A 72,089-nucleotide genomic window follows, 5' to 3' on the forward strand; every position below is an offset into this window, starting at 1 on the left:
ACTCCATCTCTAGTCATGCAGGACTTTTAGTGGAGGGCAGGTGACACCAACCCAATCACAAAACTTTTGACAAAAATTTGTCCTGCCTATAAGATTTATAGGGATAAACAGGTAACAGAGATTTTAGTGTTGGTCAACCAATGACTGCCAAAATTTGATACCCACCCCATGGGAGAGCACTAACCCATGACACTATTTATGAAACTGCTATGCTGGCACCTAAGAACACAGCTTAATTGTCATCTATAGAGACTTCGTACAGCATTTGATCAAAACAATTGCAGATACCCACAGGCAAACATTAGACAGAGCATGGAGTATTTCACTGAAGGGTGGGATAAAGGATCGAGGGGAACAGAGGAGGCCTAGAAAACCACAAAAACATATAAAAAGTTAAGTAACCTTGCTTCATTGGCACTCACAGAGACTGAATCATCAACCAAAGATCATGCATTGGCTGGACCTAGGCCCCCTCAATTATATAGCATATATGCATGTTAGTTTCCAATTGTGCTTTCTAAATATTGGAGCAGAGGCTCTTCCTGACTTTGTTGCCTCTCTTTGCATATCTCTTTCATATGTCAGATACCTTGACAGGCCTAAATGTCAGAAGATGTGGCAAGGCATTCAACCACTTAATATTTCAGGGTGGGTTGATACTGATGGTAGGCCTTTCCTTCTCAAAGGAGAAGAGGAAAGGGAAATGTGGGGAAGGCTCTGGAAATGTGACTAGAAAGAGAGGAGGGAGGTGCCTGGGATCAGGATGTAAAGTGAATAAATTAATACATTAATGGAAAATATATTGTATTAAATTAAATGTATTGTATTAAATTAATTATTAAATTAAGCATTAATAAAAAGGAAAAACAAAAGAAAGAGAAAGTAGACAGACATATCCTGCCCCTAATTTTACTAGAAAGTCTTTAAGTTTCTCTTCATTTAAGTTCATCTTGGCTATTGGCTTGCCATATATTGGATTTATTGTGTTTCGGGATGTGAATTGTATCCCTGATCATAACAAGACATTTATCGTGAAGGAGTCATGGATTTTTCAAAGAATTTTCAGCATCTCATGAGATGGTCATGTGTTTTTTTTCCTTCAATTGTTGATAGGATAGATTATATTGACAGATTTTTGTATGTAGAACCATCCCTACATCACAGAGATTAAGTCTACTTGACCATATTGACAGAACTTTTTTATATGTTCTTAAATTATGCTTCTCTATATTGTACTAAGTATTTTTCATCAATGCTCATGAGTGAAATTTAGCTAACGTTCTTATTCTTGTTGAGTCTTTGTGTGATTTAGGTATCTAGGTGCCTGTGACTTTATAAAACAATTTTGTTAATGTTTATTCTCTTCAGATTTTGTTTAATAATTTGATGAGTATTGATATTAGCTCATCATATAAAGTGTGGTAGAATTTTGTGTTAAAACCACCAGGACCTGGGGATTTTTTTGTTTTTGTGATCTTTAATGATATCTTTTTTTCTTTTCTTTTCCTTAGGAGATATATGTATATTTAGGTTGTATATTTGATCTTGATTTAATTTTGGTAAGTAGTATACATCATGAAAAGATGACATTGCTTTTAGATTTCCTATTTGGGGGAGGATGGTACAGAGTTTTTAAGTAAGGCCTAGTGATTCTTTGGATTACTTGTGTGTCTGTTGTTATGTCCCCCTTTTATGCCTGATTTTTGGTAATTAGGATTGTCTCTTTATACCTTTATTTAGTTTGGCTAAGTGTTTGTCTATGTTTTTGATTTTTTTCAAAGAACCACCTATTTGTTTCATTGACTACCAACTTATCAGCATGCATCAGCTGATATGAGGCCCCCAACGTAAAAAGAGCAGTGTAATGCTGTGTCTGAGTTCAGTCACAGAAGATGGACCCAACCCTTAAAAGACTGGAGGCTCCAGGTAATGGAGAGGTCTAGTGAGGTGGTGGGTGGGAACTCCAGAGAATGATTAGCTTGCACATGGTTTTGGGCATTGGATCTTGTTCATCTGTGTTTTGATTCCCACACATTTTCTGCTCTTTGCAGGTGCCTCAGGGAGGTGTGAGTCCAGAGAGAAGATTTTGACTGAGCCCCTTTCATGCAGAGCTGGCCTGTGGGGTGCCCCCGTGTAGAAAGAGAACTCAGTTTGAAGTTCCCTGGGGGGAGAGCTCTTGGATGTGGACCCCCAGACAAGAAGGCATGTGGGGCTCGACGGGTCTTAGACCCCTGGGCTCCCAGGCACCGCTGAAAGCCATGGAAGAGTTGAGACTGGGGGCATGCAGGCTGGACTGGTCAGCAGCCAACAGGGGTCAGTGGGAGAGGTCCAGATGCACCCCATGAGGTGAGACTCTTGGTTCATCATTCATTTAGCTGGATCAAGGCTCAGCTCGGATAGCTTGGTTGAGTCAGTGTCCCTGTGGCTAGACTGCAGAGAAGTCCTACAGGTGAGAGATTAAGCATCCGCAACTGTGTTGGTGGTGGCAGTGGCTTTGCATTAAAGGCCTTCTTTGCATTTCCCCATGGCAGGCTCCAAAGACAAGAGGAAGTCCATGGTTTTTAAAGCTTTAACGTCATGGCGGATGGTAGATGAATCTGGATGTACCCTTGTGAAACTCAGGGCATACCTGAGTTAAATAGGGAGGGAGAAGGGTCTGGGGAAGAATGCTTAAATGGACTTCTGATATCTCATTAGTATGCAAATCTCTTGAGGCTGAGGCCTTGTGTAGACAGGGGTAGAGAGGAGGTATGGCATGAGAAATAGTCAGAGGGTGAACCTGAAGGGAGATAAAATCTGAAGTGCAAAAAAAAGTTTAAAAAAATAAAAAATAATTATATTGCACGTAGGGTCATTAGCAAATGCTCTATGGTGGTAGGCTATCACCTGTTGAAAGCTCAAGAAAGGAAAAATATGACAATCTTCTAAAGGAGAGTGCAAGAACTAAATGATGATTACAAGGTAACTTCCTAGGGAACAAGTAATGAAGAAAATATTTTTTATGAGTTTTCACAGAGAATCCACAGCAAATGTAATAGATGACATAAGTCTATGGTTTGAATTGCCAACAGATTTGGTAAGAATTGCCTCTAAAGCGGAAGTCAAAAGTAATAAATGAGGTCAGATTATATTGAGAGGAATATGGATGGGAAATCAAGTCATTTGAGTGCCAATCTTTCAGGTAGTATACGTGAAATATATATGCCTAAAATTGGTCTTGATAGGAAATGCCATGTAGGGAAAGCAGTATATAAGAATGAGTATTGACCATGAGAGATATAATATTTTATGTAATGATGAGGAGGATTGGGGATGTGAAATATAGCCTCATTGATCTACAGATGGATCTTTTATTCTAGTTTTATATTTGCCCTGATACATGCTGTATTGTCTGCACTTAAATCATCATTGCCTCCATCATCTGTCACTATTTCAAACTATGTAGAAATTTTGAGATTAGACTGTTGGTTGGATTGAAATTATTAGTCACAAACATTTGACAATTTATATACTGTTTATATCCTACAATAACTGCTCACTTATTTCTTTCTCATATGAGGAGTAGAATTGCTTTCATTACATCAATCCTGGTGTTATTATTTTTTTGTCATGATAAACTTGTAACTATCTAAACCATTGAGAAATAAAACTCTTCTCCTTTAAGTGTTTTATCTAAGATTCTGGTTCATTATCAATTTTGTAGTAAGTAATACAAATATAGAAAAATTAATTCATTCCTGGGGAGCTCACATAATTGCGCACTGATACATTCATCAAATTTTGTTGCTATAGAGATATATTTATAAGAATATATACATATGTGTGTGTGTGTGTGTGTGTGTGTGTGTAACTTTTCCTACTAAGAATTCAAACAACATTTTAGTGTCAAAGAACTAGTAACTGTATCTCTAAGATGTGTTGTTTAAACTTCAATATATCAATAGGAGGAACACAAAAAGAGAAAGGATGGTAGATCATATAATTTATATAAAAAGATCAGTAAAATAGATGATAAAAAGATTAAATAATTATATAGATGACAGATGATGGAATACACACACACATACACACACACACACACACACACACACACACACATGGTTATATGCATATAACCTAAATGACGAAAAGATAAGCTTATATAACCTAAGTGTTGCTTGTGTATGTATTAGGGCTTCCAGGTTCCATTTTTTGATAAAATTCCTTTATGCTGTAATGTTTGAGTTTCTGATTATCATTCCTACTTTTAAGCCCCATTCCTTATGGGGTTTTTTTGTAGTTTATTTTACTTTTGAAGTATTATTTTAACAGTACATTTTTGTTTGTTTGTTTTTGGCTTTTGGGTTTTAATTTATTTTTGGTTTTGCTTTGTTTGGTTTTTGATTTGGCTCTCCAATTTCATTGAGCTTTACCTTTTCATTTGAGGGAGTTAACAAACATAAATGTAGATTGTGGTAGAATTTGTTCTTTCTGCCTCACTACTTTGAATCTGGGATATCAATTATTTTCTAAAATATATTTTATTTGTATTTTTGCCTGCGTAAGTGTCTGTGTGCCACATGAATGTACTGCCTATGGAGGGCAGAAGATACACTGGAATGTAGTTACAGAGTTGTGATTTCCAGTAAGGGTTTTTATTACTAAATTGTGGTCTGATTTGAGAGCAAGAATTATGGAATGGCTGAGCCATCATTCTGGCCCCTCTGTTTGCTTGTATGTTGCTTTTTCAATTATTTTATTTATTTGTGTACAATTATTGTATACCTTTCCAGTCCCCCCCCACAATTCCTCATCGCATTAATCCTTCCCCTTGCCTCTGATAAAGTGATCAATAACCTCTCCCTCTGCCACTACCCCAGGCATCTCCCTTTACTGAAGCCTCAATTATCTCAAGGACTAGGCACTTCTTGTCTTACTGAAACCAGAACAGGCAGTCCTCTGCTATATATGTGCCTGTGGCCCTTGCCCATATATGCTCTCTGCATGTTATCACAGTCTCTGAGAGTTCTCAGAGGACTAAAAGAGTTGATATTGATAGTCTTTCTATGGGTATGCCCTCCTCTTCAGCTTCTAAAATCCTTCCCCTGAGTCAACCATAGGGGTTACTTACTTCAATCTAATGATTGGTTGTAAGTATCTGCATGTGTTTCACTCAGCTGCTGGTATGATAGGCTGCTGTTTGTAACCATATAATAGCTTCAATAAGAGTGTCAGGTCATGGTTCCTCCAACCAAACCCCATGAGATGGGTCACAAGTTGGGCCTTTCTTTCAGTTTCTTCTCCATTTTTGTCCCTGCAATTTTTTTAGATAAGAACATTTCTGAGTCAGAAATTTTGACTCTGGGTTGATAACTCTGTCCTTCCACTTGAGGCCCCATCTATCCGCAGGAGTTAGACTTTTTGAATTCTCTCTCTCTCTCTCTCTCTCTCTCTCTCTCTCTCTCTCTCTCTCTTCCTCTCCCCCTCCGCCCTCTCTCTCCTTCTCTCCCTCTCTCTTTCTCTCTCCCTCTATCTCTCTCTTGGCTATTGGCTAAGGTTACCTCCATTGAGTCCTGCCTGGGAGTCTATCAGCTCTCAGGTCTCTAGTACTTTCTAGAGGGTCCACCATCTCCATTCTCCAGAGGCTGCACATTTCAATTCATCATCCTGACTCTCTGGACTTCTCTCCAGCACCCCTTTCCCAAAACACCTGAGTTATTTCTGTTTCCCATCTGCCTCCTCCTCTCTATGTGTGTCCTGTGAATCTTTTGTTTCCCCTTCTAAGTGGAATTGAACATTCTCACTTAGGCCTTCTTGCAGGTTAAACTTCTTAAGGTCTGTGGAGTGTATCTTGGGTATTCTGCACTTTATGGCAAATGTCTACTTATCAGTGCATACAAACCATGAATATCTTTTTGGAGACTGGATTACCTCATTCATGTTGATATTCTCATGTTCCATCCAATTGCCTGCAAATCCATGATGTCCCTGATTTGCAATAGATGAATAGTAGTTCAATGTGTAAATGAACCACATTTTCTCAATCCATTCATTGATTGAGGGAAAACTAGGGTCTTGTTTCCAGCTTCTGCTTATTACAAATAAGGCTGCTATGAACATAGTGAAGCACATGTCCTGATTGTATGGGGGTCATCTTTTGGGCATAAGTCCAGGAATAGTATAGCTGGGCCTTCTGATAGAAGCATTTTCAATATTGTAAGGAAATTCCAGACTGATTCCCGGAGTTCTTGCACCAGTTTGCAAACCTGCTAGCAATGGATGAGTGTTCCTCTTTCTCTAAGATCTCAACAGTATGTGCTATTACTTGAATTGTTTTGTTTTAACCATTCAACATCCTTAGTCATTAAGGAAATGAAAATGAAAAAGACCCTGATATTCTGCCTTACATCCACCCTACATCAGTTTAGTGTATTTTAAACTTAATTTATATCTAATAAAATCCTGATTTATTTCTAAAGAAAAATATAATTAGCATGATTCCAGATGAAAAATTAAGTTGAGAGGACAGGGGAGTTTTATATTGAGAACAATCAATATACAGGTTAAAGTATGTGAGAAAATGTATGTTCAATTAATAGGACAAAAGAAAACTATTATCCCAATGCTGTTTCTTTGTAAATTCAATTTTAAAATTATGTATCTTTTGTTATGTGTATGTGTATTTTTTGAGTGTGTTGTTATGTGAACATGTGAGTGTAGGTGGACTTTCAATCAAGAATTTGAATATAAGGCACCTGATTCCTTAGGACTATTCTTACAAGTATGTGAATTCAGAAATCAGATGCTGCCTACTACAATCAAGTACTCTGCAAAAGCAATACACAATATAATTACTGAGATTTCTGTCATTGCTCTACAATATCTTGTGATAATTAAAATATTTATTTCTCTCTCTTAAGTTCTACTCCTCTTACACCTAGTATGAGTAATGATTCACTTATCTTCCCTCCTGCAAGGATGAAGTCATTGGCATGTCATCTGCAACAACTATTCGCTTTCCCACACACTTTCTGTATTTTCTCTTAGCAATCAACTGATATCAAAGTCACACATTGACACAGATACTAACCTAAGGTATCTGAGCTCATGTTAACTGTTATTCCGGATCAATTAGGGAAACAACACTTCTAATGTGCAGTAATATCAAACAGCAGGGTCTTGAAAAATTAGTGAATCAGTAGATGATTATATGAGATAATATATAGGAAAGGTTGTTTCTTTTTGTTTTGCTTTGCTTTGTTTATCCCCACTACAAACAATCTTTAAAGGAAACACTGAGAAAGACTATTTAATGTACATATTTTGGACTGAATACTAATAGGTGCTTCAGAACCAACATTGTATTTCTCAGTTACAATCCATAATATATGTGTTCAGAGTTAATTTTTTCCTTATCAAATTTATTTCTGACCTTAACAAAATTGCAAAGCACATGGGGATAAAGATATATCCTCTCAGGTAGGTGTGAAATGCCAATATGTTCAAGACCTCAACAGCCTCCACAGCCTTTACCTGGGTGCACATTAAGGAATACACCCCAGCCAGGTCAGAACATCAGCATGCTGAAAGTCAAGAAAGTGGCTTAGTTGAATACATTACAGGAATTCCTAGCCAATAATGCCACAATATAGGTCACTAAGGCAACATAAACCTGGTATCCCAAGACAGAGTGAAGTGCAGTAAACTTGGTTCACACTATTATATGGACCTTTTCAAAGTGTACATCAATACCAACATAGAAAATGGAACCCCTCAGCCTCATTCTTAGAGAATAATTATGAGGGCACAAGTGGAAATGATGGAGTTGAATAAAAGTAAAACCAGTGTGCACTTCATTTTTCTTCCAGTGGCTATTACTTTGAAAGTCACATACTAATATTTTTTTGGCCAGTACAATCTAAACAGCATTTGAAACTATAACTCTTTATAATATTTAGTTCAGATTCCAGCAGCCTGAATTTGAATGGTCATTTACGTGCAAAAAGAACAAATAATAAAATTTTATTTAAATGAGGACAAAGTAGTTTAATAGTTAACAAGAATTTACATGTATCTTGCTGTGGTGATCAAAAAGATCCCAAGACCAAATTGTGAATGTCAATAAACACAGGACAATTAAAACCAAGCCATCTTCAAAGTATCTTCATGAGGAGAAAGACAACAATTTTATGAATTCATGTATCTGCTCTATGTTGGAATACTTGTCCACTGGTCACTTCACAAACTAATCCATATGTGATGGAGAAAGTGAAGTAGACATACAAGCACTTGTGTACCTACTCCACACACATGCACATAAGTAAATTAATAAAAGCAATATTTGTTAAAATTTTGTTGTAGTTTTGTTCTAAATATGGTTGATTTTTATTTATTTTAATAAGAAATAACTTTATAACATGTTGTATAATAATATTATGTATGTATTATGTGAAAATGTATGGATTTCAGAAGACACTTTCTAGGGTTAGGCTACTTGATGTTATTAAACAGTCTTCGGGATGTACTCAGTTTATCATATTTAGTGTTAAGGGATTTAACTGCTTAGCCTTCATACTGGCCACAAATATCCTTTAAAGACATTGATTTTCTTGTAAATGATTACAGGCTAAATCTACCATTCTCTCATTCATATGTAGCCAACACTAAACAAACAATCTTTTGAGTAATATTGTCTCAGTAGTTGACAACACAATTTGAAAAATTGTGGCTAAATGTGCAATAATAGTTTAACCCATTACATTGCAGCACAATAAACTGAGTGTGTATAAAAATATCAAATGTAAGATTCCTCATGTTCTATACATCATGTATCAAAAATTATCCACTAATTCTTAGATATCAAGTCATATGAATTTTTGAAATAGGGGTGTCTAGATCATGAACAAAGTCTTCAATCTCTTACATAGCAGTTTGCTTTTTATGTTACAAGGAATCATTTGTCCTCTTCATTAACCTAACAGAGGTCTTGAACCTTAATTTCTAGCATCCAACTAGAACAGTCCAGTTGAACTTTTGCCATTTTCTGTTCTTCACTGGCTTCTGCACTTACATGGTATCTAGAAAATATTTAAGGACACATGCTTAAATGTAAAAAAGAATAAGTAAATATTATTAAAATTCAAGATTGGAATAGAATATAATGTAATTTTAGAGACCAATTATTATAATAAATTTGTGTAGAATTTCCTTAAATCTCAGTTTGAATATCATATCTTTCTTTGCAAAAATGACATTTTCCATGAGTTTTCAATGAGTAAAATATGGATGTGAATGTAGAATATGTTCCTTAAAGGGACATTGTTAATTATCATATTTCTATGAAAACTAACTTATGGAAGTAGTAGTTTTTGTTAATGCTGATGCATTTTAGACCATTAAGTATCACACTGTTGGAAGAAAATTGACAAATATGTAGGATTTAGTGGAGATGCAAAACCTCAATTGTCTTTTTGGAAATTTCATTTTTTAGGAAGTAGCATCAGAACTTCCCAGTCACTGGGACTTCAAGTCTCTCGGCAGTTAGATGTATCTTCTCTCACTGAGTCAAGACCAGGCAGTCCTATGCTCTATATGTGTCGGGGGCCTCATATCAGCTGGTGTATGCTGCCTAGCTAATGACTCAGTATGTGAGAGATCTTGGTTGTCCAGTTTAGTTGAGTCTGCTGGTCTTTCTATGAGTTGACTTCCTCCTCAGCTTATTGAAACTATTCTCTAATTCAACACATGGTTCCCCTGCTTCTGTCCATTGTTTGATATAATATATTTGTATTTGAAAGCAGAAAATGAACATTTCCACCTTATATTATTGGCCAATAGCTGGCCAACAGCTGTAAAAACAGGCAATATTCTGTAATGTATGTTCTTCTGGAAATCAGAAAATTTGTTCTTATTTCATCTTTGTTGATTCTTTAGTTTGTTTGTCTGATTGATTGTTTGATTTGGCAGATGTTTTCTATGTATAGCCTTGTCTGTCCTAGAACTCACTTTCAATGAAAGGTCAGAGAACCATCTACCATATAAACTTTTATTGGAAGTTACCAGGTGGGGAAATCTCCATGAAGGCAAAATGATGAATAAACTTGTAATAATATTTGAGAATTTTTGTTCTCCCAGAGGAAGCAAAGAAAGTGAAAGAGTGCAAGATTTTATGAACAATGTATGCACAATCTCTAGATATGGTACTTCTAGACATCACTAGAGGAACTAAGAGAGTTCTAAAACTAGATGCATGAACTGTGACCCAATATTGGTGGGTACGTAGAAGTTTTGCATTTGACATAATTCCTGAAATATTTGTTCAGAAATATGATTTCTCCTTAATATTTATGATGCAATTTCTGTCTGGTCTCATTAAAATAATATAGATCTTGGGTGTAAAGATACATCCAAGTATCCCTGCACTGGATGCCAAGATGGAGATCTCCACTGCAAACATGATCTTGCCCTTCATGCTATGATAGTTGAGGAAGAAGATGACCCAGACACTGCAGAACCCAGCATGCTGAAGGTTAAGAACTTGTTTTTATTGAATGTGTCAAGTAGATTCTTAGACAAGAAAGCCACAGGGAAGCTTCCAAGGGCGAGGCAGGCCAAGTATTCTAGGACACAGTAGAATGCAGTAATTGAACCCTTATTGCACATTGTGATGATGTGGCAAAGCTCAGAGTGTTCATTAATATTAACAAAGGAGCAGAAACTGCTAGCCAGATTGCACACAGAATACACTGGAAAAGTAACATATGAGAATAATGTAGTTGGGTGTCCCTGATACCAGAGATTTTCTCAACCTTCTTCCTGAATCTGTGACTTTGAAATCCAGAACCACAGTGATTGTTTTAGCCAGAACTGTGGAAATGGCCACAGTGAATACAATTCCAAATGTGACTTGTTGTAAGATACAGGTTCCTCTGTTAGGGTAGCCGAGGAAGAAAAAGGGGCACAGAAAACAGAATATGAGTGATATGATTAGTACGTTGCTGAGGATTCTGTTATTGTTCTTCACAATAGGAAGGTCATGGTGCTTTACAAAGACCTAAAGTACTACAGCTATGAATGCAGAAAAACAGAAGGCTATTAAGGCAAGAGCAATTCTCAAGGGGTCTTCACAGCTTAGAAAGATCACACCTAATCAGACTATATAATATATCAATTAGTAATAGCTTCTTCTATATTTTGTGAGATTACCTCTCTTTTGTCAATTAATTGTTGAGGAAAATTAGGGTTTACCTATCTCTTGAGAGTATTGAACAGAGACTTAAATTCTTTTATGGGGAGCTTAAAATAGGATCTTAGCCAATTAGCAACTCCTAGAAACTTTTGAAATTAATTTAAAATAAGTAAACTCTCTCCGTCTCTATTTTTTTAGACCCTTTAACTGTGTGGTTTTTTTTATTGGATATTATACGAATTTACCTTTCAATGTTATCTCCTCTCCCATTCTCCCCCAAAACCCCTTATCAGATATCCCCTCCTCCTAATTTTTGTGAGGGTGTGCTCCAAATCTCCTCCCCATCCCATCTCCCTGCTCTCGAATTCCCACACAGTAGGGGATCCAAACTTTCGGGGACCATGGCCCTCCACTTTCACTGAAGTCTAACAAGGTCACCCTCAATTCCCTATACAGGTGCATGAGTCTCTCCCTTTGTGCTCTCTGGCTGGAGGTTTAGACTTTGGGAGCTCTGGTTGAAACTTTTGATACTCTTTCTAGAAAGGACCAAAGATTAGTTGTCAGTGGTGCTATAAAAGTCCTTTGACAAAAGATTATTAATATAGATTTATATATCCTTAAATAGGGTCTTCATGACTCTCTGAGTGTGGAAGGAATGACTGTTGGTGCTTCTGCCCTGATTTTACAAGAACTCTGAAAAATTGGCTTTAAAAACAAAAGAGGGGGAACGGTACCCCCTCAGAAGGAGTCCCCCTGAAATACTCTCCATCATGCCTTGTTCACCTTTATCTCTCTAAAGCTGAAAGCTCATGGCAAATCTGCTGCTGACTGCCTCTGGCACCACCAAGACCAACAAAACTTTGCCACAGATATGGGGAAGGACCCTCTTACCCTTAAAGGGAATGGCCCAGACACAGTTCCCTTATGGGGCTGAGGACTGATATGCATGTCCGATACCACAGAAGGCACAACTAATCGGCTACCGAAAGATTAATGAAAAAAATAGATACCCCCACAAAGCCAGGCCCAACCATATAACAATTTACATCCAGGGAAGAGAAATCTCCCTGAGAATCCCCTTCTTTTTCCTTTCCAGGTAAAAATGAATCACCCGTGATGTTGGTGGTTAGAAGTTGTAATCCAGATGCTGGCCTCAGAACTTATACTATTCAGACCTTTGAAGGGCCACTGACAAGAACATCAAACAGCTAGAGATTGACATCACTAATCTGAAGAAATCCCTCATTTCGCCGTCTGAAAAGACCTCCTAAAATTGCAAAGATACTTACTGGACTTGATTTACTCTAGTACAATAGAAAAGACTATATACAGCTCTTGACTGTGTACAACCCTCAAAGAAGAAGGTTGCCTTTACATAGACAAGACAAGGAATGTTAAAGAGAACATGAAATAGGTAGGGAAGCCTAAGAAAAATCACAGAGAGAAAGAGACAGATGAATGCTGGTTCAAGAATTGATTTGCAGCCTCTCAAAGGTTGCCAACCCTATTTCCTTCCATCTTGGGACAATTTTTTGGGTTCTTTATGCTTTTTTCTGCTGATCCCTGGCTCTCAAATAGGTGGACTAACTCTGTGATACAACAGATAAATAATTTGGTAGCAAAACCTACTCAGATACATTATCATAAGTTAGCTATGGAGGACCACGAGACTCAAGATGAGGTTGTTACTTTATACAGGGTGTTTCCAAAACCCATCTCCACTCAACCTAAAAGGGGGGACTTCTGCCTCTAGACCAAGCAGAGAGGGGACACCCAGAACCCCCTCTGACAGGCGATCTGAATTCTTGCTTAGGCTGCGAGGCTAAGCACTGCAAGGGAATATCAATAAAAGATAAAAATATCTATCTGGGTTCCCTGAGGGACAACCCTGAATGCATAGGGGTTGATGTCAAAAGTATCCCCTCTCCAGGAAAAAGACATCGGGATGGGTATGGCTCTCATGCCTCACTGGACAATGTCAGGGGGACTGGAGCCATTACAAGGTCCCCTTCAAATACTGGAGGTCAGGCCTCTATCCCCGCCTTTGCAAGTTTAGAATTGCCACAGCCCTTCTATACTTAGAAAAGGGAGATGTCATGGGCAGCCCTGCTTACACACTGTAGGCCTAAAATCAGCCATAGGCTTAAAATCAGCAATAGGCCTGTCATACATGTATACTAACACCAAGTCTTGGGTCTCAGTGTAAAAACATTGAAACAGATTGCTATAAGCTAATGTCAACAGGCAGCTTTTGTGGAAATTTATAAGCCTGAGTAGTCATAGACCTTGTAAATAGGTAGCCTTGGCAGACAATACCAACTTAGATAAAGACAAGGGAGTCATAGGCAGAGTCATAGTGACTTGTCCCCTGAACCTTCACCCAGCCGATACCTGGTTCTGAAGATATCTGTATTCCCCCTGAACACCCACACTCCAGTGTCATTCCCTTCCCCACATCCTGCCTTTCTGTGTTTATACCCCTGTGTGAATTAATTATGATTTGAGAAAAAAATTAAAAAAAAATAAAAAAAAATAAAAAGAAAGATCACACCTTTATCAATGCATTGGTTCTGTTCTGTGTTGGTATACTGGTATTCTGGAAAGTTCATACACTGTTCCATATTTGATATGAAAAGGGAAGTTTGGTTAGTGCTGCTTTAGAAATTTTATTGACAAGGTATTTCAAGTAAGGGTGTTAAAAAAAAAGCCTTGAAATGCTGTCTTTGATGCTCAGAATGTAATGTGAAGAACATTGATGCACAGCATTTCTTTCCATTCACAATTATCATAAAGACTTAAGGGAAAATAAAACCAAGCAGTTATTTCGTTGACTACTTAATTTTGTTGACTATATCATTTATCATTTTATCAGAAGAAAAGATTTCCTAAAACTTTTTTTAGTTCCATGTGGATATCAATATATTATTCAATTCGGAGAAGACACATTCATAAGCTATAATGTGGTTGGGTATGTTTTATCCCCACTCATTGTTTCCTGAGATCCTTGACTGTCTTATCAATTTAATCCCTATGAAACATTGAGACTCTGACTTCTACTGGGACAAGTTCTTTAATAGGTATTTAATAATTCACTAGCTAAAACTCATTGACACAGAGACAACACTAAATTGAACAGGTAGGCTGTGTGTATGTGTATATATTTATATGTATGTGGTCATGTATAAGTAACAAGTGCATTATTGAATTTAAGTGATTCCTGTCATAAGTCATAAAAAGAACTTAGTAAATGAGAGGTAATATAATATTAATGTTTGAAAAGTATAAACATTAAAAAATGAGCCTTCAGACATAGTTTCATCTGGTAATATGTAAACAAAAGTTCTGATTGTTGTTCATGAGATGCACTAATATTAGCACTGAAAGAAAAAAAACTATGTAGATTCTTTTTACTAAGAAGCCCTTCACCTTGATTCCTTATTTACTTGGAATACTGAACACTCTCACCCTTGCCTCATCTCCATTCCTATGGTACTCAGTGTCTGTGAATGTATTCAAGGATGAAATCAATATTGACAAACCGAACCAGCAATATAACAGAGGAACCCTTGAGCAAGAATGGTAACCCAGACATTCCTAAGTTGTAATTCCTACTATGGCTACAATATGAACTATGATTGTAATTGCAAGTAATTTTTAAGTCATTTCAGAGAATGTTGGTGTGTTCCCTCGGTTCTCAGAATTCTTATCTAGGAATATGCATTTGTGGAGAGCTATTATTTGATCAATTGCTTAAAAGACTACAATGTTGGGTTATATATAAATAGAATATTTTGCTTTACCAGAGAACCTGAATTCAGATACCAGCACCTATCTCAGGTGCCTCACAAGTGCATGTAAATGCAACTACAAGGGTATTACTGTCAATAGGTTTGTGAAAGAAAACGTTGTCATATCAATATGTGTTCCTTCTGTTCTATCATTCATTTTGTTTTGTTTCTTTAACTCTGAATGAATTTTGAGTTTGGCTAAGAGCCATTTTGAAACGTTTTTGGAAAATAATGTATCTCTGTATTGTGTGGTTTATTACACTTAATGGAACTGCATATGGTGAAACATGTTTGCATCCATGGAATAAATTGTTCCTGTTCTCAGAGAATGATCTTTCTGTTGTGTGTTGTGTTCTTTTGGTAGGTGTTTTTGTCAAGAATTATTTCATACATATCCATCAATGTTTTTGTTCTCTAATTTTTTCTTTCTTATTATACATAACAATGTTTTCCTCCATCTTTTAATAAAGAAAAGTTCTCCTCTTGAATGTGAATGAGTCTCTCTATCCTCTGCAGCCAATGTCTTAAAACTAAACCAGCCTCGTTGTCTTTGATTTCATTTAGAGGATGTTACCAAAGATATTCAATTATAACTGAAAATATTTTTTACCTTTGTTCTGTTACTGTTATTGCTATATTTTATGTGTTTTAATAGCTATTTATTTGACTCTTGTTCTAGTGTTGTCTATACATTCCTTTGAGCTCTTTGGTTCATCTTACTTAAAAGTGTGAAGGGGCTCTTCAAGTTTATTAAAAAGTGATATTTCTATAAATATGAATTTCTGGAATTGTGCTCATTAGTGAACTTGGCAAGTGTCCTTATATGGGAAAATATTTTTGAGTCTAAACACAAGGTTTAGCGATTGTGACCCTAGTGTTTCTTAACTGAAACATTATTCTCACTCGTATCAACATCTCTTCTAGAGGCTTAAGGTAAGGGAGGAGTTTACTGTGTAATAACAGCAAAGATAAGAAGAGAATTCGGTTTAATTTAAAGGAAAGAATATCAAACATTGATGAAGAACATTTTTATATTCACTAAATTTTAGAAAATGGTTCTGACATGAGAAAGGTATAATTTATGCATGTATGAAATCTTCAAAGAATTAGTAAAAATATATGAAAAATGAAAAAAGAAACAATACAGGAGCCTAGAAATTGGTTCCTGATATGACAAAATATTTCATTTCAATATATTCCAGTGTATCCACTTGACAGTGTTTACTGCTGTGTATTATAAATCAATAAGTTAGTACACAACCACCTTGCTACTTCCTGTGGCCAACTCAATCATGTCTACATATAAATGAAAATGTCAACCATGTGGAAAATATGGACTGAATTTTCCTATTTTCAGCTTAATCCCAAGGTATTGTGTGAGAAATTCCCAACGTGAAAAATGTCACAATCTTCCTTCAGTATTTCTCTCTGTTTCATAATCACTTTATCCCCAAGATGATTAGTGAAATAAGTCTTTGACAGAAAGGAGTTTAGCTAAAAGACAAACTTTGCACTATAATGTATACACTATTCCTTAAAATCATAAAATGTATTCTGATTTCATAGTAAAGACAATGTCATTTAAGGAATGAAAGAGGGAAATCACAGTAAGACAATTGGGTAAATGAAATTATCATAGTATTCCAAGAATTTCAGTTCTTTCAGTGAAGACTACTGAACAAAAACAGACAAAAATTCAGAATATGCAATACACACACACACACACACATTAACACAGAAAGTAGCTCACATCTTTTCTGAGTCACACTTATAATACAGGTGTACACTTATTTACACAAAGATATACAGACATGCTGACACGCATATGTAAATATTCAGACATAAAAAGACATACATATGCAATCAACTAAAAACACATACGAAATTACACAAAATACATACAGTGGTACACATACAAACACAAAAACACACACAAGTGCACACACACACACACTGATACCAACACATGGGGAGAGGTATAAATATATAAGCACCATTTCAGAATAATATTGACACAAATAGAAATTTATACTCACACCTAATGACAAAAAGGCAGGCAAAGGCCAAGCCAAGCATAAAGAAATATGCAGACACAAACTCAGTAAAGCAAATACAAAAAAGCATAAGTATATAAAAGTATTCACAAACTACATACAATGATACACAAAGAAACATACTCTGACAAATATACAAAGAAATTTGCACACATATATAAGCACACTTATAGAAAGAAATTCTCACATAGAAAAAAGTGTTGCTTGCTTCCAGAGTCATAGAAATAAGTACTTACAAATCAACATAAATATAGACACCAATGCACAGAAAGTATAAAACACTTGCATATACACAGTGAGAAAGATACATTCACACATATAAACACATTTCAATAGACAAAACTGAATATCAGTACTATTTCTTATTTAATTACTCTCAGAGAGCCAAGTAAGCTACTAGGGGCAGAACCACTTGAGAATTCTATTGAAAACCATTCCTTAAAATGATTTCCATATAATTGACAAATATAAGTAAAAACTCATCTTCTAACCATGGAGAAAATTCATGAGGAAGGACTGTTTATATTCAATTAGGGATGGGTGTATAATGTATTCATGAAATAAATAGGGTGTAGATGTTAAAGTTTTTCCATTGTAGTGGCCCAAAGTGTATTTTATAATCAAAGACATATTTAGTAAAAGATCAGAATTCCTGTTGATTTTATCCATTGAACAGGCCAATGCTAAAGCATATTTGTGGTTTTTAGGTTTTTTTTGTAAAAGAGTCCAGTATTCATTATGGACAGATGTCTATACATGAGCACTTGTACTCAATAGAAGCACTATTCTGTAATGGAAGTTTCAGCATCTGACATCTAAAGATGGAAACAAATGGCTATTGTTGTGAGATTTGATTGACAGGAGAACTTGGAAAATAGCTAACACTTTAAAAGTTCATGATATTGTGTTTCCCATAAATAAGATATGTCATTGACTTCATCCACAGGGAGCATTTCATCCTCTGTTTGTGAGTACTTGATGAAAAGGTAAAGAGATTACCACAGAGATTGACAAAAGAGTAATTCTGATGATGTTTTCATTTTGAAATTATTGAGCAATGTAAAAATACATGTGTTATGAGACTCATTGAGTTCAAGATATTTTCTTGTAAAATTAACCAAATTGGTTAAGGAAGTAAAAGCACGATTTATCAGTGCATGATAGTCTTTCTGCAGAAACATTGGGTTCCTGTACTTTAAATCACTTAAAGCTAGTGGCCAATATTCTTAACATGTTCCCTCATATCTATCCTCATCTTGTTATTTTTTTCAATCTTTTACTGAAAGAAAATCTTCTTTAAATATTTATTTTTAAATAAAGTCAGATATCAAATATGATTTTGGTAAATGATAAATGTCTATGCATATGTTTGTATGTATTTGAGGAAGAATTATTTGTGTCATAAGAGAACAATTCATCCAAGTGTTTTATAAGATACTTTGCTGTAGACTATCCTGGCTTCAAATGTACAGATACACAATTCAAACGCCAACCATTTAGTACAGACATTAAGGGCTTACAGCACCACCCATGTATCATTCACCTACATACTATTTACAAAGGAATGTGATATATTCATTCTGGGTACTTCTCATCATTATAAATTAATTTCTAGAAACATCTTTGATAATCTTTCTAGTTTCAGTAAAACTACTAACATTCTACTGAGAATCTGCAAAATAATGCAATTACAGTGATATTTGTATGTGCCAGTATTATATGTTTATAAAACAGAAGAGATTTTGGTGGAAATTGTATGGATATGTTCATTATTATAATAAAAGTAGAACACAAGACAGTGGGAATGTAATAATACCATATTGTGTTTATGTTTATGTAAAGAATAATGCTTCCTGTCTCATCCTTGTCCTTTCATATCATATGATCAATAGTCATTTAAGGTAAATACAATCACGATTTCCCCAAAAATTATACCCTGTGATGTTTTCATCTGATACTCTATAAAATAGGCCATTTACAAAACAACTCAATTATTTTACTAATATACAAAAGATATTTGAGAATAGACCTTCTGTAATGCTCTAAGTACTACTTCCAACTAAACTTTAAGAAGTATGAGTTTCTTTTTTTTAGGATTTTATTTTATTTTACATCAATCATTTTCTCTAAATTGGATATTTTATTTACATTTCAGATGTGATCCCCTTTACCCAATTGCCTCCCACCCAGGAAACCCCTATCAAATCCCCCCTCCGCTTGCTTTTATGAGGATGTGCCCTCTCACACCCACCAATTCCAAAAACCACCCGAGAATTCCCTCAAACTGGGACATCCAACCTTCATGGGACCAAGGATCTCCTCTCCCATCTATGCCCTACAAGGCCAGCCACCCCTACATATACAGCTGAAACCATGGGTCACTCCCTATGTGCTCCTAGGCTGGTGGGTTAGACCCTGGGAGCTCTGGTTGGTTGGTATTGTTTGTTGCTCTCCCTTTGGGGCCACAAACCCCTTCAACTCCTTCAGTCTTCTCTTTAACACCTCCATTGGTAACCCCATGAGGTCTAGTTGTGAGCATCCACGTCTGTATATTGAAGGCTCTGGCAGACCTCTAAGGAGACAGCTATATCAGGCTTCTGTTTGCATGCATTAACTGGGATCCATATCAACATCTACCTTTGACGACCGCACATGGGATGGATATCCAGATGAAGCAGTCTCTGGATGGATTCTCCTTCAGTTTCTGTCCTACACTTTGTCCCCATAGTTTTTCTCTTGAGTATTATGTTACACCCTGTAAGAAGGCCCAAAGCAAAGACACTTTGGTCTTCCTTACTCAGGAGCTTCAGGTGGTCTGTGAGCTGTATCTTGGGTATTGTTAGCTTTTGGGCTAATATCCACTTATCAGTGAGTGCGTACCATGTGTGTTCTTTTGAACTGGGTTACCTCACTGAGGATGATATTTTTTAGTTCCATCCATTTGCCTAAGAATTTCACAAATTCATTGTTTTTAATAGCTGAGTAATACTCCATTGTGTAAATGTACAACATTTTCTGTATCCATTCCTCTGTTGAAGGACATCTGGGTTTATGTTAGCTTCTGGCTATTATAAATAAGGGTGCTATGAACATACTGGAGCATATGACCTTGCTCTATGTTGGACCATCTTCTGAGTATATGCCCAGGAGTGGTATATCTGGGTTCTCGGTTAATGGTATTTCCAATTTTCTGAACAACCACCGGACTGATTTCCAGAGTGGTTGTACCAGCTTGGAATCTCACCAACAATGGAGGAGTATTTCCACACCCTAACCACCATCTGCTATCACCTGAGTTTTTAATCTTAGCCATTCTGACTGGTGTGAGGTGGAATCTCAGGGTTGTTTTGATTTGCATTTCCCTGATGACTAAGGACATTGAACTTTTCTATAGGTGATTAGCCATATGGTATTTCTCAGCAGAGAATTCTTTGTTTAGCTCTGTACCCCATTTTTACTAGGGTTACTTGGTTCACTGGAGTCTTAATATATTGAGTTGCTTGTATTTGTTGGATATTAGCCTGTTATCAAATGTAGGATTGATAAAGATCTTTTCCCAATCTGTTGGTTGCCATTTGATCCTATTGACAGTGTCCTTTGCCTTAAAGAACATCGCAATTTTATAAGGTCTCATTTGTCTATTGTTGATCTTAAAGAATAAGACATTTGTGTTCTATTCAGGAAAATTTCCTCTGTGCCTATGTGTTCAAGGTTCTTCCCTACTTTCTTTTCTCTTAGTTTCAGTGTATCTGGTTTTATGAGGAGATCATTGATCCACCTGTGCTTGATCTTTGTACAGGGAGAAAAGAATGGATTGATTTTCATTCTTCTACATTCTAACTACTAGTTGAACGAGCAGCATTTGTTTAAAATGCTATCTTTTTTCCACTGGATCATTTTAGTTCATTTGTCAAACATCAAGAAATTATAGATGTGTGCATTCATTTCTGGGTCTCCAATTCTATTCCGTTGATCTACCTGCCTGTCTTGGTACCAATACCATGCAGTTTTTATCACTATTGTTCTGTAATAGAGCTTGAGGTCAGGGATAGTGATTTCTCCAGAAGTTCTTTTATTGTTGAGAATAGTTTTCGCTATCCTGGGTTTTTGGTTACTCCAAGTGAATTTGCAAATTGCTCTAGAAAGAACTGAGTTGGAATTTTGATAGAGATTGCACTGAACCTGGAGATTACTTTGAATAAGATGGCTATTTTTGATATATGCCAATCCATGAGCATAGGAGATCTTTCCATCTTCTGGGGTCTTCTTCAATTTCTTTCTTCAGTGACTTGAAGTTCTTTGAAAGTCATACAGATCTTTCACATGCTTGGTTAAAAATCACACAAAGGTATTTTATATTATTTGTGACTATTGTGAAGGATGTCATTTCCCTAATTTCTTTCTCAGCCTGTTTAACCTTTGAATAGAGGAAGGCTAGTGATTTGTTTGAATTGATTTTATATCCAGCCATTTTGTTGAAGTTGTTTATCAGGTTTAGGAGTTCACTGGTGGAAATTTTGTGGTCACTTAAGTATACTATCATTTGTAAATAGTGATATTTTGACCTCTTCCTTTCCTATTTGTAATGCTTTGGCTTCCTTGTGTTGTCTAATTGCTCTGGCTAGGACTTCTAGTACTATATTGAATATGTAGGGAGAGAATGGGCAGCCTTGTCTAGTCCCTGATTTTAGTGGGATTGCTTCAAGTTTCTCTCCATTTAGTTTGATGTTGGCTTCTGGCCTGATGTATATTACTTCTACTATGTTTAGGTATGGGCCTTGAATTCCTGATCTTCCCAAGGGTTTTAGGATGAAGGGATGTTAAATTTTGTCAAATGCTTTCTCAGCATCTAGTGAGATGACCATGTGATTTTTTTTCTTTGATTTTGTTTATATAGTGGATCATGCTGACGGATTTCTGAATATTGAACCATCCTTGCATTCCTGGGATAAAGCCTACTTGATCAAGATGGATGATTTTTTTCATATGTTTTTGGATTAAGTTTGCAAGAATTTTATTGAATATTTTTGCATTAGTATTCATAAGGGGGATTGGTCTTAAGTTTCCTTTCCTTGTTCTGTCTTTGTGTGATTTAGGTATGAATGTAATTGTGGCTTCATAAAACAAATTGGGTCATGTTCCTCTGTTTCTGTTTTATGGAATAGTTTGAAGAGAATTGGTGTTAAGTTCTTTTTGAAGGTCTCATAGAATTCTGCACTAAAACCATTTGGTCCTTTGTTTGTTTGTTTGTTTGTTTGTTTGTTTTTTGGTGAGAAGACTGTTAATGGCTGCTGCTATTTCTTTAGGGGTTATGAGACTGTTTAGATAGTTTATCTGCTCCTGATTTAACTTGATACCTGGCATCTGTCTAGAAAATTGTCCATTTCTTCCAGATTTTCCAGTTTTGTTGAGTATAGGCTTTTATAGTAGGATCTGATAATTTTTTTGAATTTTCTCCATTCTGTTTTATGTTTCCCTTTTTCAGTTCTGATTTTATTAGTTTGGATACAGATTCTGTGTCCTCTGGTTCATCTGACTAAGGGTTTATCTATCTTGTTGATTTTCTCAAAGAATCAGCTCCTGTTTTTTTTTTTTTTGATACTTTGTATAGATCTTTTTGTTTGTTCTTTCTTGATTTATGTCTTGACTTTGATTATGTCCGGCCACCTTCTCCTCTTGGGTGTGTTTGCTTCTTTTTGTTCTAGAGCCTTCATGTGTGCTGTCAAGTTGCTAGTTTATGTTCTCTCCAATTTCTTTTTTAGGCACTTAGAGCTATGAGTTTTCCTCATAGCACTGCTTTCATTGTGTCCCATAAGTTTTAGTATGATGAGCCTTCATTTTCACTAATTTCTAAAAAAATCTTTCATTTCTTTTTAATTTTTTTCTTGACCAACTCATCATTGAGTAGATCATAGTTCAGTTTCCAAAGTATGTGCGCTTTCCATTGTTTTTGTTATTATTGAAGACCAGCCTTAGTCCATGGTGATCTGACAGGATGCAAGGCATTATTTCAGTCTTTTTGCATTGGTTGAGGCCTGTTTTGTGACAAATTATATGATCTATTTTGAAGAAGATACCATGAAGTGCAGAGTAAAAAGTTTATTCTTTTTTTCATGAAGAAATATTCTACAGATATTTGTTAAATCCACTTGGTTGATAACTTCAGTTAATTTCACTGTGTCTCTGTTTAGTTTCTGTTTCCATGATCTGTCAATTGCTGAGAGTGGGATGTTGAAGTCCCCTACTATTATTGTGTTTTGTGCAATGTGTGCTTTGAACTTTACTAAAGTCTCTTTTATGAATGTGGGTGCCATTGAAATATTAGTTTATTAATCTGTCTGTGTGGCCTAGTAGTCTAAAGGGCTGTGCTTTAAAAATATTAACAATCCATAAAAATGGATATTGATATCACATTGGTAACATGTGTACCTACATTTACTAAAATTTCTGAAAAAGGCCCACAAGGTATAAATATCACAAAAGGATCAGAGATTAACCAACTTAGACATGAAAAAAGAAGATAGGTTTCTTAAATAATGACAAAAAAAAACCCTAATAGCCTCTCCTGTATCACAGTTCTCAAATGTTATAACTATTCCACAAAACTCTCACCCACTTCAGTAACAAGGGACATAAGCAGTAATCACTGTTAATGATAGCCTCACTATTCAAAGAGTGTAAACATATTTTTTTTATTCCATCTGTTCCAAATTTGTTTTACTCTAAAGACTGAGTGCTGAACTGATCTTTCTAAAACATAAAAGCCAGTGATTGTATATGAACAGTATGAACCATGAAGCCACAGATCATTTGGCTCTTATCTTTAAAACACTTCCATGTCTCACCCTCTAATGATCTAAATATTACTTGATCATATATATATACAAATATATTCATCCAGGAATTCATATGAAGTATGATCTTTTCTTTTCATATTTGAAGTTTTAGAAGGCAAGAAGTGACTGTATGAAATGAATTTGAGAGAGTAAGTTTGTATGTATGTAAAGTTCTTGATAACCATATGTGCTGTGAATATCACTGGAATCATCATGTGCTCTAGGAGCAACACACTGATAAAGGAGTGTAAATAGATTTTATGACCAATTTTTACATGTAACTGGGATAAAATACAAGGAAATATTACAGGGTCAATTTCAGTAAGTCAACACTGTCTATAGTGCAATGTAATCTGTTATTAGGAGGACTTTATGTGAAGGATCAATGTAGACAGTCCTTTATTCCTCAGCTTCAAGGCTTTATGTCAGAGGCCACATGGAATATAAACAAAGCTTTCACTGGATTAATTAAAAGTAAAAAATAGGATTGAATCTGTAAAAGAATTAAGGTTGTTTCTTGGTTCAGACTTAACCATAGGGGAGAGGACTCAAGGATTTGGCTAATCTTCATCCTCAGAGCACTCAAGAAGTATTCAAGTTGTCATTTACATGGAAAATACAAACACACTTTCTGGTTCAAATAATATTTCTCCATAGGCATCTAAACTTCCCCAAGGATAAAGGAACAAGTTATTCCCAAATCTTTAACCTTGACTTCACTCAAATTTATTCTCCAAAAGCACCTGGGATCAATGAAATTTGCAATGAGAAGTGGAATATTGAGTAGCAAGGGAACTACCATCAAAATGAACATTTTTTTTCTGCCTTAAACCTGGACAGTGTAGATTGTGAAGTGCCATGCGTAGGAGTACATCAAATTTCTACAAGATTTTATTTCTCTGGGAAAAATAGAGGTTTGTTGTATATTCATGATTCAATTTTTTCTCAGATTGCTCTTTAGCCCTGGAGAAAACTAAAGCACTTTCTTCCCTGTGGCTCTGCAATTGGTATCCACAGCCCATGTAATAAACACTGGTAGGTAAATACTTAGGAGGATTATTCATTGTTAGACTCCATGATATTACTCATGTTTGTGAATGCCTGGAAGGAAGCCCTTTTATTCAAATTTGGTCTGAGGAAAGTTTCAACAAGGTGATTATGTGAACTTTAATCTGTAGAAAGCTGTATGTAAGATCAGATATAGACTAAGACAGAGGTAATATGTAATGTAGTATTAAGTGAGGTACTGGGGATGTCCAAATGACATGTAGTTAATCCACAGTATATCTTATATGCTAGTTCAGTCTTTGCCTTGATACATGCTATATTCTTTATAGTCCAGTCATTATAGTCTCCAACAAGTTGCTACTTTGAATATTGTAGAAAATTTTAGATACTAGGATGTTTTGTGAACAGAGATTACCAGTAAAAAAAAATCTTTAACAGTTTAACCTACACTTGCATATAGCCTATATAACCTGTCTTGTCATTCTATAAAATGTGAAGAGTTGAAAATATTCTCTTCAGACTCTTCTTTCTTTTATTACCTTTCTGCCATGATAGATTTAAATCTATCTAAAACCACTGAAGAAACTAATACTACCTGCCGTTAAGTGTTTCATCTCAGGTAATTTCTTAGAACCAGGAGAGTATCAAGTAATGCAACTATAGGATATCTATTTCACTCCAGAGCAACTCAAATAACTGTGCACTGACATAGTCACCAGATTTTGTTACACTAATAAAATATTGACTTGAGTACAAATGTATGTATTTTTATACTTTCCACTTAAGTTTGAGGCTAAGAATTAAAAATAATATTTATTTCTAACAAACAATTTCTTGTGCCCACAAAACTTGTGTCAAATACACTAATATTTGGATAGGAGAATAGATACACATACAGATGATGAATGAAAGATACATACATTAGAGAAAATAAAGTGATATAAGGTACTGATACAATATATTTTTTTAAAATTTTTTTCTGTTTTTTATTGAAATTATAGGAATGAAAATTTATATTGTATTGAACAGGAATTTCTTATTATATTTACTAAATTCTACTATGGATACTAGTTACATTAAGTTTAAACAGGAAAATGATATATCTTTTTTAGCATTAGATGTTTCTATATTTTGTTTTATAGCAGTTACTGAATCTTCTACTGTAATCATAAAGATATTATGTATTATTTTGTGTATGTATGCATGTATTCCTTGAGGCTGGGTCTAATTTTGAAGACTAGACTTGACTTGAACTCTGAGTTCTGGAATGACAGTCATGTGCCTACATACTTGGCTTCAATTGCAATATATTTTATAAAATATCAAATATGTTTTGACCATGATTCTGGAATTTCATGTGGAAACCTATAGATACATAATAGGTAGGTTATAAAATAGGTTTGAGAACACCATGGATATATTGCTTTTAATAAAGTTCTAAAGAGAGAACTTAAAGTAAAATGATGTAATGAATATAAACATTAGGAAACTATAATGCTCTAAATCAAAATCTATGCTATAATACTTCTTACTCTTTAGGTTCTGATAAATTATTTCTACTGGATAACTTTCAGCTTTTCCACCAAGGTGACCCTGAGATACTACTTGGAATATAGGTATTTGCTTTATACTTAATCTCAAGAAAAACAAATGAGTAGAGTAAATGAGAGAAATGGAAAAAAATCAATATTTAAACGTGCATGTTTTTTATGGGCATGAGCACGGTTTTGTCTTACTGGATTCTTGTGCATAATAGACCTCTGAAATGACCCATGGAGCAGCAGTAAAACTGTGAGGTTTTATTGATGTTTCCTATAGCCACTTATTGTTGAGGACTGTTGCATAATAATTAGATTACTACTACTGCTTTTAAAAGCCTATAATGACATGTGTTTGCAGAAGGAAGTTATCAGTTACCAGATCAGCAGAACAGTAGAGGATGAACATATAATTTATTGTTAAATAAAAGTCAAAATATTCTGACTTATAATAGTTAAGATATAAGTGTAATAACTACTTTTGCTATTGATATCTCAGAACCTAAATGGAAATATGCAATTCTTATATTAAAAAGCCATATATAATATTGAATTTTATAGAGACTTTTAAAGAATTATTTTCTATTTCAATTTAGAGATCTTTGATTGCTTTTTGAAAATAAAGATGACAGTTATTTATCCAAATGTAAAAATGAAAATGAATTTTTACTTTATCCTTTTGCAATGGTAGATTTGAGACCTTAAAAAATAAAACTCACAGACTCACCAAGTAGAAAGAAGCTCACATCAAAGTGTGAATTCTACAGTCCTACTCAGAAGGAGGAAGTAAATAATCTCCAGGAAGTAGAGGAAAATTAGGTTCTGGGAGAGAGAGAGGAGGAGGAGGAGGAGGGAAAAAGGAGTGGCCAGTTAAGATACAAGAGGAGATAGGAGAGAAGTACAGAGCATCAGAAATTTGAAAGGAGGTATGTAACAGTTGGGATGGAGAACTCGGGGCAGCTCAGATGCCAGAAACCCAAAAGAGTCTCCAGGGGATATAAAGTAGCTACCCATAGCGATATATAAATCTTAACCAACATGACTTCTTAAAAAGACCTGAATAATACATCAATATATCTATATCTATGTCTACAACTATACTGATACTGATACAATTCTATCTATCTATCTATCTATCTATCTATCTATCTATCCATCCATCCATCACCTATTTATCTATTTAATCAAAAATTTTGATACGTGCATCTATTTTTCTATGTATCTATAGGCAGATGTTAGATATATAGTGAGATAGAAATAGAGTGACAGGTATAAATGTAGATATAAATATATAGATATAACATAGTCCTTTTTTATTTATACAAAACTAACTAGGCAAGATTAGGTGCATTTTTTTCTAAACATGAGAGGATATCATTTCTGTCCTTGGAAACTTGCACTAAATACCTCTTGATTGTAAGTACATAAGTATAGTCATCATTTATTAATCATGACAGAAAATATTTACCTTTTAAAATCCTTTCTAGATTAATAAGTTTAGTCATTATTGATAAGCCATGATTGAACATGTTATCTTTATAATCATTTTTTCTTACTACCCCTATACCTCAATATTTAAGAATCTAGAGGCATTTTTTTGCTAACTCATGACAATGACTCTCAGAAAGGCAGCTCTTATGTAAGTGAGAGTAGTCAGCCAGATTTGCAATAGATGGACATGTGACATAATTTGTCACAATCTGAATATATGCTGAGTATAGTTCACTATAAGTGAATTGTTCTAGATTGACTCATATTTCATTTTGAGTAATAAAATACATTTCTATATATTTCTACTTACTAAGTTATTTTCTAACATACTATATAATAATCTAGAATGTTATTGTTTTCAAAAGAGATTACATTTAAATGATAAAACCTGTTGCTTTTTAGTATGACCACATAGCCCTAACAAAACATTACAAACTACCTGAATGTCTTGATATCTTTAGAAATACCATTCTATTCATTTTGAAATCTAGTGTATTGAAAATTGAATATATAAAAATTAGAAAACAATTATATAACAATAAAATTTCCAGTATAACTTATTAGTAGTCATTAAAAATTTTATTTGGATGGATATTTCAAGGGAAATATGTTACTAACTCAGCCACAGAGAAGAATATGCAAATTATTGTTAATAAGTAAATTAAAAGAAGAAAATGACAAATGAGAGTATAATTAAAAAAAAGAGTTATAAATTTCAACATTATCCAGTCAATAATTTGTAGACTCACAACTTTTGTAGAGCCAGAGAGCAAATGTGGTATTAAAACATGAGAAAAAAAGGTCAGTCATAATAAAGCACTGTATTAAAATTGGAAAGAGAATGAAATTTGATAAGGTTCATCCATAGTATAATTATATAACATATGTTTAGAATGGTATAGGAAATGAAGTCAAACCTTTTATCAATATTCTTAATATAGAAGCTAAATTTATTATTAATTACATTATATAAGTCTTATTCCTTCTAGAATGTGTTTTGTCCCTGATATGATGAAATGCATTTCTGTCTGGCCTGATCAAGATAATGTAACACTTAGGACCAAATATAAAGCCAAGGAGGGCTGCACTGGAAGCTAAGATAGAGAAGACTTCCATAGCTACCATGACCTTCCCGTTGGTACTGTGGTAGACAGGAAGAAAGGTGACCCAGACACAGAAGAACACCAGCATGCTGAATGACAGAAATTTTGATTCATTGAATGTGTCAGGCAGATTTCTAGACAAGAAAGCCATGGTATATCCTCCAAGTGCCAAGGAGCAGAGGTATCCCAGGACACAATGGAAGGCCACAGATGACCCCTTGTTGCAAAAAATTATGATGTATTTATGTTCAATATGAATGTCTTTGTCAATGAATGGAGGAGAAAATACCATCCATATTAAACAAAAAACAACTTGTATCAGGGTACAGATAGGAATGATGTAGTTTGGGGCCCTTGACATCATGAGCCACCTTAACATTCTTCCTGGAAAAGTGGCCTTGAATGCAATAACCACAGTAATAGCTTTGGCCAAGACAGTGGCAAGAGCCATAGTGAATGCAATTCCAAATGTGGTCTGTTGTAGGATGCAGGTGGCCATGTTGGGCTGACCAATGAAGTTCAAAGAGCAGAGGAAACAGAAGGTAAGTGTGATGAGTAAAATGTAACTGAGAGCTCGATTATTGGCCTTGACAATAGGAGTGTCTCTGTATTTCACAAAAACACCAATAACAAAGGCTGTGAGTGCAGATAAACTCAGAGCTATGCTGGCTAGAGACATCCCCAAAGAGTCTTCATAGGCCAGAAAGATTACAGCTTTCTGGAAGCACTGGTTTTTCTCTGTATTTGCATAATGACTCTCTGGACACTTCACACACTGATCAGTATCTAGTCAGAAATGTAGATTATCATGAGATCATGAGTCCAGGCTGAATTAATCCCCCCTTTCTTCTGAGATATTTCTCTCCAAATGAGCTGCCACAAATTTCACCTTAGATTGTTTTCTCAGAGACAAACAACAAGCGCACTGTTGTCAGTAATTACATACTAGCAATACACTCTATCTTTATTATGTGTATCTTTTAGCATTTATGTTCATATATAATAGGTTTTTATCCAATCATTCATTCTTTCATTCCATCACACTCCTTCCATTACATAAGTTGTCTACATTTCCATAGAAAATGATGTCTTTTCAGATAGACATCAACTTCCAGTAGCTTCTCTTAAAATCCTTTTTCTTTATAGCAACTTAAATTGAACTATCCTAATGCTTTTCCTCTGTTTACTTACAAAAATTTTCTGCCTTTTATGCCAATGATGTATCTCTTTTAGTAGTAAATACTATAGGTAACTCAGACCCAAAAGGACATACATGGTATGTACTCACTAATAAGTGTATATTAGCCAAAAATATACTTAATAAGGAGGATACAATCTACAGAACTAAAGAAGATAAAAAACCCTAAGGGCTTAAGTGAGGATGCCTCAATCCCTCTTGAGAGGGAAAAGAAATCAATTACAGAAGGGAGGAGAGAGGGAAGGATCTTTGTGGGAAAGGCAACAGGGAAGGGAAGAGTGGGAAATGATCAGTTATTTAATGAGGAGAAGAGGACTGAAGCCCTTTGGGCAAGAATTAAGAATGTAAACAGGCAATCTAGGGTGGTAGGAAGTGGTTACCCTCTAAAATGCACCAGATACCTGGGTTTTGAGAGACTTTCAGGACTCAAAGGGAGGGACCTTAGATGAAATGCCCTACAATGGGAAACTTGTAGAGCTCACCTCCAGCAGAAATACAGAGCATCAAGTGAGGAATGGGCAAAGGAGGTCCAGTGCCAGGAGAGGCCCCAAGCCATGTAGGAATGTGAAAGGCACCCTGGTTCCTGGTCAAGCACAGATTTGGAAGCACCAGTTGCTTTGAGGGATGGAAATCATTTTGCCATGCTTGCTGACACCAGGCTCCTGGCAAGAAGGCGTCTGCCCTCCATAAATTTGTGTACATCAGTAAGGAAAGGGCAATGCGCCAAGCCTTTCCATAGTTAGAGGATGTGACCACAGGTCACAAAGCCTCAAGACATCCCCATTTTAATGAGGTACGTTAAGACCTGAAGGGCTTAGCCAATTAAGCTTTCCTTCCTAGACACTCCTTCATGAAAAAAGTATTTACCCTCAGACCTGCCCTGACAAGTGGAGTAGGGTATTAATCATCCACTTTCCCCCATGTAAATAAAGCCCTTAAAACCATGGACTGCCTCTTTTCATCAGGATCTGCTGTAAGGAGCAATGGAGCAGGCCTTCGCCTAAAGAGCCTCCTCTAGTCTCCCAAAGAAGTCCTGCCAGCACTCCTAGCCACAATGTCCACCAATCCAAGTTTCCCACTGAGAAGCCAAGTACTATCCTGGTGGAACCCAGTTGGAGCTTCTCTCACTTTTTCCCCTAAGCCACAGGCAAGATTCAGCCTGTGGGACCAACTCTCAGCTCTTCTGCAAACTCCAGAGGCACCTGGGTGTCCCAGAGCTTGAGAACCAGATGACCCTGGACTCCCTACAGGCCTGGGGACCCCCAAGCCAGCTGTGATATCCCCCATACCTGTGCTCCCTCCACCTCAGGAGCTGTGTCTCACAGCTTCCCATATTCTGACACCCACTCTGCACAGTCATACATCCCATATCCTGCCTTCTCAAGTGGTCTTCTCAAGTGTACTCCATTTAACCCTACAAAGCCCGACACAATTACACATGTTCTGGTGTGCTCACAAGAGGCATATCATGACTGCCCTCTGAAAGATCCAACAAGCAGCTGAAAGAGTTAGATGAATATATGTACACCAAACCAATAAACAAAAGCTGTTGACTCCTATTATTGAATTAGCGAAAGGCTAGAAGAAGCTGAGGAGAAAGGAGACCCTATAGCAAGACGAGCAGTCTCAACTAACCTTGTGATATCTAAGACTGTGGACCACCAACCAGGCAGCATTCCCAAGCTGATATAAAGCCCCCAACACATATACTGCAGAGGACTGCTGGGTCTGGATACAGACACAGAAGATGCACCTAACCCTCAAGAGACTTGAATCCCAAGGTAGTAACAAGGTCCAGTGGGGTTGAGGGGTTGGGAGATGGGATGAGGGGACATACTAGAGGAGTCGAGGTGGGGATGTAATATGGATCAGAAAGAGGATAGACTGGGAAGGAGATAAAATCTGAACTGTAAAACAAGATTAAATAAAATATTTTTTTAAAAAAGTTAAATGGAATAAACCTACCTGAGGCATGATATAATCTCACAAATTACATATACTTTATGAATTATACATGCAAAATTAACATCAGAGGAAGTATTTTTTTTGCAATGCTTTTCAGATCATGGTTTTTTTTTCAGAAACGAGTCCTAAATTTACTCCTGAGTAAAATTCTTTGTTTTTAAGATCTCTTCATTTTCTGCTGGTGTTTAGTGAATAGAAACTATTACATTAGTAAATTTTCATAAAGCTGTTTTCCTAAATTTCATAGCTGTTATTAATTGTTTTCATAACTTTTGTATGAATCATTAATTTTCAAATACAAAATTATTAGAAGAGCTAACAGACTTTTGAGAACACTTCTATAATACTGTGCTCTTGAAACTTGTAAACTTTATGGTTAACCTTAAATATATGAATCCAGATTTCAACATGACATCAATATTTCTATATTTCTTAAATTGTGATTGGATCACCAGAACTTAGATTTTACTTAATTAATAATAATAAAAATTTATATCTCAATTTTAAAAGATATTATTACATTATTGTGCAACTTTTAACACGAATATTTTCAAATTTTCAGTGTTTTGCATGTATTTGAGCTTTATACTTTTGTACCGTATAGTTAATAAATATTATCCCTTTCTGATTTGGTCTTGGTAATTGACCCAGTGTGATTTGGAATATACAGAAACATTCCCAAGTCACTTGTACCATGCCTGTGTACATACAGTCATACACACAGACACACACATACTATACATAAACATGTACTTATACATATGTAACAAATAAAGGCACACATGTACATTTGTAGGTAAGGATTTTAGGTGGCTAAAAATTTGAGGATAAAAATCTACTGTTATAGAAATTTTGCAGTTATTAAAGTATGAGTGGAAACTTCATAAAGATCAGAAACCTCAAAGGACTGCAAAGAAACAATGATATAAATACACGTGATGGCAATTCTGTATATAAATTCATGATTGTGACATTATGTACATGATCAGTACAAGCTCAGGCCTAATGGATAATCATAATAAAGGGAAGGTTGACACCTTTACTTTAGGAGGTATGGCAAATGAAAGATCAAAAGCCTTTAAAATTGTGAACACTGAAGTTGAACTTTCTACAGTGCAGATCTCACATTCAAGCATATTTAGGTAGCACAAATTGGAGTAGAGAGTATTATTTTTTAAAAGAGAAAACAACATATTTGATAAGTAGAGATCCATGGGTGGTTCTGGTATGTTTTGCAGGCAAAAATATGATCACATATATGAAATAGAATTTTGAAAGAAGTAAATAGATACTATTTAAAAGTTTTTAATTAATTTTACTTTAGGCTCAATTTTAGTTGGTACAGAACTACTGAGCAATATCTTTGAATTGTTGAAGATACCATATTTGTTCATAGTACCTACTCTTCTAAGCAAACAATCTATATTCCATAATTTCTCTGCATTACAGATGGTTTTAGGCTATAAATAAAAATATATCATAAAAATATGATAGTTATTATTTTGAAGCAAGAAGGAATCTAGTCAATGCCTTTGAAGTGCATTGATGGGTATTATACTGTCCCAGACCCTTTATTGTGTATAACTTTATTTATGTAAGCTGACATCTTTGGTCCTGCATATGCTCATACCAGTGTTATCCTAGAAAAGAATGTTAAATACCAAAAAATGTAAGCATTATTGGGAATGAACGGTGTGAATATATTTCAAAGGTTGATTGTGTGATTTGCAGGAAAGCACTATTAATAGTCACCTATTTTGTAACTGACATTAAATTAAACAGGAAAATTTCATTTATTGAACATATTACTCTCTAGAATGAGCCCAAATTACAACAACTAGAAAGATGACAGCACATTGTTCAACAGTTATCTCCTTGAGGGAATCAATTTTTATTAAGTTGAATCGAATTCTATTAAAAGACTGTGAATGGTGAAATTAGAAATTTCTACATAGGAGAATTAGAGGTCTGTATTATTTTAAATTAACTTAATTGTATTGACATGAAATCATTAAATTCATAATGAATTTTACTGTAATTACATTATACAAGGAAGGAACAATGTTTTTAATGAACAGATACAAAGTTATTTAAGTTAAATTTTATGAAATCTTAGTCAATTTTAATGTGGTAAAGTGTAATGAATCATACAAATACACAGAATCTCAACTAATGAACTGTACAACATTGTGGGACTGTATAAGGGTATCCTGGGTCATGGTTGAGCAGGTACTTAGAACCCCGAGATTCTCCGTGGAATTCTGCGTGAGAACCGGCAGGAGCTCGGTACCTCTCATAATCTAGGATCCTGAAAACAGCCACATTTCCATAGAGTCACATAGGCCAGGCTTTAGGTCTCAGGCCCTGAGATTTGCATACTAATGAAGGCCAGAGGGCAGAGCAAATTAAACATTCCTCCCCCAGATCCTCCCCTAATCCTCCCCCTTTCTCCCTCCCTATATAACTCGGGACGGCCCTGAGTTTTTTGGGGGGTACGCCTAGATCCATCTATTATCCGTCATGTCAATAAACTTTTTTGGAACCAAGGACTTCCTCGTGTTACTGGGGCCCGCCGCGGCCAAGGCCCTCAGGCCGCTGGAACTATAAGCTCTCCCTCCCTGATGTGGGGACTCACCACGGCAGCGGGCATGCGCCGCTGTGGCGGCCTTTTTTTAAATTTTCCCCACACAACATGATTTAGGTGATTAGGGTGGCAGATGTCAGCCCTAGACTCCTCTAATTCTCCTTTGTAGAAATTTCTAATTTCACCATTCACAGTCTTTTAATAGAACTCAATTCAACTTAATAAAAGTTGATCCCTCAAGGGGATAACTGTTGAACAATGTGCCACAATCAATATTGGAAGTGCTTACCTGTCTCATTAGAAATCTCATTGTCTGCACAAGGAATGCAACTGTAGCAGCAGATGGCCTTGCCCTCCAGGGTTACTTTTCTGAATCCAGGCCTACAATTCTCACTGCACACAGACTGAGGGATCTGAGAAAAATGAAAGAAATGTTATCTAATGCTTATGGTTTTATAAAATAAAAAAAAACATGATACTTAGAATTTTTTAATGATATATAATTAATTCTTATGGATTCTTACAAGTACAGAGGATTATTTAGAAAGGTCATGCTCTAAAGAAGCAAATGTTTTTAAAGATTTGACTAATAATTATCAGAGTGGTAGGTACTTTGGAAACACAATGAAGTAGGGACAAGTGTGTGAACAGCAGGTCATAGGAAACATGATATTTTCTCCACACTGATATTATCACTATACTTTATGACTACTGACTTGAGTATTTTTATTTTGACTGTGATTGTGAATCTTGACTGTCAATTTACAGAATTTAGAATAGACATAGAAACAAATATATGTGTATTTTTAGCAAGAAATACAGAGATAAAATTTGTCACTTCTTATTGGATAATGTCTAAGAACAAAATGTATAAAAAACAGAAGATAGCTGCACTATCCATGCCTTTCTGCATTCAAATTTTGTAACATCTACAACCTCATACATTTGGAAATCACGAATTTTCTAATACAATGGACTGAACCCTCAAATTGTTTCTTAAATTATTTTATCTATGTATTTAGGTAAAAGACACAGTCAAACCAGTACCTTACACATACACACTATGTAGTTCTCTTTTTCCAGAGGGGGGAAAAAAACTAAAGTAACTGATTATGGGTTGCACTGTCTAAGCAAGATTGTCAATGGACCAATTAAGAATCTATGAAGAGTTAAGGTATATTAACAAAGTTATTATATGTTATTTTGAAGGAAAATATTTTCCCATAGTTAAAGTATTTGGGTGCATATTTCCATATTTTTGGTACTTTTTGAGAAGTTACTGAAAGCTTACAATACTTAGACTTTCTGGGGAAATTATCCCAATATGGTTGGAAATGAAATGGTTAAATCCTTTTCTAAGATCTAGCTTTCTCATTTCATTTACTGTAATATGAACCCCTTGTTCCCATACTTCTATCTATCCATGAGTAATATTTGATCATTTTGTGTGATCATACAATATAAATACTTTCATATTGTTTCATATTAGTGATCTCAAGTGGAGAATTATATAAAGTACATTACCACATTAGTTATTTCAGAAATGGAAGTATACTGCTCCAAAGTGTTCATAATTTGTGACAAATAATATTAATGTGAGTGAACTTTGTGGGCCTTATTTAACACTAAATACTTCCATTATTCTGAATCAAGGAATAAGAAGACCAATACACTAGTATTATGTTTGTGGTAGTTTATATTGGTAATCAAAGATTAATTAATCTTGAGTCAGAAAACAAGTGTTATTGTATCAGAAAATAAAAATTTATAATTTACATAAGCAAAACCATTGAAAGAACACATAACTCACCTCTGAAAATCCTTCTGGCCATTGTATCATCTGTTCAGATAAATATAACTGTTGATCCTGGGGAGCATTTGCAGAAAAGGATCCTATTTTCACCTTTAGTCCAAGACCCTTGGGTAAATTCCAAAGGTTAAGAATGTCATATCCTGCATTTAATTTCTGTCTCCAATCTAAACTCATGTTGTCTCTTTCATCAACTTTCCTCAAGAAAGTATTAAGCTGAAAGAAATTCATAAATTTACATTATACTGTGTCCAAGAGGCAGATCTTCCAATGATTTTGAATGTGTCTTACAGTTCTTAATTTCCAATGTGAAAGTCAAATTAATGAAGTTTCCAGTAATGTTGAGTAAATGAATCCCTGAATGAGTAAGGGATATCATTCTGCTTCTGAATGCCCATCAGCTTCAAAAGAAAACTATGAACCAAATTAAGGTAATGAGTCAATAACTTCTGACTCATGCTAATGATAATTTTTTTGTAACCAAGTCAGATGTTTTTGCTTTCAGATTATTTTCAGAGATGAAGTGTCTGAAATGAAGTTGCTAATGTCTCAAAGATAATTTAGAAAATTGTTTAAGATAAAGCCACTATCATTGTTTCACTTAAATATACAATCATTTATTCCTATTGTAATAAATACATAGTGAAGCTACTGATTTTATTGCAACTGTTATCATGAGACTATCGTATATCTAGTTATTAATACCATAAAATTGGTATTGACGATGAAAATATCAGCCTGGTATTTTGTATCCCACTTCTCAGCAATACAAACCGGAAACTGCCTTGAATTCAAGATAAATTTCAAAATACAAAAATTCCTTTGATTGTGGAAAAGATAGAAAGAATTTTACAATGCATAATACATTTTCATTTTATATCTCATATATCAAAGTGCTGATAATAAAATTTAGTAGAATTGTTATTACCTGCCATGGCAAAAACACCATATCCTTCCCATTTTCATGGGGCTGTATTTGTACTTGTTGAATACTCATCTGATGGAGACTGTGAGCCAGAGCATACACAGCATTATAGATAGCCTTGCTCTCTTCACTAATCGCCATGTCAATTATATAACAAGGTAATATATCCAAAGAAGCATTGGCTTGACATTTAGCCAATAATTGACAGTCAATATCAGAAAATGAACACTTGAAGAATAAGTGCCACAGCTTAGGAAGATAAATATCTTCTGGGTATTTGTAAGGATTAACTGTTTGAATGAAATTGGTAAACTCGGAATTCTTTCTGTGATGTTGAGTAAAAATTAAGCTCCCATGGAAAGAATCTAACAGGAAATAATCAGCATATTCAGTAATATGAGGATCAATGTTCATGACCCAGATTTTCCATGTCAATAACCTTTGCCCAATATTTCTCATTAGACCTCCTAAAGAATCAATGTCACCATAAATAATAATGACATTTGCCCCATCCATACTTTCCCAGAATTTTTTAAAATATGAAGTCCATGTGACAGGGATCATTTTCAAAAAAGCTATGCAGACTCTTTTTCTCTGCATCTCTTCTCTGATATCAGGCAGAATTGTATTCCCTTTGTGGTCATCTGGGAGGATGAGACCAACCCAAGACCACCTAAAATGAACCACCAAAGAGACAATACCAAGTGAAAGAGATGTATACTTTGGGCCCATCTGGTAGAGAGAAGAATATTGACTTCGGTCACTCAAAATGGAATCATAAGGTCCAAAGGAAAGCTGAACCAAGTAAAAAAAAAAACAATATTAAGATCAAACACAATTTTTCCTCAAGCAACAAATGATATCAGGAAAAGACTGTTAGTTTTAGTTAAATTTTATAAGAAAATTTGACTTAAAGATTTTACATAAATTCCTACCTAGCCTGTTAGCTTCAAAGAACTACCTAGTTCCATTTACTTGACTGTTATTTCTCTTGCATGCAAGAGAAATTCGTTTCATATTCATGTGTTTGGGCACTTGCTTTGATGTTTTAATAATTCAAATACCCCTCTTTTAGTTTGAAAAACACCTATAATATCACTGAAGATATGTAATTTCCAGTTCTCACACTACAAATTTTCTCACCTGTGGAAATTTAAAGAGTTGAAGTAATGTGCCAATTTGAGCAGATGTTGTCCATGATGTTCCTGTGAGTGCAGCAGAAAATTTGCTCTTTTCACAGTTGTAATTTGGCAAAATATTTTTCTTCCTTCTTGCTGTGAGCCAATAAAAGACATTCATGAGAGTGTCCCTCTCAGTGAATCGGACATTGTAGAAATCAAATCCAAGTGATATATTAGGTAAAATATTCGGGTTCCCATTGATCTCCTCTATGGCAAATACCAGAGCAAGAATATACTGGTAGTTCTTAAAATTATAACTGTGTAAATACCAAAAATACACAAAAGGAATAACACATAGACCACATTTTCAGTACAGTAAACTTTATAGTTCATGTCTATTTTCATGAAATATATAAAATTTTCACCATGAATAGATGGAAATAAATTGTTTATATAGGTCTAGGTTTGGCAAGTACACTTAGCATTACCACTCAATAATTATAGTTCCTCAAAGCATACTTTATTTTTTATTAGATGATACCAAATAATTTCAGTGTAAAAATCAGGAAGCACTTTCTTCCAAAATAACAGATATTCTGTTATTGTGGTCTTGGTTTTCTGAATTCTTCAGTTATGAAGACTCACTAATTTTTTAATAAAATCAATCAGATTTGAGAAACAATATCTTTATTAACTAATAATACAAGGTTAACTAAAACATTCCATATGGATTCACTGTTGTCATTTTTTTGATATTGGTTTCAGTATGGTAGTCTGGAATTTCATTTATGCAATCGGAGAACTGGCAGAGAAAGGCCAATATCTGTCATTAATTTGATGAGATAAAAAAATAATGCATCACAAGCTTAAATTTGAGATATTAGTTTGTATCTCTCAGTGCAGGTGTGTCCCTTTATATGTACAGTTTTATGGAGATCACTAAGTATGAATCCAAGAGAAGACAATATCCAGGGTTAAAAATAGCTTTTCATCTTATTTAGAAATAGTCTATTTTATTTATTTAAAGCTTTAATTCATTTTGTTATCAGTTGTTTGCTTTGTAATTCAAGAAAAATCTATGACTTTATTGGAAATTTCTGGGGATATCAGGGTGGTCTTGAACTCATTAATATCAACCTGGCTCTCTAGGGTTAGTTCTGGGAATGAAGTCTTGCAATACCCCATATGACTTCTGGTTTTATGTATTTTCTATACATATATTCCAATTTTTTTACAAAGGATACTTCTAGAGATACTCTGGTTTCTGTCTCCCACTCTGTCTGTGATCACTGTATCACAGGCATGCACTCATTGTTTTGTGAAATATTAACTCAGGTCATCAGTCTTTTACTTGGAATATTCTACTCTCTGAGCCTTCACATCATTTATATAGTTATAACTTATGTGGACAGAAATATCTTTTTTTCTAAAAGGCTGTGATTCCCCATGGACAGAAAAGTATATTTTATTTCAGTGTCAAAGTTTGCTTATTACAGAAAATGCTTCATTATGGTTCCATCGTGAAACTTTTCCTTCCCCAAAAATGATTATGGAACTTAGCTCAGGAGCACTGGAAAGATTTTCAAAAATTCTTATTCTTAGAAACTGTGGTTGGGAATATTCTCATGGATAGGATAATTTATCAATACTGCAGGGGAATTATATTTACAATTTCACAGTATATAACAATACACAATGACCTTAAAATGTTCACATGAATCAAAACTCCAGCATGTAGAATGAAGGTATATGTTCACACTGAACATAACCTGAGAAACTATTTTTCATAGCATTTTGTTTCTGTGAGGAGACACAATGACCACAGCAACTTGCATAAACTCTGGGACTAGCATACCGTTTCAAAGTTTTAGTCTATGGTTACAACAGGAAGCATAGCAATGTAAAAGTAGAAATGGTCTTCTATAGACTTACTTCTTAATTCACATGCAGGACAATTGGAAAGTGAGACACACAATCCATCCTTGATCTCCTTAAACCCATAAGCCTGTCCCCAGAGTAACACATGTCCTCTAGCAACTCTACAACTTACTCTAAAGGCCACACATCCTAATAGTACCACTCATTATAGGCAAAACATTTAAACACAATAGAATATGGGGCAATTCCTGTTCAAACCACCCCTTTCCATTCCTTGGATTTTGTAGGCATTGAGCCATAACATAATGCAAAATGCATTTAGTCTACTTTCACATTTTTTCGTAATTTAAAATGTCCTGAAATTTTTTTAAGGTCCAAATTTCAGATTCTCTTCTGAGAATTCTTGATTCCCTCATCTTTACTTCCTAGTAAAAGCAAAATGGAACAGCAGATCACATACCTTCAAGTTGTAATCACACAATATACACTACAATTTCAAATTTGAGGTAATGGAGCATAGTGAGAAAGTACTGGATCAATGCAAAAAAAAATCAAATCAAAACAAAACTAACAAACAAACAAACAGAAAACTATCTCAAAAAACTCTAAAGACTTCATCTCCTTATTTGAAGTGAAAATAGTCTTGAGAATTCTAATTACTTTCTTGACTGTAAAACACTTCCTTCTCTTGGGCTAGTTCCATTCCCTATTAGCAGCATTCCTTAGTTGGTAACCCTGTGTCCAGGAATCTTCAACATCTTGGGGTCTACATGGTATCAAACTAGGTTGGGGCTTTGGATAATTGCCTGTATGTGTACATATATTGATTAAAATTTTCAAGGAACAATTGTGTGGTGGGGGAGGAGAACTGGTTCAGCAATTCCACACAGCCCAAGTTTTGTTCTCAGAAATTATATTAGCTCAAAATTAAAACTCCAAATCTACATGATCAAATACTACTTCAAGTGCATGTATAAACACACAGACACAGGTGCATGTGCACAGACACAGACACACACACATAAGTAAAAAGAAATACATTCATTCTGGTTGTATTAATATGATAGGAAGCAATAGAGATATTAAAAATAATAAAACGGAAGATTAACAACCTGGAATCTATGGTATATGAACATTGCTTATGCTATCTAATTGTTTTTATGATTGAGATTTATTATAATACTCTTTTAAATGTATATATGTGTTTTGAAATTAATTTTATTTATCATGTGATAGTTTAATAAAGTAATTTGATATCAAAAAGATATTATCAAATAATTAGTAAACATTATTCTTTTAAGAAAAGCAGTACTCAGTGATAAATGGATATCAGCCAAAAAGTAAAGAATACCCATGATAAAACTCATTGACCACATGAAGTCTAACAATAGGAGGGTTCAACTGAGGATGCTTCAACCCCATTAAGAAGAGGGAAGAAAATTATCACAGGAGGCAGAGGGAGCAAGGGACATATGTGGGAGTGGAGAGTGGATGGAAAAATGGGGGCACAATCAAGTATGGAGAGAGATAGCAAAGAAATCCAGAAAGCAAGGAGAATGAATGGAAATATGAAGGTTCTAGAAGTCAGGGACAGGGGAAACTCAGGAATGTCCCAGAGACCTGGGACTTGATGGTGATAAACTTAGCTGACTTGACCAACAGTGGGGAGATGGAACCAGAAAAGGCTACCCCCTGTAGAGAGACAGGGCCCCCAGTGGAGTGATGGGGCCACCTACCCATCTTCAAAATTTTTGACCCAGAATTATTCCTATGTAAAGGAAATACAGGGGCATAAATGGAGTAAAGCCTGAAGAAAAGGCCATCCAGTGACCAGCCCAACTGAGATACCTTGTACAGGCACCAAACCTTCTTATTACTAATGTCATGTTGTGCTTTCAGACAGGAGACAATTATGACTATTCTCTGAAAGGGTCTGCCAGCACCTGACTGAGACAGATGCAGACACTGGCAGCCAACCATTGGCCCAAAGTCCTGAACCCCCAGGGAAAAGTTAGGGAAAGGATTGAAGGGGATAAAGGGAATGGCAATCCCATAGGAAGAATAACATTATCAACTAACTCAGACCCCTAAGATGTAACAGAGACTAAACCACCAACCAAAGTGCATATGTGGGCTGATTCATGGCCCCAGTCACATAGGCAGCAGAGAACTGCCTCGTCTAGCCTCAGTGGGAGAGGATTTGCCTAATTCTACAGACATGTGATGCCCCAGGGAAGGGAGAACGCTAGGAGGGATGATGTGGGGGTGGCAGAGTGTGTGAGCAGGAGGTGGCAGAGCAGACTCTCAGAGTCAGTGCAGAAGGATATGGAGGTGAAGAAGTCTGAGAGTGGGGACCGTGAAGTGGGGGCAACAGTTGGAATGAAATAAGTGAATAATTTAGTAAATAAATAATATTATCCACTGGAAAATAATCGAGAAGTAGAATGTGTAATTTTGAGAAATAGGATAAAGAACATTTTTCACTTATACTGTATATTAAAATAAATACATATATAGATTTAAAGATATGCATGATTTTTCACAATTTGCCATATGTACGTAATTAAGTAACAATTATTTTTCTATACTGCATATTAAGAAAGCAAAGCAGCTCATTATCTAAAACCATAGAGGAATGATAAGGAGAAACTTTAATAAAACAGATTTGATCATTCTTCATTGGATACCCAATTTTGAAATTACATGGTAAATAGTAAATTATAATTTGAAAATGATAACTATTTTCTTCTTCTCATGACATTATGATATAATTGCATAATTTCTCCCTTCTCTTTGCTTTATGCAAAGCCTTATGAATCTCCTTCTTAACTCATGGACCCTTGTTTTATTAATAGCCAAAGAGAACTTAAACTTATACACACACATAAACACACACACACACACACCCACACACACACACACATGCATACACACATATACACACATGAGGTAACTTAGAAATGTTTTGAAATAGTTGGTCAAGGTATAATATTCTTATAATAGTAAAGAAAATACCAATTAGTGATACTTCACCAAATGGCCAACCTGAAAGTTTATATACAAGTAAAATTATACATACTAAATATGTTTTTAAATATGAAACACTTTTTCATTAGAGCTTGTCAGAAGCATCCAAAGAGATATTGTGATATTAGCTTGAGTAAATGCCTAGAGAAAAACAAAGGTGAATATGGTAAGCTCCATGGGGTGTATTCAATAGTATAGGAGTATAAGCACATAGGAGTATAAACAATAGGGATATGCTAGGAAAGTTAGATTTAAGTAAAATACAGCAACACTCAGCATCACAAAAAGACTCTTAAGTTCTGGATAGTATCTAAAGATTGAACCAGAGAAAAGGAAAGGGAAGTTTGTACTAAGAAAGGTGAGTACATTCAATGAAATACAAAGTAATTATCTGAACAAAAATAAAATACTCTGATTATTACTTTTAACATTCCTTTTAGAGAAGTTAAGTTCTATATCTCAAAGATTGGATCAAAATTCATTTTGATTAATATGTCTAAAGTACCTACATTGTTTGAGTAAGTATAATTACAGGAGTATTGGACATAGTAAAATGTGAAGGAAGTAAAAATTAATTACAAATGAAAATATAAGATTGATGTATTCAGAAAAAAAAAACATAATTTTGATGTATAGAATTGACCATATTATAAGAAGGACTAATTACAATGGACTAACAGACAAATCACTTGGAAACATGAGACATCTGAAAAAAAATTTGTATGCATTTTCTCTGCATATTATTTTTTGAAAATCTTGCAATATATCATGCTTTGTTCACTTACTTGATTGCAGTAAAACAAGGTGAAAAATTATTAAATTTAATTTTATATGCATTTGAGCATAGAATTCTATCAATGATCAAGGACAGTATGTATGTTCACCAACATATAAAGAATAAGAATTGAAGAGAGAGAAAAGAAACTATCCATTTGATATGCATACAAATTTTACAAATATATAAGAAAAGGCTTAAGTGATAAACATGACAGAAGGTCCTCAGCTTTGTGGTACATATGTCTTTATGTGTTCAATGCTATTTGAAAAAATTACACTTAGTGAATGAATTATATGAAATAGTATCGTTAATTCTTTATAATAAAAGTCAATGCACTTCTGTCATGAATTATTTTTCCTGACTTAATGACAAATAAATTTTTTTTGACAGGGAAAAATCCTTTTATTTATAATGATCAAACTAAACACAAAGTGTTCACATAACTGAAACTATAGTCCTCAAAGTGAAGGGTTTGACATAGCAAAATATAAAGGAAGCACATATCAATGCCAGAAAAAAAGTAGAGTTAGAAGGAACATTAACTATGACGAAATAGAAGATCTCCTCAACACCCATAGTTTCCACATCTGTTATACATATGAGAGAATTTTGGGATTTTTCTTGAAACAAAATATGATTACCTAAAAAAATAAATCTAATATGAAATAGTGTAGCCAAATAACAAATTTTTCATAGCCATATTTGCTGTTTTAAATTTTCAAAATAAATCCCTCAAGGTAAAAAAACTGTTCAAATTGCATTTATAAATAAATATTTTTTTCTGCTCCACTTTGTTAGGTATAATGTTCTAAAATCTCACTATGATTTTGCCAAGCACATAGTATTTTAAAATTACCCTAATTTACCTTCAAATCTGTATTTCTTTTGGTCATTTCCACTTAACTCCCAACACATTTCCTTATGAGTTTACAGGCATTTCAAGTGTTAATGCTCTGTGAAAGGGCCTTACTTCCTGGATATGTACAGATATAAATGGTCTGCATGGGATTGGAAGGTCTGATTTAGATATATACATCTTATTTCCTTTATTAGGAAACACATAAACATTTTTCTACAATTCAGAAAGACCTATCTGACTCTATGCATTCATCTGGAATATTTCTCATGTACTAAGAAGTAGAAGATGACCCTCTCATAGCCATGATGCCTTGATAAATGCAACCATAAAAATGAAAGTAAATACTACAAATGAATAGTGTAAATAGCTAAACACTGGAATGTCCAGAGTAAAAATTCAATCATCAAACAAACAGTAATAAGAAAACTTGAGATAGGCAACATATCTGTGGAGCCCAGAAGTATTCAAAATTCTTACATAATAAATATGGAATCAGCTGTATATACCAAAACACAGCCTCTTCACTCAAGCATCACAACAAACATTCAGGATTTACTGAATTCAGTAACATAATCTAATACCACAAGAACACAATCAGGAATATGAACAACAAAGTCAGGATAGAATAAATTAACCTTTCTTATAATCATAATGTTGAAAACTATTCAGTTATTGTGGCATAATAGTAATTCCAAATAAAAGATCACACTTTATTAATCAAATGAGGAAACTAAGATGAATAAACTCAAAGTTATTATTTTATTCCCCCTGAGAGAGGAAAAGAAGCCAAAATAATGATAATAAATTTAAGAAATAGATTTTAGAAAATCTAAAGAGAAGTAGACATTTATAAAAGAAAAATATTAGTACAATTTAAAGACTACTCCCTATAAGATAAGTCACAAGAATTCTAAACACTAAAATGAATAATTCTACTTACTGTACATAATTATCCATATAAAAGTATGGTAGAAATGGATGTGGAATTTTCTCTGCAGAATAGTAAATATGAATAGGAAAAAATGCACCAATCATTATGTTTCCTTCATGGTGAAAATCTTCAGTGATTTTGTAATAGCATTCACTGATATTCGTAATCATAAAGTCAGAGACAAATTTGGGGATCTGTAAGAACCAGAAGACAAAAAAAAAGTAGAACATCCTACTGATACATTCATCTGCTTGATCCTGCCATGCATACACTATATATACGCTGAGGTCATGTTTTTGTGACCATAGATGCTTTGAACTTTGTTGTCGAGAGAGGCTACTGCACTAATCACTCCAACGTTTTTCTTTTGCCTCCATCCCTGGCATTGGGAATTTTAAATTTATTTCTCTTGGGCTCTACAGCCGAGGAAAACAAGCTAGGAGATATGATTGTTCATATTCGTCAATAGCCCACGGCACTATGATTTCAGCCAAAGCTACAAATAGCCACAGATCAGGGTTGAACTCTTGGGATGAATTGGCTAAAATTATGAAGCAAGAAACATTTTATAAGAAAATAACTTAGATAGTTCCTCATATGTTACATCAGAATGGACCAATTATATTGAAAGGACAAAATAAAAACATTACAAATGTACCCACTTCTAATTATTGTATTGCAGGACTTGTGAAAGGTCCCATTTGGAGCTGAATTGTGAAGAAAGAGTCATCTGAATACTATAACACTGTTGATTTATTTTTGCTTTGCTAGTTTCATAAGCTAACATTCTAGTCTTGTATGCTAGATTCTGCGTCACTACACTCCTACCATTTTTCTGCCTGCCCTACCACAAATCCAGCTTTCAACTATTTGTTTATCAAATGCCATACTCTTTTCATTTCATACAAAAATCTAGTGGGAGTTATTCCAGCTTACTCAACATAAACAAATCAGCAACAGGAAGCTGTCCTGTAGTGCTGCTGTTTGACCAGATTGAAAGTTATTTGATCTTCTACTTAGAGGCTTGCTTTTTAACATGATAATATAAGAAAATAGCTATTTATGTATTTATTTATGTATTTGTGTATTTATTTATTTATTACTTATTTATTTATTGGTGATGAGAAAATCTCAAATGTTTACATAGAGAAAACAAGAATTGTTAGTTATAGAGATGACAATACCATATATCATACCAGTAACTGAAACACCAGCATGAAAATTTACGTTGTTAATATAGGGCCATACATTCATAACCAATAAAAACATATATGCAGGCATAGTATATATCAAAATCTCCCCTTTCTAGTCCCAAAAGGGCTTTATCTCTCATATAAGCAAACTATACACATAAGAAGCATTATAAGAACTATCTGAGTAAGAATTACATTTACAATATGCAGTTAATTTGTAATACACAAGTTTGAACAAAGTACTTCTACTATCTATATGATCTTGATAACTTCAAATTCTGTAGGCTGATGTCAGAAAAGAACAATGAAAAGTACTTTCACAGTTTACACTTAGAAGACATCCAACAGAATTTGAATCTAATAAAATTTATAGAGACTTACAGGATACACAGTCATAAAGATTTATCTGTGTCATTGGAGGTGCCCATCTTCTATGTCCAGGCCCAGAAGATTTTACAAAGTTTACTGTGAATTAGGAAATTTCTTCTCTTGGCAAATTGAGGCAATCCATTACTCAGTGTTCTGCTTGTTGACAGTTTGGACTGAGTGCTGTCAGCAGTCAAATAAAGTGAAGTTTATAGCACAGTTGCCAGTTTTGGCACGTATGTCAAAATGTCAAGATGAAGGTCTTTTTGTCCAACATCTTGTGTTGAGAAAATAAAGAATAATGCTAGGACTCAATGTGCCTTGCCATAACAAAAAGCTCTTTTATCATTAAAGCATCTTAAATGCCACGTCCACAAGATTTATGAGATTCTTGAGGACAACCTCTCTGTTAAAAGTTTATCTAAATAGAAAAATGTTGCTTATTTCTTGTTAATGTTCCTAAGCTTAACCTGAAAAACAAATGCAGGAAGCAAAATAAGCCTTATAAGTGTTTTCAAATTCATCAGTTCTGAGCATTACTAAAAGTACAGTTTTGAATGAATTAAAAGACTTGATCATTTCTAAGATGTCTGACTACCATTTAATTTAGGTAACATAAAATTTTAAATCATCCTTAATGGTCTAGAAGAATAGCTGTTTTAATACTAGAAATACAGGTTTAACCTTTAAAATCATAATTTTAAATTGTAACTTTATTGGTTTCAAATTAAACTTTTAATAATCATGGATACATTCCATTAGCAAAATTTCAAATTTTCGGGTCCTGAAATTGGGCCCAGTAAAGAATCTGGCTACTCAATGGTTGAAAAAAATGTTAATTCTAATCTGCCAGGAGATGTTCTAGTGGACAGTATTGACATTGACGAGATAAAAAGTACCAGTCTTATATCAATATTTGGGCCACAAGTTGCTCTTGCAAGAGATGAAGAGAATTACTCCCTTTTTAGGAAACAGGAATCTGCTTTAAGCCTCTGAGTGACTAAGTCATATGTCTAAATCTGTGTTCTTGTGTGAGATTTCCTTGGAGGACTTACAAACATATGCTGTGACTTTTCTAAATTATTTAGCAGCATGGTATTGAGCAACTAGCACAGATAAACGTAGGCATACATACATCTTTCGTTATTTATTGTTAGTCTGAATAGATCTTCATAACTTAAAATTTTCTATCATCATGAAATATCCATAGTAATCTAAGACATTACATTCTTTTTTTCATAATTTTTCTAAAAGAAGATACAATAATCCACCTGTCTTTTCCCTTTCACACCACATTTTCTCTTGTTTCATCCTCTAATGCCAGACAGGAGAGAAGGAATGATAAAGGAAAGAGACAGAGAGAAAGATATTCCTGAACCTGTTTTTTCTCTGGGAAATAACCAAAAATGCAACTACCACCACTCCTAAATGGACAACAATCGAAAACATCTACCACCCCAGTTCTTGCAGAAATGAGGCACTACTTTTTAATATGGCTTCCTGGTGTCTGGGGGCAGTAATATCCTGGATAGGCTAAGAAAATTGGGATGCTGGCCAAATCCTGGGAGAGTTGGCTGTTTCTTTCACCCTACAGGCTCTGGGAACATCTGAGGCTAGGAAAAATGAAGACTTTGCTTAGGCAATCTGTGAGGTTGTACAACCTGAAGCTAGCTGTTTTGAAGCTTAACTGGATGCAGATGTTGAGGAAATAACATTAACAGGCAGTATTCTGGAAGAGATGTTGGTTTCATTTTCTTCATGGGTGAATCTTGTCAGAGTCACTTAATGTTACTGTTGTCTGGTAAGTTTGCTCTGAAAAAACAAAACTATTTAAAAGTAAATTTTAGAGAAATTTTTGAATTAAGATGTGTTGAAATGAGTGGTATCCATGAATCAGTTAATGTTGATTCTCTTCTGTTTGCATGAGCGGGGGAAAGGCATCTGTCATTCCCTTTAAGTCATTTTTGACTGCATACCTAAACTGTAATATTGGATTATATATACCCAACTCTTCAATAGGAAACAATGATATGTAGCAATAACTCAAGAGGACCAGGTAAACAAAAAGATTCATTGGTTACTGTAGAAACATACATATCTCTTCAAAGTACACTGCTGATTGTTGCAAAGTTTAAGATAAAATTTCCAGCATTGTTACCTGTATAGTTAACATAAATATCATAACTAGGGATATCTTTAGAGCATTCAAAGTTTTTTCAGCCTAATGAATAAACACTTCTCCTTCTTAATCCAGTCTCTTGACCTGTTCCCAAGTAATAGCCAAAGGATTACCAGTGCCCTTTTGGGTCTTTTCCTTTCTACCTTCCATGTTACCTGCCAAGATTTTCAAGAGGTCTTCCATGGTCAAATCTAATCTTTATTAACTTAGAAAGACTCCAGAGCTTTTGTTTCCAGTTGAAATAAAGCTGAATCCACTTCTCAATTTGTGTGTCTCATCCCTTGACTTTCATTATGATATTAACACATACATCACACACACACACACACACACACAAATGTGTGTGTGTGTGTGTGTGTGAGAGAGAGAGAGAGAGAGAGAGAGAGAGAGAGAGAGAGAGAGAGATCATCAGTCTTTCCTAAAAAATAGTGTTTTTAGCAGCTATGGTACCTGTCTCACTGACATCCAAAATTGTTAAGTTAATAATGTTAGTCTAGTTCTGACATATCTGATATCCCTCTTAAGCTTCATGATATCTCCTTTAAAGGAAAGTTAGATCTTTCCACAATTGTTTAATCTGTATGAATGTATGAAACATTTATAATATATTTTATGCTACAATATATAAAATATTGTTTCATTTTGCTGAATACATACACCCAAGCATTACAAGTTTCAATTTGTAAAGGTATCCCTATGATGGCCATCACTTCTAATAAATGTGTAAATAAGGAATGAACATCTTTGAAATACAGTGCAGAAGCCTTTTGAAACACTAAACAGGTCTCAATTGTATGACACACATATATTAATTTTCCAAAACTATAAAATGAAACACATCTATATGCAAAATTTCATTTCCTTGGGTACATTTAGGGTTATTCCAGCATTTAATGGAGCTTGATTATACAAAGAAAGCATCACATTTTTTTATATAATCTCTTTGATTTGTATCTTTTTCTATAACATTCTATTGTCTACTTGGTGCCTTTTATAAAAATCTAAAGCTTTGAATACATTTCCTATTAAAAAATTGTCTTCTCTTTTTTAGTAGATAAATAGAATTCCATTGTCTAAATGAACCACATTTTCTGTATCCATTCTTTGGTTGAGGGACACCTGAGTTTGATTATAGTTTCTGGCCATTATGAATAAAGCTGCTGTGGATGCAGTGGAGCATGTGTCCTTGTGTAGTGGTGGTGAATCCTTTGGGTATATGTCTAGGAGCAGTATAGCTGTGTCTTCAGGTTGAACTATTTCCAGTTTTCTGAAGAACTGCCAGATTGATCTCCAGAGTTGTACCATTTTGCAATCGCAGGAGAACTGGAGGAGTGTTCCTCTTTCTTTACAATCTTCCAGCATATGCTGTCACTTGAGTTTTTGATCTGAGCCATTCTTAATGGTGTTAGATGGAAACTCAGGATCATTTTGACTTGCATTTCCCTAATGACTAAGGATGATGAACATTTCCTTAAGTGCTTCCAGTCATTCACAATTCTTTGTTGAGAATTCTCTGCTTGGCTAATTATCCCATTTTAAAATTGGGTGATTGATTGATTGATTGATTGATTGATTGGAGTCTTTAACTTCTTTAGTTCTTTATGTATTTTGTACATTAGTCCTTTGTTAGCGAAGATCATTTCCCAATCTGTAGGTGAACCATTTATTCTATTGATAGTGTCCTTTGCCTTGTACAAGCTTTCCAGTTTTATGATGTCCCATTTATCAATTGTTGATTTTACAGCCTTAGGCATTGATGTTTTCTTCAGGAGATTTTCCACTGTGCCTATGTGTCTAAATATCTTTTTATACTTTCTCTTATGTTAGACTAAGGGTATCATCTGATTTTATCTTGAGGTCCTTGGTCCACTTGGTCTTGAGCATCGCAAAATACAGTAAATAAAAATGGGTACCTCATGAATTTTTGTAGGCAGATGATTGGAACTCAAAAGTATCATCATGACTGAAGAAAACCAGGGTTTGACTAGAATTTTAGCCTCTTTGGACCACCAGAAGACAATGTTTTAATGTTAGCAGAAAGCAATTGCAAAGGTAAAAAATATCCATTGTCTCACCTTAAAGAATGAGATACTATGTCAAAAATGCCTTCATTTCATCAATAACAATTATGTTTTTTTCTTTTTCGTTGGGTGCAGTAAACTTTTATTGATGGTATTTAAGAGAGAAGGGAGGGCTTTCTAGGCCCTTCCTGTTATTATGGGGGTCTGAGGTGGAAATTGTGAAAGAGATGCTCACTGTTAGGTGATGAGTTGGAACAGGGACTCCTCAGCAACAGAGGGCCTCTCTCTTGCTCTCAGTGTCCTTGGTGGGGTGTGTGGTCCAGGGTTCTGTAGTCCATGGAAGCCATGTAGGCCATGAGGTCCATGACCCTGTTGCTGTAGCCATATATATTGTATAATACTAGGAAACGAGCTTCACAAAGTTGTCATTGAGAGCAATGACAGACACAGCATCAAAAGTGGAAGAGTACAAGTTGCTGTTAAAGTAGCAGGAGACAATCTGGTCCTCAGTGTAGCCTAGGATGCCCTTCACTGGGCCCTCAAATGCCTGCTTCACCACCTTCTTGATGTCATCATACTTGGAATGTTTCTCCAGGCAGCATGTCAGATCCACAACGGACAGATTGGGGGTAGGAACATGGAAGACCATGCCAGTGACCTTCCCATTCAGTGGACGCCTTGTCTTGGCAGCACCAATAGATGCAGGGATGATATTCTGGGCAGCACCACAGCCATCACGCCACAGCTTTTCCAGAGGGACCATTCACAATCTTCTGAGTGGCAGTGATGGCATTAACCATGGTCATGAGCCATTCTGTGATGTCAAAGATGTCATGGATGACCTTGGCTAGGGGAGCGGCTAAGCAGTTGGTGGTGCAGAATGCATTGATGACAATCTTGAGTGAGTTATTATATTTCTCATGGTTCACACACATCACAAACATGAGGGCATTGGTAGAGGGGCCAAGATGATGACCCTTTTGGCCACACCCTTCAAGTGGGCCCCAGCCTTCTTCATGGTGGTGAAGACACCAGTAGACTGCACAACATACTTAGCACCAGCGGGATCTTGTTCCTGGAAGCTGGTGATGGGCTTCCCATAGATGGCAAGCTTCCTGTTCTCAGCCTTGACTGTGCTGTTGAATTTGCCATGGGTGGAGTCATACTGGAACATGTAGACGGTGTAGTTGAGGTCAATGAAGACATCCTTGATGGCAAAAATCTCCACTTTGCCAGATTCAGAGCAGAAAGCAGACCTGGTAATAAGATGCCCAATACGGTCAAGTCTGTTCACACGGACTTATACCATTTTGTCTACAGGTTGAGGCTGGCACTGCACAAGAAGATGCGGCTGTCTCTGGAACAGGGAGGAGCAGAGAGCCAAATTTACAGTTTTTATGTGCCAATTTATCCCTTGGTCAAAAATTCAGATGTTGGAAAATAAATGCCAAGTCAATAATTTGATTCAGTTGCAAAACAAAAGGAGAAATGAGAGGACTTAGTTATACAGAGCCAGGCTGACTCCATAAAATGACAGTTCAAGAGGGTTGGTATTAGTTTCTGTTTCCTAGAAATGAGATCCTGGATCCAGGAACCTGTGCTCAGGCAACCACAGCCATGGGCAGCCAATCTAAGGATGCCTTGTCATCTGGCCTGAAGCAAAAATAGATATGTAGACTAAATAAGCAACCACCCCGAGAAGTCCCCTGGGCCTTAACCAATTACAGAATCAGTCCACACCTAGAGATAGAGCTACCCAATCAAGGTAAAATGAAAATTTGCCTCCCTGGAATCATCCTATTTGATGCTAAAACCTAGGCCTTTGAGTCCAGTGGGTGTCTTCATTCCTCTCCATTGAGAACATTCTGCTGAATATCCACTCTTTTCTTTTGCAAATGACATATTCAGCTGCTATTTTTTTTGGACTAGTTATGTTAAAATCCCATTGTATACTGTGAAAGAAATTACTTAACTCATGTTTAGTTCATCTAATGGTGAGCCATAGCCAATTAATATTTCCCAGTAAATTTTGAAAATCATTAACAGTGTGTAACTAATATTATCTGATCTGTACTTTATTTTGTTCAATTTTCTGATGACCAATTTTCTATTCTAGTTGATACAATCTACTCTTTGTCTATTTTTAGGAATAACTTGTAATCCTATACAAGGTAAAAAAATATTTTTCAACAAATATTTTTGTAATATTTTGTAATATTTTTGTAAGGTATTTGTATTAGAGTTAGCGAGTAACTTATCTTACATATAATGATAAAATATAAATTCAGAAAACTATGAATTATTTCTAATGACTCTTACAAATTAGTGACACAAGATAATGCTGTTTAAAATTACTCTTGCCAAAACTTTCCATTTCATCATTTTGCAGGCTGTTTATTGTTACATGTGGGCACAGTGAAAACAATTATTTATCCAGTTTTTACAGGGGTATGGTAAAGAAGCAAATTTTTAAATTAATCACTATAATGTAACATAATTTAGACAATATAGAAGTTAAGGATACTTTATAATCCAGAGGACCCATAGGCTGAATTGCCTTACTTAAAGCTCTTAAGTCAGTTAACATCTTCCATTTTCAGGACTTCTTTTTAATGGCAAGTATAGGAGAATTCTAAGGACTGTTGGAGTCTTCTAAATTTTAAGACTTCTGCTGCTCTTGGATCAACAATTCAAGGCCCTGTTACTTTTTTAAATTTAAATTCCATTTTTGTCACATAAATAGGTTCATTACTTGACCATTTTGATACTGTAGGACTTTGGCCCCTTTATAAATTTGAGAGCCAACACCACTGCTGAGGACACTGGTAATAGATTTTTTATGACTTTTTTTCATTCATTATTAGAAAAATTTCCTATTGTATGGCTTATTACTGATGTTGAAGGAATGTTAATGTATGTTGCCCAGTGTTACAATAAATCTCTTCCATATAATTTGATGTCTATATCTGCCACATAGTACTTTTATCTCAGTATATAACCTTCTGATCTTATGCATTTAATCCATTTTTGTCCACGTTTTACCTAAGAAAATGTTCCAATCCCTAGCAGTTATATAGATACCTTTTCAACTGGCCAAGTTGAATTCCAAGAATCTTGGGTCATGATAGTTATATCTGCCCTGATATCCATTAGGCCTTCATCATCAATTCCATCTAATTTTAATTTCAACTTTGGTCTCTTATCATTTTTAGTAATTTGTCAAAATACTTGTCTCCTAGAACCTTTAAAGTTTTTTATATCCTTTGGAGTTGCTTTGTCCCTGTTAAATGGGTTACAAAGAGTTAATTTTAGAGCAGCATTGTTAGGAATATCACTCAGTTTTCTTTTTTTATTGGATATTTTATTTATTTACAATACAGATGTCATTCCCTTTCCCCAGTTCCCCTGCCTAGAAGCCCCTATTCCCATCTTCCTTCCTCCTTTATGCTTTTATACCATTTTGATTACATGCATGTATTAAGGTCAGTTCTAGGTTGAGAGTCCAGCAACACAATAGATGCAAGTAGTCAAGAAACAAGCAATACAATAAACACAAATAGTCAAAGAAATAGCAAGGCATTACAACCAATTACATGAACACTACCACAATCACTGTTTCTAAGGGCTTACCAGGATGACCAAAGAATCTAACCCTATTCCCCTGTACTAGCCCAAGGTCGTTTTCATGTCTGAAGCTTCCTTCCTTGTTCTAGCCTAAAATTTAGATTCTTACCTAAGATTACTTCCTTCTTCTAGCCTAAGATTTATATTCCTACCAGAAATGATTTCTTTGTTCTGGCCTGATATCAGATTCCTGCCTAGAACCTATTTCCTTGTCCTTGGCCCATGTCAGATTCTTATGAAGCAGCTCCAAAGACTCTCTGCCTCTCCCCCTTTTTTTATTTAATTAACAAGACTGTGCCTGTCTTAGGTTATTCTGACAAGAATACCTTCCTTATCCATCATGAAATATGTATTATCAAAAGCAATGCACTTCTGTCTTAGGTTGGTAAGTCTCTGTGTAGAATCTTACCTGTCCTTAGCTTGCCAGAATGTTAATTTAATAACTCTGTATGGGTGGGGTGTCCATTTTTAGGTTCAAGCCACGTACTTGACTGCCAACATGTCGATGGTGTTGAAGAAGAGCTTTAACAATGGGAAGAATAAAAATACTCGCAGGACAAAAAAGGCTAGCATGATAAATCTATATATGTCATTCTTGAAGCTTGACAAAAATAGAAATACTGACTGCAGGCCATTGGTAATTAAATCAGTAGTATCTGCCATATCAACACTCAGAACAGCAGCATTCTTATATCATTAAAACTTCCAGAGAGGTGTTAGAATTATATCAAATACACTGCACGTGTCATTAAACTTCTTCCTAATTATAATGACTACCTCTGCAAAGTGTAGAACTAACATGAATCCAAAGGTATTTGGTACTAAACTCAAAATGGCTCCTTACCCTTAAATTATGAACCTCCTTCCAGTACTTTCAATAGGATGAAGAGCATCAATCCGTTCTTCCAAATGCCTATCTAAATCCTCTTGCTTATTCAACACATTAGTAACATTTTTTTGCTAAATGATTAACAAAATTAGCTGTCTTAATTTCTTGTGTCACAGCAATTGCAGAAGCAGTGGTGCTAGCAATTAATGTAATTAAAGCTGTTATACCATTAATAATCAAGCCCACTATCCTCTCATTTCTGGTTAAAGCCTGACTCATTTCTTCCACTACTTGCAAGCTATTTTTAGAATAACAAGTTTCTATGATACTCAGGACACTAAAACAAAAGCTGGTTGACATACCTCCGTAACTGACATGCTGGATTTCAAAACACAAACATAATTGGAAGGTGTAAAATCAATGCAACTTACATTAAATAATGTAGAAGAAACAAAAGTATATTTAACTTGACAATTAAAAGAGCCTTAACACATGTGCTAACACTTGTTTGAAATCCAGATCCTGCCCCATCTATCTCTTGCTGATATAAAATCATAGAGAACTGCAACTAATTTCCTTATATGTCTCTAAAAATGTCCAGAACAAGACTTCCAAATGAAGACTGTTATTTCCAATATTGCATTGATTACTAGACTGGTCCATGATTGAATCTGAATAACTGGTCACATTTAATAACAATATAAGAGGCATTATGACTCCTCTTTTTGATTCTCTGTTCCAGAAGTTCTAAGAACTTGAGGCAAAGCAGCTTGTCCCATCAGGGATAAGCAATGGTGGGTCAGGAACTCATGTCCAATACAGCTTCCCAGTCACCATTGTCAGGGCACTTGGCAGTCTCACAGGTCAGCATCATTCTTTGTCCTGGCATCAGCATGCCTCACTCATTGCTCTGCTGGCCACCATGCTCCTTCAGTATCCTGCAGAAAAAGACAAAAACATGCCCTCTTCTCCATATTTAATACCTGATCAGGATCATGTCTTATGCTGATAAGTGGATCCTTCCAGTTTACCTATGCATAAGTATGCCTAGTTGTAGAGTGCCATAGAAACTCAACAGAAAGTTCCTTGGCATCCAAATTAAAAATAATAATAATAATAATAATAATAATGATAATAAAACTTTAAAATAAACAAAAGAATAAAATTTAAATAAATTTGTGGTGTACAGGGGTTTATCTCCCCCTTTTTTATATTTTATGACGATATTGTTTTAAAGTTCCATGGGCCTGTTCCATAGTCTCTTGCCCTTGACAATTATAAGGAATCCCCATAATATGGGTAATGTTAAATTGCTGTTAAAGAGTCTCAAATATTTGACTGCCATAGCCAGTTTTAATATTTGTTTTTTGTTTGTTTGTTTCTTTTTCATTTTCATTTTTTTTGTTATTGGATATTTTATCTACATTTCAGGTGTTATCCCCTTTCATCATTCTTCACCCCTAGAAACCCCTTAACCCATCATCCCTCCTACTATTTCTATGAGGAGGTGCTACCACCCACCCAGTACCAACGCCCTCCCTCGAATTTCCCCTCACTAGGAAATCCATCCTTCAAGGGACAAAGGCCCTCCTCTCCCACAGATGCCCAACAAGTCCATCCTTCTCTACAAATACAGCTAGAGACATAGGTCCCTCCATGTGTGTTCCCAGGCTAGCTGGTTAGACCCAGGGAGCTCTGGTTAGCTGGTATTATCACTCTCTCCATGGGGCCACCAGCTACTTCAACTCCTTCAGTCTTCTCCCTAACTCCTCTACTGGGAACCCTGTGGTCAGTTTGATAGTTAGCTGTGAGCATCTGCCTCTGTATATGTCAGGTTCTGGCAGTGCTGTTCAAGGGACAGGTATATCAGGGTCCTGTCAGCACGCACTTCTGTACATCCACGACTGTGTTTACATACAGTAATTGCATCTGAGAGAGATCTCAAGGTGGGGCAGGCTCTGGATGGTTTTTCCTTCAGTTTCTGCCCCACAGATTGCCTCATATTTCCTCCTGTGAGTATTTTGTTACTCATTCTAAGAAGGACTGAAGCACCCAAACTTTGGTCTTTCTTTTTCTTGTGCTTCATGTGGTCTGTGAGTTATGTTTTGGGTATTGTGAGATTTTGGGCTAATAGCCACATATCAATAAGGGCATATCCTGTGTGTTCTTTTGTGATTGGGTTACCTCACTCAGCATGATATTTTTCTAGTTTCATCCATTTGCCTAAGAATTTCATGAATTCATTGTTTTTAATAGCTGAGTAAGTAATACTCTATTGTGTAAATGTATCGCATTTTCTGTATCCATTCCTCTGTTAAAGGACATCTGGGTTCTTTCCAGCTTCTGGCTATTATAAATAAGATTGCTACGAACATAGTGGAGCATGTGTCCTTGTTATGTGTTGGAGCATGTTTTGGTATATGGCCAGGAATTGTTATCACTGGACCCACAGGTAATAACATGTCTAATTGTCTGAGTTACTGTGAGACTGTACAAACTTACAACACCACCAAAAATGGAGGAGTGTTCCTCTTTCTCCACCTCCTTGCTAGCATCTGCTGTCATCTGAGTTTTTAATCTTAGCCATTCTGACTGGTGTGAGGTGGAATCTCAGAGTTGTTTGCAATTTTTTGGTGCTTCACGGCCATTCAATATTCCTCAGTTGAAAATACTTTATTGAGTTCTGTACCCCATTTTTTAAAAGGGATATTTGATTGTCTGGAATCTAATTTCCTGAGTTCTTTGTAAATTTTGGATATTAGCCCTATATCAGATGCAGGATTGGTAAATATCTTTTTCCAATCTGTGGGTGGCCCTTTTGTCTTATTGACAGTGTCCCTTGCCTTTCAGAAGCTTTGCAATTTTATGAGGTCCCATTTGTCAACTTTTGATCTTAGAGCATAGGCCATTGGTGCCCTGTTCAGGAACTTTCACCCTGTGCCCATGTGTTTGTGGCTCTTCCCCACTTTCTATTCTATTAGTTTCAGTGTATCCGGTTTTATATGGAGGTCCTTGATCCACTTGGTTTTGAGTTTTGTACAAGAAGGTAAGAGTGGATGGATTTGCATTTTCCTACATGTTGACCTCCAGTTCAACCAGCACCACCTGTTGAAAATGCTGTCTTTTTTTCCACTGTATGGTTTTAGCCCCTTTGTCAGAGAACCAGTGACTATAGGTATGTGGGTTCATTTTGGGGTCTTCTAGTCTATTCCATTGATCTTCTTGCCAATCACTTTATCAATACCATGCAGTTTTTATCACTACAGCTTTGTAGTACAGCTTTAGGTCAGGGATGGTGATTCCCCCAGGTATTCTTTTGTTGTTGAGAATACTTTTTGCTATCCTGGGTTTTTTGTTATTTCAAATGGCATTGGGAATTGTTCTTTCTATCTCAAATTGGAATTTTGATGGGGATTGCATTAAATCTGAAGATTGCTCTTGGCAAGATGTCCATTTTTACTATAGTAATCCTGCCAATTGATTAGCATGAGAGATCTTTCCATCTTCTGAGATCTTCTTCAATTTCTTTCTTCAGGGACTTGAAATTCTTGTCATACAGATCTGTCACTTACTTGGTTAGATTCACACTAAGGTATTTTATATTATTTGTGACTATTGTAAAGGATGCCATTTCCCTAATTTCTTTCTCAGCCTGCTTATCTGTTAAGCAGAGAAAGGCTACTAATATGTTTCAATTAATTTTATATTCAGTCACTTTGCTGAAGTTGTTTATTAGGGTTAGCTCCTCTATGGTGGATGTTTTAGGATCACTTAAATATACTATCATATCATATGCAAATAGTGATATTGTAACTTCTTGTTTTCCAAATTGTATCACTTTGATCACCTTTAGTTGTCTAATTGCTCTGACTAGGACTTCGAGTACTATATTGAATAGATAGGGAGATAGTGGGCAGCCTTGTCTAGTCCCTGATTTTAGTGGGACTGCTTCAAGTTTCTTTGCATTGAGTTTGATGTTGGCTACTGGTTTGCTATATATTGCTTTCACTATGTCTAGGTATGGGCTTTGGATTCCTGTTCTTTCTAAGACTTTTACCATGAAGGGATGTTGAATTTTGTCAAATGCTTTCTCAGTATCTAGTAAGATGATCATGTGGTTTTTAATTTGAGTTTGTTAATATAGTGGATTACATTGATGGATTTCTGAATATTGAATCACCCCTGCATTCCTGGGATAAAGCCTACTTAATCATGGTAGATGATTGTTTTGATGTGTTCTTGAATTCTGTTTTGAGAGTTTTATTGAGTCTTTTTGCATCGATATTCATAAGAGTGATTGGTCCAAATTTCTCTTTTATTGTTTAGTCTTTGTATGGTTTAGGTATTTGCATAATTATGGCTTCATGAAATGAATTGGATAGTGTTCCTTCTGTTTCTATTTTTTTTGGAATATTTTATAAAGAATTAGTACTGAGTCTTCTTGGAAAATTTGATAGAATTATGCACTAAAACCATCTGGTCCTAGAATTTTTTGGGTAGGGAGACTTTTAATGACTGCAGCTATTTCTTTAGTGGTTATAGTACTATTTAGATGGTTTATCTTTTCCTGATTTAACTTTGGGACCTGGTATTTGTTTAGAAAATTGTCCATTTCATCCAAATTTTTGAGTTTTGTTGAGTATAAGCTTTTGTAGTAGGACCTGATGATTTTTTTTTTTAATTTCCTCAGTTTCTGTTGTTATGTCTCCCTTTTCAGTTCTGATTTTGTTAACTTGGATGCTGTCTCTGTGCCCTCTAGTTAGTCTGGCTTAGAGTTTAATCTATCTTATTGATTTTCTCAAAGAACCAGCTCTTGGTTTTGTTGAGTTTTTGTATAGTTCTTTTTGTTTCTACTTGTTTAATTTTAGCCCTGAGTTTGATTATTTCCTGCCATCTGCTCTTCTTGGGTGCATTTGCCTCTTTTTGTACTAGAGCTTTGAAGGTGTGCTTTGAAAGTTACTTGTGTGTGCTTTCTCCAGTTTATTTTTGTAGGCACTTAGAGCTATGAGTTTTCCTCTTAGCACTGCTTTCATTGTATCCCACAAGTTTTGGTATAATGTGTCCTCATTTTCATTAAATTCTAAAAAGTCTTTAGATTCTTTATTTATTTCTTCCCTGACCAAGTTATCATTGAGTAGAGCATTGTTCAGTTTCCATGTGATGTGACATTTCTATTGATTTTATCATTATTGAAGACCAGCCTTATCCTGTGGTGATCTGACAGGATTCATGGGATTATTTCAATCTTTTTGCATCTGTTGAGGCCTGTTTTGTTACCAATTAAATTGTCAATTTTGGAGTAGGTACCATGAGGTGCTGAGAAGAAAATGTATTCTTCTTTTTTATGGATGAAATATTTTATAAATATCTGCTTAATCAATTTGGTTTATAACTTCTCTTAGTTTTACTGTATCTCTGTTTAGTTTCTGTTTCCATGATCTATGCATTGCTGATAGTGGGGTGCTGAAGTCTCCCCCTAATATATTGTGAGGTACAATGTGTGCTTTGAGCTTTATTAAAGTTTCATTTATGAATGTGGGTATTCTTACATTTGGTGCATAGATATTCAAAATTGAGATTTCATCTTGGTTGATTCTAACTTTTATGAGTATGAAGTGTCTGTTCTTTTCTTTCTTGATAACTTCTTGTTGAAAGTCAATTTTATTTAATATTAGAATGGCTACTACAGCTTGTTTCTTGGGACCATTTGCTTGGAAAATTGTTTTCCAGTCTTTAATTCTGAGATAGTGTCTGTCTTTGTCACTGAGGTGTGTTTCCTGTATGCAGCAAAATGTTGGGTCCTATTTACATATTCAATCCAATACTCTGTCTTTTTACTGGGGAATTGAGTCCATTGAGATACTAAGAGACATTAAAGAGAAGTCATTGTTGCTTCCTGTTATTTTTATTATTAGAGATGGAATTATAGTTGTGTGGCTTCTTCTTTTGTGTTTGTTAGAAGAAAATTACTTTCCTTTTTTTCAACGGTATAATTTCCCTCATGTGTTTAGTGGTTTTCCTACATTATACTTTGTGTGGTTGGATTTGTGGAAAGATATTGTGTAAATTTGGTTTTATCATCAAATATTTTGGTTTCTCCATCTATGGTAACTGAGAGTTTTGCTGGGTATAGCAGCCTGGGCTGGCATTTGTGTTCTCTTAGGATCTGTATGACATCTGTCAAGGATCTTCTGGCTTTTATAGTCTCTGGTGAGAAGTCTGGTGTAATTCTGATAGGTCTGCCTTTATCCATTACTTGCTTTTTTTCCATTACTGCTTTTAATATTTTTTGTCACTTTTTCTTGATGCATTCTAGAACAGTCTCTTCTTGGCTGGAAGGTAACAAATTGCTCATGCTTTTTTAAGAGGGCTTGAGTAAGACATACAAAGTATTACCCAATAGAAAGGAATTGCCTCATATATCTTTGGATAATTTATATTGAGAAGGCCTCTGTGTGTCATTTCCATGTCTGTGTTATACTCCATGAAGCTTTCTCTGGATTATCTTTTCAATTAATATTATCCTTAGGTGTGATGGAAAACTGAAACAAGGAGATATCTATACAAAGAAACTGTCAGACATTAGATAAAAAATATGTTCTAACTATTAGAAAGTAGACAACAGTATTTGCATGAGAGCAGATGTTATATAGTCTGTATGTGATATGGTACTACTCAAAAAATAATATTCATATAGTTGATCATTGTAACCTTGATTGTACAGTTGATGCATTTGAGCTTCTTTAATCATGATCAAATCCATTCACTACCTGTTTTTATATCCTCTGTGAGTAACAAATGCTTCTAAGCCAGAATAAAACATAAAATAAATAACTGATTCAGTCAACCAATGGGTGACTAGCTCAGCTCAATTTTTAAGTGAGTGTCTCAAATTCTCTTCAAATAAACTGGTTGATATTTAATTGTAAATTGCTGGAGAACTGGGTATCTGACCAAGTAATTCCCTGTCTATCAGCACAGTGGCATGTATATCTATTGTGTTTTCCATGATTACACAAACAGGACATGCAGAGAAGATGGCAGGTTCAAATATTATCTTCCTTAATTTGTCCTATGACATTTGGCCTAAACACACTGTCTTCTGTAATTTGACAGATGATTTTGTGGGAATAGTGGGAGATATGCTGATACACTGGCATTGTCTGACACAAGAGATGCCATTACAGAAGATCTATATAGAGGAGGGGAAGACAGAGTATTCTTTTCTAACCCAAGTCAACTGTCCAGACTACAGAGTCCATGGTAACAAACAGGGGTAGGACAATGAGTGATGAGTAGCAGAGGAAGGAAGACAGTCTATGATACAGATACTGTCTAAGGCAAGACAGGAGGAGCATAGTAGTATGACAATGCCTCTGTGCTATTGGTTGTTGACTTGATTTATTAAAATTCTGCCTCCCTAATCTCCTTGTCATAATGTACTATAACATGGAATTCTAAACCAAATAAATACTTCCTCTCTTAACCTGATTTGTGAAATATTTTATGTTCTAACAAATGAAACTGTGACACCACTCTGCCAAGGTAATCTGAGATAAGAGTGGAAAAAACTGACTCTTTTGAAAAGAATTCCAAGATTATACGTCATCCAGTATCACTCACTCATGCTTTGCCCCTCACAAGGAAAAAGGAATGAGGCCTAATATGAGTATCCACAGAAGAATTAAAAAGCAACAATGGTCTTTAGGGAATGAAAAGTGTTGTGAGCTGTAGGTTATCAATGCTCAAAGGATCAATGAAGACTCTTCACCAAATTTTCTGGTATTTATAAATATTTTTGAAGACAATAGCACAGAATAAAACATGAAGTTTACCCATTTTCATTTCAAAGTTGTTTTGTTTATGCATATTTATGGATACTTTATTTACATGCATATAAATGCTAAAGATTACTGTTGGATGTCTTCCTTGGTTCCTCTCCACATTTTATTTAATGTTTGGTTGTTTGATTGTTTTGGGGGATTCCAATTTGGGTACTTGATTACATGCTTCTTTTTTTTTTTCATGTATAAGGGTATATTATCCATGTAGTCTCATTTTTTTTTTAAACAAACTAACTTTGGAAAATAATATAATGGTTACTCAGAAAACTGGAAATAGTTTTACCGGAAGATCCAGCTATACAACTCCTGTGCATATATTCCAAAGATGCTCCAACATATAAAAAGGACACATGTTCCACTATTTTGAAAGCAGTATTATGTATAATAGCCAGAAGCTGGAAACAATGTAGAGGTCCTTCAACAGAAGAATGGATGCAGAAATATGGTAGATTTACACAATAGAGTACTACTCAGATATTAAAAATGACAACTTCATGAAATTTACAGGCAAATGGATGAAATTAGAAATTATAATCCTGAGTGAGGTAACCACAACACAAAAGATACACCTGGTACATACTCATTGATAAGTGAATATTAGGACAAAAGCTGAGAAGACCCATGATACAACTTACAGACAGTATGAACCTCAAGAAGAAGGAATACCAAAATATGTATCCTTCAGTCTTACTTAGAAGTGGGAACACAAGAGTTTAATCACAAGAGGTAGAAGGAAGATGTGACCTGGGAGGCAGAAGGGAGGGGGATGTAAAAGGGGGGCAAGATCAGGTATGGGAAGAAATAGAAGTCCGGCAGGTCAGGAAAATGAATAGAAATATGTAGCAGTATATGTTGAAGAATGGGAGGATTGATCTGCTAGAAAGTCCCAGACACTAGGGAAGCCAGAGGTCCCTAGGACCCAGTAGAGATGATATTAGCCAAAATACCCAACAAAGGGGACATAGAATCTGTAGCGACCAGCTCAGATAGATAGTCATGGCCCCTAGTTGAGGTATGGGGTGACCCACTCATCTCTAGAACAAAAAAGCACTAGAACAAAAGAAGATAATTACTCTCAAGAGGAGAAGACAGCAGGAAGTATTCAAACTCAGGACTGAAATCAACCAAGTAACAAAAAGAATTGTGCAAAGAATCAAGAAAATTAGGAACTGATTCTTTGAGAAAATCAACAAGATAGATAAAGCTTTAGGCAAACTAAGTAGAGGGCACAGAGACAGTGTCCAAATTAACAAAATCAGAAAAGGTAGACATAACAGAAACTGGGGAAATCAATAAAATCAAAAGCCTATACTAAACAAAACTATAAAATCTGAACTAAGTAGACAATTTTCTAGACAGATTCCAGGTACCAAATTAAAAAAGGATCAGATAAACCAACTAAACAATCCCATAATCCCTAAAGGAATAAATTATTCACTAAAAGTCTCCCAACCACCCCCAAATAAAACAAAACTAAAAACAAAACAAAACAAAATTTAAAAAAATCATGGCCATATGGTTTCACTGAAAAATTCTATCAGACCTTCAAAGAAAACCTAACACCAATAGTTCTCAAACTATTCCACAAAATACGAACAGACTGAACACTACCTAACTTATTCTATGAATTCAATTACACTGATACTTAAGCCACACAAAAAGCCAACAAAAAGAGAACTTCGGTCAAATTTTCCTTATGAATATCAATGAAAACAATTCTCAATAAAATTCTGGCAAACTGAATCCAAGAACACATCAAAACAAACATTTAGCATGATAAAACAATCTTCACTCCAGGGATGCCAATATGGTTCAATATATAGAACAATATGGTTCAATATATAGAAGTCCATCAAAGTAATCCACTACATAAACAAACTCAAAGGAAAAAAAAAAACGACATGCTCATCTCATTAGATGCTAAAAAGCCTTTGACAAAATACAACACCTTTTCATGTTAAAAGTCTTGGAAAGACCAGAAACTTAAGGCACAAAAATAAACATAATAAAAGAAATATACAGCAAACCAATAGTGAACATCAAATTAAAGGGAGAGAACCTCAAAGAAAAGACATGGTTGCCCGCTCTCTATCTATTTATTCAAAATATTACTAAAAGTTCTAACCAGAGCAATTAGACAACCAAAGGAGGTCAAAGGTATACAAATTAGAAAGGAAAAGGTCATTTTCTATTTGTGGATGATATGATAATATAGGAAAGAGACCCCAAAAATTCTACAAGAGAACTTCTATAGCTGATAAACAACTTCAGCAAAATGGTTGGATATAAAATTAACTCAAAAAAATCAGTTTCCTTCCTCTAAATAAAGGATAAACAGGCTGAGAGAGTAATTATGGATAACACAGCTTTCACAATAGTCACAAACAATATAAAATATCTTGGTATAACTCTCACCAGGAAAGTGAGAGATCTGTGTGACAAGAACTTCAATTTCCTGAAGAAGAAAGTTAAAGAAGATGACACAGGATGAAAAGATTTCCCATACTCAGATCATCAGGATTAACATACTAAAAATGGCCATCTTCCCAATAGCAGTCTACAGATTCAATGCAATCTCCATCAAAATTCCAGCTCAATTCTTCACATAGATAAAAAGAGCAATTCTTAAATTCATCTGGAACAACAGCAACAATAACAGAAAAAAAACCTGAAGATAAAGAAAAGTATTCTCAACAATAAAATAATTTCTAGGGGAAGCACCATCCCTAACCTCAAGCTATACTACAGAGCAATAGTGATTAAAAACTGCATGGAATTGATACAGAAACAGACAGGAAGATCAATGGAATAGAATTGGTGACCCAGAAAAAAACCCACACACATATGGTTACTTGATTTTTGACAAAGAAGCCAAAACCACCCAGTGAAAAAAAGACAGTATTTTCAACAAATGATGATGGTGCAACTGGTGGTTAGCATATAGAAGAATGCAAATTAATTTATTTTTCTCTCCTTGTACAAAGCTCAAGTCCAAGTAGATTAAGCATCTCTACATAAAACCAGATATGCTGAATCTAATAGGAGAAAGTGAGAAAAAACCTCGAATACATGGACATAAGAGATTATTTCCTGAACAGAACACCAGTGGGTCAGGCTCTAAGATCAAAAATTATCAGATATGATTCCATAAAACTGAAACGTGTCAACCGGGCTGTGGTGGTACATGCCTTTAATCCCAGCACTTGGGAGGTAGAGGCAGGTGGATTTCTGAGTTCGAGGCCAGCCTGGTCTACAGAGTGAGTTCCAGGACAGCCAGGGCTATACAAAGAAACCCTGTCTCGAAAAAAACAAAAAACAAAAAAAAAAACTGAAACGTGTTTGTAAGGCAAAGGACACTGTCAACAGGACAAAATAGCATCCTACAGACTGGGAAAAGATATGTACCACCAGCACACCTGATAGAGGGTTAGTTGTATATTTCTATGAAGGAATTTATAGATATGTTTAGCTCTGGCAAAGGGCTACTATCTTAGGATTTTACTGCTGTGAACAGACACCATGATCAAGGCAAGTCTTATAACCAAGATATTTAATCGGACCTGGCTTACAGATTTAGAGGTTCAATTCAATTATCATCACGGTGAAAGCAGGCATGTTGAAGGAAAAGCTGACTAGGAGATGACTGGCTTCTATGTGGTTGGAAGGAGAGTCTTAAAGCCCATGCCCACAATAACACATTTCCTCCAACAAGGCCACACTTCCAAATAGTGCCAATCCCTGGACCAAGCATTATTCAAACTACCACAGCTACTTAAATTTTTCAGTGTTGTTATTTAACAGATGCTGCCTCAGAACAAATGTAAAGCAGATAGGACAGAGATGAATTGTTAATTATTTCTGCTTTCAGAGGATATAGTGTCTTTAGCAACCTCATAATTTTGATATCCTATATTTGCAAAAACACTGCATTTCATGCTTAAATTGTTTCCTAAGTTATTTCAGTTATGTGTTTATTTGTAGAAATCATATAAATCAGTAGTTTACATATTTAAAACTCATCCCAATTGTAAAGGCAAGTTCCACTTACAACATTAAAAAAAAAAAATCCTACCAAGCATGCTACTTTCAAGAACCTCTCTAGTTTTATTCACTTCACTCTCCATTCTCTTGCAAATAAGAGAAATATGGATTTATTTCTATCAGTCTGGATACCTGCTTTGACTGTGTCATAATTCAAGTATTCCTCTTTTAGCTTTTTACATGCCTTTATTATTAACCAAAGAAACATGATTTGCAGATCATACACTCCAGATCTTCTCACCTGCGGTAATTTAAAGAGTGGCAGGATTGCCCCAATGTAGGCATATGTTGTCCATGATGTTCCTGTGAATGCAGCAGTACATTTTCTTTTTTGATAGTTGTAATCCCCTCTCAGTTCTGTGAGAAAACAGTTATTGATAAGAATCTTTCATAGATATACAATACAAATTTTGCCCACATATTAAGAACTAGATTTCCTCCATAGCATAACTGCCGGTGTCTGTATTGTGGACTTTTAGGCTTTTCAACTATGAAAACTGACAAATTGTTTATGAAATCAATAAATTTTAGAGACAAAATATTTTAATTAATTAAATAATTTACATCTGGACCAGAATTTGCCTTCCTTCATCTCCTCTCATGGCTTCTATCCACCTCCCCCACCTCCAGTCTTCCTCCTTTCCTATTCAGAAAAGTGAAACATTCTCACGGATATGACCCAGCCTTGTCATATCATGTTGAAATAATACTAAGATCATGTTCTTCTACTGAGGCAGCCAAGACAGACCTAATAGTGGAAAAGGATACCAAATGCTGGCAAAAGATTCAAGGACAGTCAATGTTCCAGGTGTTAGGAATTCCTACATAAAGCCAAAGCTACATGTGTAGAGAGATTAGGTTATTACCATATATGCTTCCTGGTTAGTGTTTCAGTCTCTGTGCACCATATGGGGCCAGTTTAATTAATTCTGTTCATTTTTTGTGGTGACATTGATGCCAATATTTCATACCATCATTTCTCCCCTTTTTTTGCAGGATTCCCTATGGCATGCCTTATGTTAGGCCATGTTTATATACAGTCTTAGAAACAGTATTTCAATAAAAAACAATTATATTATCAATTTATATTGTCCACTGGAAAAGAACTGATAATTAAACTGTTTAATTTTGAGAAATAAGATAAAATGTTTTCTCTTTTATGAATACTCTGTAATATATATATATATATATATATATATATATATATATAGTATATGATTATGATATTTGGCAATTGTATACAATTAATTAATTTAGTAATAATCACTATTATGTATTTCATACTAAAGACAGTAGAGGAACTCAAGATCTGCAATCACAGAGCAATTATAGAAGGAACCTCTAATTACACAGGTTTGAATATTGTCTTTTGGATACAAAATTTTGAAAATATATAGTATATAATAAATTAATTTTGAAAATGAAAGTCATTTTCATCATTCCTTTTGCTGAGATTATAATAAAATTGCAGCATTTTCCTTTTTTCTTTGCTGTGTACAAAAAAATTATATACTGTTTTTCTGTTTTTAACTTCATAGTTTCTTCTTTCGTTAGTAGTCAAGGACTATATAACCAACAGACAGACACACATACACACACACATACACCTTAAATACACACACACCTTAAACACACACGCATACACACACACACACACACAAACATGTACATACAAATTGTAGATAACTAAGAAATACAGTCAAATAATGTGCATAAGGTAAAATATTCTTCCATAGGAATGCATAACAATAGTTTAGCCCTTACTGAATGGTCAGCCCTGAAAATATATATACAAATAAAATTATAGATAGAAAACTTTTCAAAAGGAAAAGAAAAATAATTTCAGTAGATTTTAGCAGAAAAATCACAAGAGAAGGTAAGCTTTCAACTTGAGCAACGACCTAGTGGAAACTGAAAGTGAAAATGAAAAGAGCCATGTGGTACAGTGTTTAAGCAGGGTAAAAAGTGGAACAGAGACTAAAGGAAAGGCCATCCAGAGACTGCCCCAACTGGAATTCATCCCTTTTCATTTCTGATTTTGTTGATTTGGATACTGTCTCTGGATCCCTTAGTTTGTCTAGGCGTTTCTTTATCATGTTGATATTCTCAAAGAAACGTCTCTTGGTTTTGTTGGTTCTTTGTATTATTCTCTTTGTTTCTATTTGGTTAATTTCTACCCTGAGTTTGACTATTTCCTGACCATTTATTTCTTGGGTTTGTTTGCTTCTCTTTGCTCTAGAGTTCTCAGGTGTGCTAATAAATTGCTAGTATGGGTCCTCTCCCAATTCTTTACCAGAGTACTTAGTACTATGAATTTATGAATTTTCCTTTTAGTACTGCTTTCATTGAGTCCTATAAATTTGGCTATCCAGTGTAATTTGATGTAATTCCAGGAAGTCTTTAATTTCTTTATTTATTTCTTCCTGGACCAAGACAGATGATTGTTAGTTCCTCCTATGTTTGTTGTTGTAGATGGCATTTTGTGTATGCGATTCTCTCCTTTTGGCTTTTTTGTGAGAATATTAATATATTGTTTTATCTTTGGAGTAGATACCCTTCTTGTGTTGGAGGCTTCCTTCTATAATCCTCTGTAGGCCTGGATTGGTAGGTAAATATTGTTTTAATTTAGTATTGTCCTAGAATATTTTGATTTCTCCATCTATGTTGATTGAGAGTTTTCTGGGCTTATAAGCCTGGGCTGGCATTTGTGTTCTATTAGGATCTGTATAACCCCTGTCCAGGCTCTTCTGGATTTTAGTTCTTTGTTGAGAAGTCTTGTGTAATTCTGATAGGTGTGTCTTTATGTGTTACTTGGCCTTTCCCCCTGTAGCTTCTAACATTTGTTCATTGTTCTGTGTATTTAATGTTTTATTATGTTACAATATTAGAGAGGATTTTCTTTCCTTGTCCAATCTATTTGGTGTTCTATAGGTATCTTGTGCATTTATGGCCATCCCTTACTTTACACTGGGAAAGTTTTCTTCCATGATTTTGTTGAAAATGTTTTTAGGTCCTTTGAGCTGGGAAACTTCTCTCTCCTCTATTCCTATTATTCTTAGATTTTTGCCCTTTTACTTTTTCCTGGGTTTGCTGGATGTTTTGGGTTAGGTGTTTTTTATGTTTTGAATTTTTTGACAGTTGTGTCAATATTTTCTAAGGCATATTCTACACCAGAAATTCTTTCTTCTATTTCTTGTATTCTGTTGGTGATGCTATAGCTTTAACTCCTGACTTATTTCCTAGATTTTCCATTGTGTTGCTGCCATTTGTGTTATCTTTTTTTGAGTGTTTCCTTTTTTAAAAAATTATTAATAGTTCCATTCATTTACATCACAAATGATATCCCATTTCCCAGTTGCATCCTCCATCAACCCCCATGTCCTGTGATATTTCACTTCCCAGTTATCCCTCCATCACCCCCATCCTGCATTTGCTATCTCTCTCACTTTGCCTGTTTGAGAGCACTCCTCCATTCACCCACACTCTCCTGCCCAACTACTCCAGGATGCCACTACTCTGGGGCATCAAATGTCCCCGGGACAAAGAACCTCCCCTCTCATTGCCGTAGGGTAAGGCCATTCTCGACTACATATGTATCTGGATCCAAAGATCCCCTTAGGTACACTCCTTGGTTTATGGTCTAGTCTCCGGGGGAACTGGGTGGTCAGGTCAGTCTGTGTGGTTCTTCTAGTGGGTTATCAAACCCCCCTCTGCTCATCCAGTGCTTCTGCCTGTTCCCCCACCAAGTTCTCTGAGTTCAGCCTAATGGATGACTCCAAGCATCCTCATCTACATTGGTCAGTTGCTGGATGTACCTCCCCAGGAATTGCCACACTTGGTCTCTCTCTGCAAGTGCCTCTTGTCTACAGCAACAGTGTTGGGTTTGGTGTCTACAGACATGATGGATCCCCAGGTGGGGCCATTCTCTGTT

At 35.2% G+C, this 72,089-nt stretch overlaps 1 protein-coding gene and 1 pseudogene across 1 annotated transcript; both read right to left on the minus strand.

Annotated features, from left to right (window-relative positions):
* Positions 1–10,297: 10,297 nt before the first annotated feature.
* On the minus strand, positions 10,298–24,659 carry LOC114637323 (annotated as a pseudogene).
* Positions 24,660–28,842: 4,183 nt separating this feature from the next.
* LOC114637336 (vomeronasal type-2 receptor 116-like) lies at positions 28,843–46,291 on the minus strand. Its single transcript, XM_028785569.1, has 6 exons — positions 46,071–46,291; positions 38,611–38,905; positions 37,471–38,262; positions 36,543–36,758; positions 35,022–35,145; positions 28,843–29,771 (listed from the first exon to the last, which is right to left on the minus strand). The coding sequence occupies exons 1-6, from the start codon at positions 46,289–46,291 to the stop codon at positions 28,843–28,845; spliced, it is 2,577 nt and encodes an 858-aa protein (XP_028641402.1).
* Between the last annotated feature and the right edge of the window lie 25,798 nt (positions 46,292–72,089).

This window comes from Grammomys surdaster, unplaced genomic scaffold, assembly GCF_004785775.1.
Source record: "Grammomys surdaster isolate TR1022 unplaced genomic scaffold, NIH_TR_1.0 125276, whole genome shotgun sequence".
Lineage (NCBI taxonomy): Eukaryota > Metazoa > Chordata > Mammalia > Rodentia > Muridae > Grammomys > Grammomys surdaster.

What these genes read in the sequence shown, in the direction of transcription:
- LOC114637336 (XM_028785569.1), bottom strand. Translation starts at nt 46,291, where the DNA reads ATGTTCTACTTTTTTTTTGTCTTCTGGTTCTTACAGATCCCCAAATTT. An exon ending in TATATGGATAATTATGTACA is followed by an intron (nt 38,906 to 46,070) that starts GTAAGTAGAATT and finishes GTATTTACACAG; the next exon opens with TTATAATTTTAAGAACTACC. An exon ending in TGAGATTTCTAATGAGACAG is followed by an intron (nt 29,772 to 35,021) that starts GTAAGCACTTCC and finishes ATTTCTGACTAG; the next exon opens with ATACTGATCAGTGTGTGAAG.